Source organism: Cydia strobilella, chromosome 13, assembly GCF_947568885.1.
Source record: "Cydia strobilella chromosome 13, ilCydStro3.1, whole genome shotgun sequence".
Classification (NCBI taxonomy): Eukaryota; Metazoa; Arthropoda; class Insecta; order Lepidoptera; family Tortricidae; genus Cydia; species Cydia strobilella.
This window is the reverse complement of record NC_086053.1, coordinates 5633493-5694440: the sequence shown is the minus strand read 5'-3', so window position 1 is coordinate 5694440 and position 60948 is coordinate 5633493. Positions and strand designations below refer to the sequence as shown.

Genomic DNA, 60948 nt, shown 5'->3' with positions numbered 1-60948 from the left:
TTACATATATCATGCTGTTTTTAGGGTTCCGTACCCAAAGGGTAAAAACGGGACCCTATTACTAAGACTCCGCTGTCCGTCTGTCACCAGGCTGTATCTCATGAACCGTGATAGCTAGACAGTTGAAATTTTCACAGATGATGTATTTCTGTTGCCGCTATAACAACAAATACTAAAAACAGAATAATATAAATATTTAAATGGGGCTCCCATACAACAAACGTGATTTTGTTGCTGTTTTTTTCCGTAATGGTACGGAACCCTTCGTGCGCGAGTCAGACTCGCACTTAGCCGGTTTTTTTTATTGTTATAGATTGTTTAGTTTACCTATTATCCTAGGTAAGCTAAGGTACGTATAATATAAATAAATAGAAATTGATCTGTTTTCTTAAGCAATATTTATGATGGAATTCCTATTTTACTTGCACTAGATGGATGATAATTTATTACAATTTTATTTAAATTGAATGTGGTAAGCTAAGTACATTACAAGAAACATTTTTGGAGGGATTTTGTTACTAACTGGAGTTGAATAATTAATCTCTACATAGTATAAAACAAAGTTTCTTTCCGCTGTCTGTATGTATGTCTGTCCCTATTTAAAACTACGCAACGGATTTTGATGCGTTTTTTTTAATAGATAAAGTGATTCAAGAGGAAGATTTATATATGTACAATTTGTAAATGTTCTGCGTGAATCAGTTGAACTACCAGGGCGAAGCCGGGGCGGGTGCTAGTATACGATAAAATTAAAATATAATTACATACTTTAGTAAGAAACTACTAAGATAAATGCTGGAACTCTATTGTTCAAAGTAATAGAGATGGACTGTGGGTGCATGTACTCTATGGACCCTAACAAATACATTGTTTCAACTTTCAACAAAATACCCCGATTTTCATAATCCCATTATCCAATAGTTTCGGTTAATTTTGAGCCAGGTACCTAATGAGATCTTTACTATTCATTAAATCCCCTTATGGGTGTATTATTTAAATTTCTATGGTAAGCAGGCCTCGAAGTAACAGTGGACTTACCTTTACTTTTATTACCCGCACTAAGCTTTTCATTGCACAGTTAGGGTACAAGATTATTTCACAACATAATAAAATATCCTGATATTTTTAGGTATTTTTGAACAAAGTTGAATTCTGAAAGCTTATCTTTTGTTTTAGGAAAATATCGCCTTCCATAAAAACGTAGTCCTCATTTTCCTCTTTGGAAATTACCATTATTGGAAATATTTTGATGTAGTTAGATGTTTATCATTGCTATGCCCCTTCGTTAGATTTTTTTAAATTATTAATTATTATAAGAGTTAGGATTAGAAGCGTTTAAAAAATATTAAATGCTTTATTTCGCTACCCCTAATTCTTGAAATAAACAAAATATCGAAAAAGTCAAACAAAGGGGCATAGATATAGTAAATACACATCAAATTATATAAATATATTTTCCATAATGTCAATATCTAGAGAGGCAAAGGGGGACTACGTTATATAGAGAAGCAGTCGCCCCCTATCCTTTTATCCAAGTACATACTTTTACAAAATTGATTGTGGAAATGAAACAAAAAAATATTTTACAAATGTTAATTTAATAATAAAATATTAATTAATACATTTTACATTTTATATTTAAAATATGTGTTACATGGCACCTAAAGTGACGTAGAAAGTATTAAGTCCAGCGCGCGGTTTACCGGGCATGGGATTTGTGGACCACCAGGCGTGTATAAGAATATTAAAATTGAGATGCTTAACTTGAAACTCGGGGAAATCCATCGGTTAGATTATGCGATTTTGGTATTAAGACAAGGTAATAGGGTAAATAATTTCTGAGAGGGTCGAACGGATTTACCCTAGTTTGAAGTTAAGCGACACAAATGTTATACTTATGACCAAATAAATTCGCAAAAAATACCTAAATAATCTTACAGCAAAAAAGTTAAAACGTTCCTTCTAGAAAATTACTTCTCAATTTGCAATTGTGCTACGTAATTTATGATATATAATATCATAGAAATTCTTCTATCGCATTCTTACATCTTAATTCTGGCCTTTTTAACTCGAACAATCTTATTGATTTTTAAGAGATATAAGAGACCTACTTCACATCAATAAATGCAAACAATTTTTAAATAAAAAAAAAATCATAAATATAAAATGTTCATAAAATTAAATATTACACCATGAAATCCAACTTTATTTGTCTTTAGACAACAAAGCTAATTGCATAATTGCACTGGGATTGCGTTTCGGTATTGCATTATTGTCTTACAATACACACATTATATTATTAATTTACAACTAGTTAGTTAATCTTATATTCTAAATTCATTATAATTTATAAATGTACGAAATAGGAATCTGAATAACTACTCTAACTAATGACTCAAAGGGCCTAAAAGTAGGTTTCAGGTTAGCTAATAAATTGTTACATGCCATTAAAATCCAGTGTTAGATAATCCTTAATACCAAACAGAAACCGTAAATCGTATTATCAATCCGTATCATCGGAAGTATCATTGTACGGTGATGGAGGAAGATTTTCTTGGTTCGACATCCGTTTATTTTTATTCTGTTGGCGACTGCGGTACATTTTGCTCTCATCAGCACATTTAGTAGTTATACTGGTTCTGAAAAAAAAACGCATGTTAATTTCGATTTTAGAAGGATTAACTATGTTTTTACTTTTAAGTAAGATTACAGTACCTACACGTTGGAATTATTTACGGCCCGGGCCAATTATGTTATTTCTACTCAGAATCCTAATAGGAGAAAAAAAAATCCATAAAAAAATATCTTTTTGTCATTAAAAAATGGTAACGGAATGGAAATGAAAAATCTTGGTACCTACATAATTTTTCTCCTATTAGGATCGAAATGATTGTGAGTAGAAATAACAAGAATTTCCAAATTAAAAAAAATGTAGTGTACCACTGAAAATAAAATTGCCCTTATATGGGCATAGTTTTTTTAGGCATTTTTAGCTAACTTGGACTTATGCATAATGAAATGAAATGATTTATTTTGCCAGAGACATGGTTACATAAGGTGTTATAAAGTTTTAACACGCCAACAATAAGGGCATGGAAAGGAATTTCTTAACTTAAGCTATTAGTTACACTACAATTCAAAAGTCTATTATTAACAACAAAGAAACATTTTTATTCCTACTATTATATACAATATCTATTTTATAATTCGTTTAGTTTAGTACTCATACCTACACAGAAATTTACATTAATTCTCAAAATTTTACAAAATCAAAATTACCTACTTAACAATACAATAAACTTGGACAATGAATTGTCAAAATACATACTAAAAATGTTATATATAATAATAAAAAGATGAAAGCAGCATGTATATGACTTCAATAATAATATCAATAAATATTTGAGTGGGACTTACCGAACCAAGCTTGCATTAACTCCGGATTTTTCGACAACAACTTGCACGATGTCATTAACAAGTTCTGGATCGAGACGTTTCTTTGCAGGTTTGTTCGGGAATGCGGGAGATGATTTCCCGGTCAAAGAATGAGTGGCTAATACTCTACAAAATAAAATCAAACATAAGTATACTTTTACTACAGTTTAATCAAATTAATGAGTTAATAATATTTATGCTGTAAAAATTAATTACCGGCGTGTAAATACTGAAGTTAACAGTTTCCTTGTCGCGCTGGTGTGTGAGTTCCAATCAATTTGCTTTAGAACTCTAGCAGGCACTGTGGCGTATCCTTCTCCAATTGGGACCTGAAGATAATACGAATTACGGTTAAAACTGTAAATATATTCTTGTTGTAAATTAACATATCATGAACGAATTCATTAATACAGTGGATATGCATTATTTCGGCTGGGTGTACTATCAAAAAAAAAATGTTTATAATTACCATCTCATTTCCCTTGGGTTTCATCATCTCATTAATAGTTTGCTTGCTTGGCCTGTAATCATCGTTAGGCTTCCACTCTTCGTCAGATGCATCCGTGTCCGAATTTGGAGTATTGGCCTGCAAGCGAGAAAAAAAATCAGTGTCTAAATTGATACTAATATATATAAGTAACAAAAAGAAAGAAATTACCGTAAAATTAAAGAAATTACCGTAATGCAAGAACTTGTGCTACGCTTGTAGTTTCTCCTATTGTTTTGGATATCCTGCTGATTAAGCTGTTTGATCTTCAGCACATCAGTCGATACATCAGGATCCACCTTTTCAACTCTAGAAGGGTGTGATTTCTTAAGACTTTCCCGTAGTTGTTTGCGTAAGGAATGAATCGTCGCATACAATTCTGAAATTAATGTCTTATCTTCATCGGTTTGAGTTCCCTGATCACGAGTAATTTTCTGGTCTATATTATTCGGTTCAGAATGGGATACGTAACCGTTTAAACGGTTCTTTTGTGGAGTCTTTTTCGTCTCTGGTTGCTGTTTTATCTTGCGATTGTCTTGTCTTGAGTGGGCGGGTGTAGCGTGTCTATATTTCTGTGCATATTTTTGTTTTTTGTATGTAATTGGGTTAAGAAACGGACTGTTGATCTGCGAAAAGTACGAAAAATAAGTTGTTTATTCCTATTGTTAATGTAATTCTAATGAAATAAAATCTATTGAGTAGAACTAACTTACCTCTGAGTTTTCATCTCCCGAACTGATGCTTCGAACCGACTTAGAAGTATTTAGGGGCGTAGATTGCGCCTGATGTGCGGCCGTGGACTAAATTCATAAAAATATTAAAGTTTGTGAAAATCAATTATAAATAAACAGAATTCACAAATAAGATTTTATTCTTACCGGAGTCTGGGGAGTAGGCAGGCAGTTCAAAAACAATGTGGCAGCGCCCTCTATTTCCAACTTAGCACACCCCGGGACGCACTGAAGTTGTAGTAAGGCGTTGGCGGCGTCAAGCTCCATGACGGTTGTGTTGATCGACATAATGTACTAAAAACAAAATAATATTATGTTAAAAATGCGTCGTAATAGATTATATTCAATTATTCATCATATATTTGTATAAAATTACGAGTAAAATATGCAATCTACAAACTAACCTATATTGTTGACTGAATACATGTTCAAACTGTACCGCGCCTAATAAATTAATCTACGCATTTTTCATTAATTTTAATAGTGTACGAGTAAGAATTACAAAATCAAACCTATTGGAAAAGTTCGTATAAAAGTAACACTTAATCGATAACAAGAAATACAAATATACAATAGACATATGTAGAGCTTTAAAAAATATACGAATTTTTTTTTTTCATAAGAAATGTCTTTAGTGGAATTTGTATCATATTATTACTGCAATTTCGGAGAATTGACTCAACGTTGTATTTAAGTAGGTATCACGCGGGATCACGTTTTTACTGCATTTTGTTTATTTATTTATTTAATCTTAATAAAACTTTAGAAATTACATTTAGAGTGTAATTGTGTTCGAAAACTATTCATGTAGAGAAAATTACTTAATAAACGAGTAATTTAGTTAGTGACTAATTTTGACGAAAAATGATCGGTACATTTTTGATAGGATTTTTCTGATTTATAAAAAAAATATACCTACTTAAATTAGTAAGGTAAATACTCGCAGGATACAGGGAGTATAATCTCGGGGCGTATTTAAAAACGTAAAATTTTATACCGATTTTAGATTTACCATGAATAGAAAAAAAAAAAATTATAAATAAATAAAAAAGGTAAGCAAAAATATAACATAATTGCGTTTTTATTAATCCATGTAAATATTATGTTAAGTAATGGTATGTGCAAGTTGCTCCGGTGTAACATGAGCGTGACAGCCGAAGCGGCGTGCAAATACGCATCTAATGTGAACACCGCCATACACTTTTTAAACTTTCTATACGTACAGTAATTTAAATTTAATTTACACATACACTAATACCAAAAAAAAAAAACTGAATTAAGTAAATAAAAAAATCATAAGTAAGAGTAAGAAAGTACTTAATACTCACCCACTTGAGATGACTGAGAAAACTGCCCGAAATAGAATGGTCACACACACTATTGGCAACTCAGCAACTCACACTAGGTTTTAAGCAACCCTCTGCTGGAAGGCACAGATGTGTACTGAACGATCTATGCTAAATACTTCCTCATGTAAACCCTCCTCCCTATTGTTTTAACAAAATACCACGATGTTCACCCCTCCTAATTCTAGAGGCTTATTTTTCGAAACAGGTAACAAGTATCGTCACTATCGTCCATTGATAACCAGATGCGCCAATTGTTAAAACAGCTTAGTTATGTTATAAGATAATCTTTATTGGCCTCTAGCACTAAAGTAATTGTTTGGTATTTGGAAAAGGTAAACTTTTTACCTGGGGTGCAGTACTTGTGCGATGTGATTGTACCCGATATTGTATTTTCCAGCATCATGGTTCTTAAATGAAAAATATATAATTGTGTAGGTATTGATGGAATGTCTAGTTTAAATCAGACTTTAGTTAGGGGATAATTAATCATAGTTGAGAAAATAACTATTATGTATACACATTCTATTAGATATCTATTACCCTAGGGTATGGGCTTTTTATTACCTATCAGGTCAGGTGCTAATAGCACAAAATAAATGAAATTTAAATTGGTTGACTGCATTGAATTTTACCTTATTAGTTCTTATTGCAGTAATATCTATTAAATCAGTAGAATCGGAATATATCCACATAGAAGTTCAAACAGTACACGTTTCAATTTATATTTATATATACAGGGTGACCTTAGCCATTGGACAAGCCCTGAAATACCACGTAGGGTTGCTTCTCAGGAATGCTCTAACGTTAATATTTTTTAATTAGAACAAAAGACAAAAAAAAGCTTTGCATTAGTTTGGGTTTACGTCGCGTCGATTTGTGTTATGGTTGCCTCTAAATATTAAAAAAAATACGGTTCTTATCAGAAAAAATATTGTAAAAATGAAATGTGAATTGTGCTACTTTTATATTTGGTACCCATATGTACTTAAATTTCTTTAACTTACAATGTGCATAGGTATGTGAGAAATAAACAAATTTTAAATTTTAAATTTCTGTCATACATTCCTAGTCTTTCCTAGACAAAACATTTTTTCTACACAGTAACACAAAAGCCGATTCGTAGCAAGCAACGAAGTCGCTCGTTCATTTGCTCTTCGTAACCGAAGGAGGGTGGGACGAAAAAGGTGCATATCGCACTTGGGGTATTGCATTCAATATTTTTACCTGAGTTAATTCGGCGAACGGCTGCCACTGTCTTCCCTTTAGTCAGTAACTATTCGCGTCTTCACTCGTGTCTTGTGTGGCATTTTAAAATGTCGCAAAGATTGTGGTTGCTAGTGGAATGGGTGGACGAGCGTGACGTTTTCCCCAGTTATGGAGTGGTCAATGTTGGATCCTTGATTGGTAATGAAACGCAGCTACACGTTGGGAAAATGATATTTGTTCGAGATAAGCACGGGAATAATACTCGGCGGGCGCAAGTTATGAGGATATCGGGTGAGTTTTTAAATAACCGTTATCTAACTGTCATTTGAAGTCATTTCCATTATTAAGACGATAGTGGACGACCGCTTCTCGTTACAATTGTAGTCTCCATTTTCCTCTCTGGATAATGATATTATGGAAAACATTTATTCCACAATTTAATGTACCTACTTATAATATTAACCATAGTTATGCCCCTAAGTTTGAATTTCGATTTGCTGATTACCAGGTATAAGAGTTAGGAGTGAAAAACAAATTGCAAATTTTATAATAATAGGGAATATTACGCAAAATTGCGTAGGTGGCGCCAGTACCACAATCTGAGGGTCTATCGAGAAACAAGAAAATCGAAATTTCGTTATCTAACATTTCTGTCACTCTTGCATATTCGAGCGATAAAGAGGCAGGTAGCGAAATTTCGGATTCGCGTTTCCCGGTAGGTAAACAAACCGCCTGGATGCATCAATGTCATATTTTATTATCTCTGAAAACTTGTTATGTATAAGTTACTCTATGGTTTACTAAAAAGGCTAGTGGTGCACCCTGGTGGCAGAACATTGCAGTATTATCCCCTATTAAAAATCTAAATTGATCAAACCACCGCTTCGGTTACCATAGCTATAGCTAATATGTGGCGTTCCATGTCTAAAGGGTCCTTATGCTCCATGTGCACAAGGTGCCCTTCTCTGATGGAGTCACATATTTAATATAATGACAGTAGTAGGTACCTATTTAAATGAGATTTGTGGACTACCTACGTGTCTGTGGAGGAAGCAGTCGTCCACTATACTCTTACACAAATATATGAAACAAAACCTATATTAATAGTATAAATGCGAAAGTGTGTCTGTCTGTCTGTCTTCAGGTCTTCACCTCTTCACGCTTAAACCGCTGAACTAAATTAATTGGGCATAGAGATAGTTTGAGTCCCGGGGAAGGACATAGGATAGTTTTTTTATTTCGGAAGTCATTCCTAAAGAGGGTGAAAAGGGGGTGGAAATGTGAAAATTAATAAATTGCATGTTACTTGGTGTAAGCAATTAAGCATATTATGCTCAAAATTATTGCTACTAGATTTTATCCAGGCGCTATACTTACTCTAACTGCTGGAACTAATTCCACGCAGACGAATTCGCGGGCAAAAGCTAGTAATAAATAAAAATAATTGGAATGCACGAATTATACGTAATAAATGTGTCTTTGCTTTTAGTTTAGATTTTTAATGATTTGTATACATTTGTATATGGCTTTTAATTTTTTTTTTTTTTGCTTTTAATTCTTTGTTGTCCCTGGCATTATCACAAATGATTAATTTCATCTAAACCATTAATTATAATAAAAAAATTAACAACAATATAATACGAACTACCTACATTTGAAACATTTTTAACTCGGTTTGAAATAACAACTACACAATTGTGGCTTTCCATCTCAGAACTTTCAAGTGGAACAAGGTCCTTTTTATCTGAAATTCAAACAGAAACTCTGATAGAAAGGTCCTTATTGCACATGAAGCATATTAAGGACACTTCTCTGATGGAAAGCCACAGTTTTGCAACTTTCTTCAAAGCCAAAACATACGGGATGTGGAGATCCAGAGCTGTGTGTGTATTGGTCTTTCTTTACTTTGTTTCGCTAACGAAATTAACCATTCGTCAAATAAAAAATAACCCTTTCACCCACACCAGCTCGGTAAGGTTATCTTTATTCTTCAAATAACCGGCCAAGTGCCAGTCGGTCTCGCGTACAAAGGGTTCCGTACAATTACGTAAAAAACGGCAAAAAAATCACGTTTGTTGTGCTCCCAGCTCCACTTAAATATTTATTTTATTCTGTTTTTAGTATTTGTTGTTATAGCGGCAACAGAAATACATCATCTGTGAAAACTTCAACTGTCTAGCTATCACTGTTCATGAGATACAGCCTGGTGACAGACGGAGAGACAGACAGACAGCGGAGTCTTATAATAGGGTCCCGTTTTTACCCTTTGGGTACGGAACCCTAAAAACGGATAGGAAAGTTGCATTCTATCCCCTAGTGGCAAGTTGTTTTTTGTGCAGAATGGACTTTTAAGTGATGATTTTGAATGATAGGTAGGTAAATATTTAATTTTGGTTGGGTGAATATTATCATCGCGTTAGTGTGGTAATAGCTATTTATGCAACAAGTGCGGAAATCATCTTTACGCACGTGTATCATACAATGTTTTACTATGCATTGTGCGAGTAAATAAAAAAACATCATGGCAAATAAGTTTAATTATTAAAAAAATGAAAACAAAAAGCACTAGTGCGGAAAAGTGCTCTTTTCCGCACTAGTGCGAGAAAGTAGCGCCATATGTACTGTAGAAAAAAGTTGAAAACAAAAAGCACTAGTGCGGAAAAGTAGTCCTTTCCGCATGATATGGCTCCGTAGGAAACGCACTTTTCGAGCACATGCATTGTAATAGTTATTTACGATACAAGTGCGGAAAAGCGGAAATTCGAAACGAGTGGCGAATTACCTATTCGCACGTGTATCGTACAACGTTTTACAGTACATATGGCCCTTTAAACTTTCGACATATGCACGAAAAGTGCTCTTTACGCACTAGTGCGAGAAAGTAGCACCATATGTACTGTAAAAATGTTTGTGTTTCACTCGGTAGCAAAGTTTGTTTAACCCTTGTGTCTTGACTTGAACACTCGCAACGCTCAAGATTGTACTTTTAAAACACTTACTACGCTCGTAGTTCAATTTTAAAATTTTTCGCTTGCTCGGGTATCTATATTAGCACGTGGGGTCGGTGGGGTTAAACAACAACTCTGCACCCTTGTAAAACAAATAACTAACTATTTCCAGATAATAAACACTATGTGAAAGAACAAAAGAAATTGGTGGAGAGAGAGGATCATCAAGTGAAGAATGTATTATCGCTTTGTATGCGCACTATTCGAGAAATGAAATCCGGCACAATGGTAATTATTATAATAGATAATACATACTTCCTTCCAGTAGTTAACACACGAAAGAATAATTATATTTTTTATTACAACGTGTTTATACTGTTTATTAATAAGTTTATCTACACACATATCATAAACCCTCTATGATGCCTTCAAAATCCGTAAATAATGGCCAACATTAAAATAAACTGTTTTGTTTCAGCAAATCTGTGAAAATGTTATTATTGCTAAATAATAACATCGATTTCGGACTTCCGGTTCGAACGCCATCTTGATAGTAGCCTCGTGATTAATTCCTTTGTTTTTTGCTCATTAATATTGTTTAAAGTGTAATATCGATAGCTTTATTATACAATAATCTAATGTGGTAGTGTGCAGTGAATGGAGAATTAATCTCAAAGCGTGTTTAACCACCATTTTGGAGTCAACGGCCGGTAGTCCACGTGCTTCTCGTAAAATCCAGCTATCGGTTTTACGAGACAACTACAACAACCACCGAACAGGTTCCGGCTCTAAGAGCATTTATTTTGTTCCTACCCTTTTACGTGACATTGGCTACGGGCAACACCGCCCTCAAGTCCATCAAGAAAAGAACATCGATTTCGATAATATTATTTTATTTAAATTTCGAACATCTCTGAAAAACCATTGAAAAACAAAGAAATTTGATTTGACCTCTATTCTAATATCAGTCGAGATGACGTTTTATTCGAAATGAAATGTCAATTGCATTCAAATTTAACAAATCTCGCTTGTTAGTTGTTACATGGAGACTATATAAAGGAGCCAAATCTCTAATGATAAAAGTGTCCATCAAAAAACAGTAATTAGGCGGCGCCACCATACACCGAAATACTACCAAAAACAACCTACGTAATTTGGTCGGGTTATTTGTTGCCTTACATGTTATACTCACGTCTTAGAGCCTAACTAGCGCCACCGGAGAGATTAGGAACTATTATTTAAAGCTGAAAGCGGTCACTCTTGCAACAATTCTGCCATAAGAGATTGGCATCCTTTCTATACCAGCCATAAGATGTTAGTTGGTATCACGTTGGTATCAAACGATATGGCAATCGACCCCCACTCTAGTTGGTCTCTGAATTTAAAAAAAACTACGGATGCGTGACATGCGTGAAAAAAGATTTCTTTGCCGCCATTTGACGCGCAGTTTATCTTTTAATTAGTTTGTAAGTAAAAAATAATTTGTTTTGTTGTTTTTAAAGTAACTCTAGCAAAAGTTTCGTGTAAAATGTGCGTTAAAGATATTTCGGAGACGCCACCTCATATCCGCGAATTCCGCCAGAGAGCAACTATGCCCCAATGTCGGCTGTAATATGAGGTTAGTTAATATATCACGGAAAGTTTATAATATAATATGTGTGTAGATAAAGCAGTGTATGTAACTGTACATAATTAGGCATTAAAACACTCGTGTGATTCTATTATGAAACTCACTACGTTCGTTTCATAAACCCACACTCAAGTTTTAATGCCTTTCATTATGTAGCAGTCACATAAACTACTATTATAACCCCCGATGGAAAATACTGATGTTACGAGTATAATATAAGTTTAACATATGTGACGTTCTCAATCAAAAGGACAATTTATTTGTATAAAGATGCAAGCAAATTTCGTCTTTATCGTAAGGGACAAAGTGGTACTTTTTGATTGAGAACACACACACAGACACACACACACACACACACACACACACACACACACACACATACATATATATATATATACATATGTGTATATGTATGTATATATATATGGGCAAATTTTTTATTTGTTGTCGTTTTTTTTCGTTAAAATTTTGTGAACAATATAGTTTCCTGACAATATGTATACTTATGCGCATTTTCACCGTAGTGCTAAAAATATACTATACCGTAAGCTAGAAAACGTATGGAATTTTCGTACCTGAACGGAAAAATACATACATTTTTTGTCCCAAATTATAATGTCGTGCTATCCCACCCAGAATGAGGCTCTTGAAAGTTATCGAACTTTGTCAAAATATGACGGTTTTTTTTAAACAAAATAAAAATCGGCCCATCAATCTGGGTTATTCCCACTAGTTACCACCAAATTGTTACCAGTGGTAACTACTGGGATTTTTTTCCCACCTTTTGGTAACTACTGGGAAAAATAATTAAATTAATTAGTTACAAGGTGGGATTTTTTTTCCCAGTAGTTACCACCAAAATCTTGTTAGTGTTCAATGCTAATAAAAACAATACATATAAATAGTATAGTGTCAATATAGAGTGCTCTAATAAATAATTATAAGTCGATTAGTGTTTCAGTAAACTTCGATACACATGCGTGTAGCATGCATGGCACACTGCGTTCCGATTCGCACGTTGCTCCGAAGTTTGAGCGAGATAACGTTATGTTATGCGCGTATTAGGTTTAGCGACATCCCGCTCGATTTGCGAATCGGACGCAGTTTGCCATGCCCCTTAGCAATTTAATCCAAAACTTTAGCAACAGTTAGGCTACTGCAAAGCTTACCACAGCCATGAATCTAGTATAACTGGATCGGTCATGAGGAGTGGGGGAAAATGACCGAACGGGATAGCCTTATGTATTTTTCAGTAGGAGTAGCAGAGAAAGCGCTGTTATTGTTTGTCCTTGTCATAGTTTCACTTTTCCACCGCTGCCACAACCGAGGTTGTGGCAAACAAATAAGTACGTGACATGTCATGTTTGTTCGTTGCTTGTTTAATTGTTGTTGTTTTGTATGAAATTGTGCTTTCTCTTATGAAATATAGTGATGGTTAGCGTTTTGAATGCTTGAACTTTGATAAAATACTGGTGAATTGTTCTGTAATCGGCTGTAATAGCCGCTCTGAGCAAACATATGAGATCATAACCTTTCACACGTAAGTACGGTATTTTACACCTTCCTCTTAACGCAATATGTGAGAATAACATCGTAAAATTACGTTACACTCAAAGCAATGTAGAATCAAACGATTTCAATAAAAATATCACAATTATTTACGCAAATTAACAAAACATTATTTGTAAAATTATCCGCCCAAATTACGTAGGTAGGTAGGAGTCGGAGGTCAGCCATTTTTAAACTTCTTCTTAATTTAGCTGCATAACAATCATGTTAGGGATACCAGACGAAAATATCATAATTTTATGGGTAATTTTGACCTCGAAGTTTTTTCGTACTTCTAATTCCAAAAAATAAATAAACAAATGTTGTGAAGATTAAATGTGGTGTTCATTAATTGGTGTGATTGCGATTTGTGATTTCTTTAAATTAAAACCTATAATACATTTTACTTTACGTTTTATTTACTAAACATGTTTAGTTTTGTACCACCTGCGCGAATTATAAGAGGTATTTCATTGTTTATACGCCTAAAAAGAACGACCCATTGACATTTTGTTTAACAATTTTTTAATACCGTCAAACAAGCTAACTTTGCCTCCAGGGTAATCGCCCCAACGTGATATCAAATATTGGGGTAATTTTTACCAATATGGTATCCCCACGTTTATGACGTCATCTATGTCTATCCCTTACGGGCGCACGCGTATAGCTGGTCTATGTAATGCTAGGTCTATGACCACAGCAAACTGCCTATCTATATACCTACTATTGCTACAGTCGAGAGCTTGTACAAAAAATTAAATAATAAAAAGTATTTGTTCTAGTTTTCCGGGATCATGAGTTCCGATCAACCGTCTCAAGGAGCTTCGACTGGACCGGTATCATTGCCTCAAGTGGTGCCGGATACTGATAATACTAGCAGCGAAAGTGAACAGGAGGTTAATATTTATGTTTTATAATATGTATACTTACATCTTTTTTTATTTTATCGTGACCTGTGAGCGCTCAGCTCGCAAACTCTTTAGATAGAACCCGATACTGCCGACAAAGAGGCAGAAATAAAAAATCTAAAAACAATTTTGGACCCCTATTGTTGGTTTTCAAAAGTAACATTTATGTCCAAAATCCATTTCTTAATTCTTACAGATGCATTATGAAATCAGCCGACGTCATAAAAAGTCGTACCAAAATGCTTACTATCATCGTGATGCTTCCAACAGTCGAAGCAGACAGTCCTCTCGGTACCAGGCTCCAAACCCCAGGAGTCGCTCCATGATCTGCAGCACTCCAGTATCAATACAAGGCGCACGCATACCTGTCTTGACCTGCGAACAGAGCACCCAAGTTGACTTCGACGCGGAAGACCGTAAACAAAAGGTCGAGGAGATGGAGGTTGTCGTTAAAGGCCTCTACGCCCACTTTTTGGAATTAGTGGCTAGATGTCATAACGAGAATGTCCCATTGCCGGAGGGTGTAGTTGACCCTTTCGAGCGGAATGATGTTCCAGAACGTCAGAACGGAACGAGGTCACCGATGGAGCATCCCAACGCAGCGGGGGAGAATTTGACTGTGAACGGAAACCATGTGAAAGGCGAAGCGGTTTCGAATCCTAAAACATTGGAAGTTCGTCGAGTTTCAGCGCACACGACCAACACTGGCGAACCGTGCTATAATGGGATCGATTACGAAATGGTATCTTTTTTTTATTAATTTAAGAAAACATACAGCGCATTCAATATTCAGGGAGCTAGCAAAGTGTCTCACTGATGTGATGTGGTGAGGAGGGGGCTGATTCCTTAATTGCCCAGCGAATTTGCATGGCTACACAACGCGGCAGTGCAATCATAATCATAATCCTTGTGGTAAGGGACAATATGGGTAGCTTTTACTTGAGAACGACACATACCTATACATATTTTTCGTTAATTTAGTTTTTTTTCGTAATTGTGTTTTGATGATTTAATATTGTCTTCGGTTACCGCGATAATTACTCATGAAATAAAACTATGAAAACGGATTATATCGCGTATATTGAATTTATAATACATCCCGACGTTTCGAGTCCTTTACAGCGTTCGTGGTCAACGGGTGACTGAGGAAAAATTACAAAGTGCAAAAATACCCACATACTAAAAATAATGAACAATCATAGTCTATAAACTTTAAGGCTGGTTGTACATGCAAAATCGGTTCATAAGGCTAGTTATACACTACAATTATTTTCAAGTAAAGATATATATATATATATATATATATACGCGATAAAAACTACGCCGGCTCCAACCCTACACCACGGACCCGAGAAGATTTAATTCCCTCCTAAATTGTAGGAGGGTATCCCAATATGGGACCGGCAACAAATTTGTCCTACAATTTCGGAGGGAATTAAATCTTCTCGGGTCCGTGGTGTAGGGTGGGTGGTATTTGGAGCCGGCGTAGTTTTTATCGCGTATATAGGTATATATCTTTACTTGAAAATAATTGTAGTGTATAACTAGCCTTATGAACCGATTTTGCGTGTACAACCAGCCTTAAAGTTTATAGTCTATGATTGTTCATTATTTTTAGTATGTGGGTATTTTTGCACTTTGTAATTTTTCCTGTCACCCGTTGACCACGAACGCTGTAAAGGGTTCGAAACGTCGGGATGAATTATAAATTCAATATACGCGATATAATCCGTTTTCATAGTTTTATTTCATTTTGATGATTTATTTATAAATGAATTAAAATATTTCGTGTACACATATAAAATCACACCCCGAAAGTGCGTGAAATAATAAACTACCATTTCAGGTACCAATTGGAGCTGGAAACGCCGTTGTGCCAAGCAGACTGTTGAACGATATAGACTGGACATCCTATAGCACCGCCACGAGACAACTTCTGCAAGCAGTGTTTCCTCGCAGGTAAGTTTAAAACTTATTATCAATATTATACTAAAAATATTTCGGTGCCTACCTAATTATTTAGCTTTTGAGATTACTTTTTATTTTCATGAGTTAATGACTCAATCGATAAACTGCAAATTTAGCGTATCTAAGTTTGAGAATCGTAATTTGATGTTTTACATATTAAATGCATGTTTTATTTCAGAGTACTTGCCACTCATTCACTGACTGGCAAGCAATCGCCAGCCTTCATGAACATCCCGCCGAAGAAGCGGCTCGACCCTCAAATCGTCAATGACATCGTGGACACCGTTGCTGAACGCTGCGGCGTTTCTAAACGGCTGGTCAGGTATATAAATAATTTTAATTGTTATCGCTATGATAGCGTCGTTTTGGTTTATAAACAGAAAATATGACCACGATGGCCAACCGGGCATAGCCAGACAGAAAAGGAAATGGCGGAACGGGACGACTTGGATTCTACAATGAATGGTAGGTAATAAAAAGCTACGGGATCACAGGACCGAATGAAAAAAATGGGGGAGGCCTTTACCCGCCCATAGTACACTTAAATACTTCTTAGGCTAATGAAGTTGCCCCTATCGTTACCGAACCAATACTGGTCAAACCAACTGCGGTTTAAATCAGTCAAAACTGCTCCAGATGTAGTTTTAGCTAGTTTAAAGGTTGTGGGCATGTATTTCATCAACGTCCTTAGTTTCCGAAATTAGTAGACAAAACAGAACTTAATAGAGAAGCTAGCCCCGGATAAAGATAGGTATACTTACAATTTAGACATCAACAAAGTCCCTTTACTTAGGTATTTGCTATAGGTAGGTATCTACTAGATCCGGGCGTCCGAGTCTTTTGACACAACGCACACAAAAGTGGTATAAACCCGACTTTTTATATTCACCTGTAGGATTACTTCTGACGTGAACCTAGCTGTTTTGCTGCGTGCGCAGTTCAATAATGGTTTATTTCACCTAGAATTTTTTTTCGCAGAGGCAGCATAACGATCAAATGCACTGACGAGGCGAAGCTCTACCGCAACCGGCTGCACTACAGGCAGTCTCGCCAGCACCCGAACCAGGAGAATGTCCCGCCCGGACCGTCCTCGGACGAATCATCTACCGTCACCGAATAAATTCGTTGTGATACGTTGACACTTACTAATATAAAAATACGCAAATTATAATGAGCGCTTTTATACTTTATCGTGGTCGTCCACGTCAATAGCACATTTGACCGTTTCGATAAAGCAGGACATAAATCTACTAGTTTGAATGCAAATGCAATCGCTTTTAGTTTACCGTGGCCGGTAACGGAATATTGTGGACGTCTGATCCACGATAATTTAAAAACGACTGCACACGATATACATTTAGCGTCCCTGCTTTTTAGAGACGGTGAAACTTGGAGGCCGTGGACATCCACGGTAAAGTATAAAAGCGTCAATTCAATAATTGGGTACTTCACAATAATTACAAGGAATTAGCTCTTATTGTCCAAAGTAAATTAAAATACATAGATGTCATATGAAATAATAACTAATCATGACTTCTTGTAGTTGGGGTTTGGATCGAAAAAGCGTCTTGATATGATTTGAGGTTGACTCCTGAAGATGCAATCTTGACCGCACGAGATTATGATCTTTATCCGCAAACCAAACTTCAAACGGACGACCAGAATCATGTTACTGTCTCTTTCACTCTTGTTATGACAATGCAAGATGAGAAGTTTTATGACCCCGGTTCTCAGATTGGTTTACTCACGGTCTGGTTGAAGTCCAGCAAAAGCGGGAGGCATTTGTTTGCTAAAGTGATTTACTTAGGTCACATCCTTTATCATCCATTCTCATCTCACAAATAGCCGTCTCCTATTCGTGTAGGACCGTGACACATTCGATTTTAAATGAAATATGTTGGGATTTCACAGTTCCTTGGAACATATAGGAAGATTCCTTGATTCTGAAGGGTCTGTTTGACATATTTTGAGATGAACTTATAGTACCTAAAAAGCGGTAGAATGTCAAATTAAATCTAGGCAGTATCCATGATATTCACGATAGTTCAATAAAAAATTAAGTTCATCTTAAATAATGTCAGCTAACTTGAAAGTTCATTTTTGCGTAATTAGTCAGAATTTGTCAAAAGATGTCTTTTGTCTCAAATGGTTTTAAATATAACCAGCAGTGCCTTGCTCCAACGTTCCTACTGTTCAATTAACTACAAACCACGCCATACAATGAATAAAAATATAACTTCAAACACGTGTTTTCAATTAAGCCCAATACCTAATATACCTATAGACATTTTTCTCAAACATGCACAGAAATATTTGTCATTCGTGTTGGAAAGGTTGCGGAACATTATATGTTTATACCTATTCGTTATAGCCGGCAAATTGCCGGACTACGCCGGCAAAAAGAGCTGGAGACGCGTGCCATGACTCAAGCCACGCCGCTTTTTAGGAATTTTAGGTCATGTTACCTCGCATTCTTTGGGAAAAACGTTATACAAATACATACCTGGATCATGCGAAAACGTAGGTGGTTCCATCCTGCAAGGCATGAACACACTTGGTCGTTCGGTATGGTCATTGGTAGTGCTGAAGCTGCTGAGTTGCGCAACTACGAAAAAAAGAAAAACCGGGCAAATCCATGTGGTAGCCTTATTGTTATTGCTCATGTCATGGAAAATACACTTAGAATTTGTCATATTGAAATGTTCATTGCATATAAATTATGTACCTACGTAAGTGCTTACAGATTCTTTGGCCGAGTGGATGTCTTCAAACTCTGGCGCCGCGACTCTTGCACATGGCGCATGGTAAATCGATATTGAGGCACTTGCGCAACACTTGCGTAGATTATATGCATCGTGTAAACAACAGCAAAAAAGCACGCGTTTAGTAGCTTGACCATACGCGGTTAGCCAGCCACGCAAGTAACCAGCACAATCTGCGCAACTGAAGACAGTAAAAGCGCGGGCTACTACAAATAACTTAGGGATGTTGCTTGCGCAAGTAGCTCGCACCAGTTATATGTAAGACACAATTATACCTACGCGATTAACTAGATAAAATCGGACCATTTTAACTCTGCATGGCATTTTTTTTTTGTTATAATGGCTTTTGCTGCTAGGGCACTTTGCCAACGTCAAGTTTTTTGGGGACAAATCGAGGAGTGCACCTATGATTTAGCCCAGATGCATGGCATTTACAATAACAACGTGTGGAGAAGTCAGCTTAAATGTTAAATTTCTATGAAACGTGACGTTTATAGACACACTTTGTTCTATGATCTATCATAGTCGGTGCAGAATAGGCGTAGACAGGCTCTAGTGCATGTTGTTCGCGCATGCAGCCAAAGAGTAGTATAATATATTGGAGAGTATATAGTAGTATAATATAATGCAGCCCACATTTCACGTCAACATGCGCAACCTACATGTACCTTGTGCAAGAAAAAAAGAAATACGGAGCTCTGTTACGGTTTTATTTATGACTCAAACAAGTTCATGTTTTTATTTAAGTCAGTTGTCAAATGACAGTTGTCAGATGAGGACGACCTGTCAATTTTGTAGGTTATGGAATGGATGGTTATATGTAGTAACGTAGTCGTGTGTTGTGTTACATTTTACTAAAATAAAATAGTATGGAGGACGTCGAAGAGTCCGAGTTTGTGGCTTCCGAGCACGATAAGCTAGTCCATGCTATATCGAAACTAGACAAAACTCAATTCATTACCGAGCCAACGCGAAGTGAACCTACTAACCTCAATTCAGAATTTAACTTGATCAAAACTAAACCCAAACTCGATCTTACAAATGTTGTGAAAGTGTTAGAAGACACGTCCCACCATGTACAGATTAGTAAGAAGCTTAGAAAGAGTCAGGATAATAAGCAAGTACTTGCAAAGCCGCTTGAAAAGCCGCAAGCTGAACGCATTAAGCGAGCGACAGGTTACGAGCAGGCAAAGGAAAAAGTAGGCCGATGGGACCCTGTCGTAGCAAGAAGCCGTGCCGTAGACTTTGTCTCGTTTCCTCTTAAGCGTGTCTCAAACAAAATGCAGCCAACGCATGAGTTCCTATCCAAGTTTGAACTTAAGTCGAACCTTGAGATGGAGTTGGAGGAAATTGATCCGCCTAATGTACCAGTTGAGGAGGATGAAGAGGAGAAAGTGTATCCAATGACATATGAGGAAATGTTGGAACACAGGCAGCACTCGGCCAAATTGAGAGCACAACAGTCTTACAAGGCCGCAAAAGCTAAGAGACAAAGTAAAATAAAGAGCAAGAAGTATCACAGGTTCGTTTTAATTGCAAATAGGGTAATTTACACAATATTTATTGAAACCCTGTATCATTCATTTGTGTAATAAGTGATGTTTTTTTATGTAGGTATGTCAGTAAGACTGTAGCTGTCTGTCCCTATGTATGCTTAGATCTTTAAAACTACGCAACAGATTTTGATGCAGTTTTTATTTTTCAATAGATAGTGATTGAGTTGTTTATATGTATAATTTGTAAAGGTTTTGCGTAAATTAGTTGAACTACCCGTGCGAAGCCGGGGCGGGTCACTAGTATTGTGCCATTTTCAACCAAAAGGGTACTTATTGTCGCTTGTCAGTAAGGTGCTATTTCCATATAGCTTCAATTAGAAATCAACCTTATCGACAACCGACAATGTGGTACCTTTTGGTTGAAAACGTCACATTATGATTCTCTTTATAGCCCTCATCAGATAGAAATAGAATGCTTTATAAGTAAGTAAACATTTTATAATTTTAAAATTCATACGTAACTCCTAAGATAAATTGGGATTTTTTTTCAGGATTCTGAAGAAGGAAAGACTTAAGTTGCAACTCAAGGAGTTTGAAGAGCTACAAAAGAAAGACCCAGAAGAAGCTCTCAAGAAGTTAGAGGCTCTGGAGAAAGCTAGGGCTTTAGAGAGACATACACTGAGACACAAGAATACTGGAAAATGGGCCAAAAGCAAATTGGTTCGCGCTAAATATGACAAAGAGGTACCCTTAACATTATAGTCTTTGTTTTAATGAACCCTCTTATTTCGGCTCAAAAAGTGTTGTAAGCTGAAATTCTTGTTTCCGTGGCACTGTTTTTGGGGTCATCAATTAATGACGTCACAGGAATTTCTAGGAATTTTGACCCCTCCCCCTCTTTGTCACACTTGGTCACATTTGGCAAACCCCTCCCCCCCCCTAGTGTGACGTCACATTTTTTCAACGAAATCAACGAAAAAATAGTTGACAAAAGAAATATTAGTAATTTTATAACCCAAAATTGATTAGGAAAGAAAATTAAACAAATGAAAACGATTATCATTCCAACAACTTGTTGTTTAATTGTACAGCAAATAAAATAATTTCAATAAATTTTCGGTTACTGATGAAGTTAAAGTGACGTCACAAAGTTTGTCAGAGATAATGTCTAGTATTTTGGATGTTGTCAGACTAAGGGTTAAAATCATGGTACTGTTAGTAATCTTTTTTTATAATCTGTAATAACTATGGACCTATTTCTATTACAGACCAGACAAGAACTTGCTGAACAATTAGCAGTAAGCAGAGGCCTAACTAAAAAAACACAAGCCAATGATAGCACTGATGAAGAAAATGATGAGTCTGAAAAGATGCCAGATATCACTCTATCTCAAGACCCCATGAATCCCTGGATGATGAAGAGGTCAGATAACTCAAATGTTGATGCTGAATTTGATTTTGGTTACAAGAAATATGTCCAAGGCAAGACAAACAAGAAAGATGATAGTGATACAGATGATGAGCTAACACAGCATACTTATGGTGATAAAGGTAGTAAATCACTAGATATGCTTCTTTTGGGAAATAGTATAAATAGAATTAGTCAGGAAGACAGTGATGATGAAACTGAAGAAACTACTAAAATACAAAGAGAGACAACAAAGACACAAATTCCTAAAGCAAAGAATGGTGATAAAAATAAACCACAATCTCCCAATAAACCTAAATCAACTAAACAGAATGATGAACCAACAATTATAGAACACATTTCTAAGAAATCTAAGCCAGTGAAAAGAAAAAATGAAGTTAATAACACAATTTCATCTAAGAAAACCAAGACAGCTGTAGCTACTTCTAGTTGGTCTGTGGAACCAATTAATGTTCTCCCAGAGACAAAGAAAGCAAAGAGAGATGTGTCAGAGGCTTTTGAAGTTCTTGAAAAAAATATTGCAAACAAAGTTGCAAGTAAAATTAACAAACTTAAAAAAGATATAAAAAATTTGGAAAGGGTTACTAAAAAGTCAAAGAAAATTGAAAACAAACAAGAAGAAAGGGATAACCTTGAATACTTGAAATTAAAAAAACAAAAAGTAAAACCAGTCATAGATGAGGAGTTAATTGAAACAGCTGCCAATGCTCCAGAAGATGTAGAGGTTAGCAACAAGCCTCTCTGTGATATAGTGAAAATAGCACAAAGTGATGTACCTGTCCAAGAAAATGTTGATGCAAATATTGATCCAACTAGATTTATACAAGCTAAGCCTAAATATTTGAACTCCATTGTACCAGAAGGAGAAGGTGGCCATGATTTGTTGGATGATGATGATGAACAAGTTGTTCCAAAAGTAAATATTGAAGAGGTCTTTGAGGAAGATGATGTAGTTGACAGCTTTAGGCAAGAAAAAGAAGATGAAATAAATAAGGATAAAATCGAAGACATTGATTTAAGTCTACCTGGCTGGGGCAGCTGGGGAGGAAAAGGAGTAAAAGCCCCTAAAAAGAAAAAGAACAGATTTATCTCTAAACCTGCTCCAAAATTTCCGAGAAGGGATGAAAACAAAGGTGATATAATCATAAAAGAATTTAAGGATCCTAAACTAGCTGTTCATAAAGTAACCAATGTACCATTCCCATTCAAGAGCGTCAAGGATTATGAAGCATCAATCAGAGTTCCGCTTGGTAACACTTTCATTACTGAAAAAGCACACAAGAAGTTAATCAAACCAAGTGTTTTTACTAAGGCTGGTGCTATCATTGAGGCAATGGATGAAGACGAACTGCTTGACAAGAAAAACCAGACCTTCGGAAATGAGAAACTTATGAAATTATTAGGACAGAAATAAAACTAATCTACTTAATTAATGTTTTATTTGTTCTTACTTATACTCCAACTCGGATTGGTGGTGAGACTAATATGACACCATCCCCTCTCACGAATAACATGGGAATAGTCCGCTTTGTTGTTCTGTAGACTTCCTCATATGTTTCTTCATCAATCTCCACTGTTGTGATTGTCTCTTCTGCATCTCCTAGGACCATGTTTAGATGTTGATCATAAGCCTGTGACAAAAATATAAATAAGACAATATCTTCAATAAATATTTAACATACCGACATGCTAATTTAATTGTTTAAATCTTTGGATATTTATTATTTATTATTATTTCATTTTAGACAGGCAGCTGATGCTGGTACGTCTAAATCATAGTTCACTTAGCACAGTTAGCATAGTTTGTCTAGTCTATTTTTAAATTGATTAACACTTGCAGAGTTCACAACTTCTGAGGGTAATTTGTTCCAAGCCTTTACTACTCGCAATAAAGTGTTTGCCGATATTTGTTTTGTGCTTTGTTGTTATTAGTTTAAGGTTGTGTCCTCTTGTGCGCGTGTTTGAGTTTGCACCTATCATTGACATTAAAAATGTAATTTGGGAAGAAAATGTAAGTGCCACTGTCACCGTGCAGGAATCATTTAGAATATTTTATTTTATTTATTCAACAATTGTGCATTACTGGTAATTAATACTGCCGGGCTAGCACATGATTGGCGCTAGAGTATCTCGCCGCGAGATAGACTACCCGTCTTTTGCTAACTGTATGAATTAAAGGGGGACGGGTAGTCTATGTCGCGGCGAGATACTCTCGCGCCAATCATGTGCTAGCCCGGCTGGATCCATAATAGGGCCTGTAGTTTTTTTAACTAAGCAGACTGTAACTAAGGAAAACTAATAAACACGCTTCAAAGTCGACATCTTATTATGATCAACTGCAGGAATTCAAATTACATCATGAAGTTTACTGCTAATTGTAGGCAAAATTCAAGCCATTATTATTATTATTATTTCATTTTAGACAGGCAGCTGATGCTGGTACGTCTAAATCATAGTTCACTTAGCACAGTTAGCATAGTTTGTCTAGTCTATTTTTAAATTGATTAACACTTGCAGAGTTCACAACTTCTGAGGGTAATTTGTTCCAAGCCTTTACTACTCGGTTTGCAATAAAGTGTTTGCCGATATTTGTTTTGTGCTTTGTTGTTATTAGTTTAAGGTTGTGTCCTCTTGTGCGCGTGTTTGAGTTTCGAGCGAACAGATCGCTTAGTTCTGGACAGTCGTAATATCCGTTAATTATTTTGAACGTTTCGATCAAGTCGCCGCGTTCACGCCTTTTTTGCAGTGTTGTCAGGCCCAGCTTGACTAATCTTTCTTCGTATGAAAGTGACTTTAGTTGTGCGGGAATTTTAGTGAATCTACGCTGCACTCGCTCGATCATGTCAATATCTTTTTTGAAGTATGGATTCCATATCTGAAAGCCATATTCCAGAATTGGTCTTATGTAGGTCTTATATATCTTTAGCATTGTTTCGGTGGTGAGGATACGAAAAGCTTTTCTAATTATGTAGATTATAGAGTTAGCCTTTTTTACTATTCGTGAAATATGGGGTTCCCACTTGAGATCATTAGACACTATGACTCCCAGGTCTTGTTGGGTCATGGTTCCTGCTAACGCTACGCTGTTTAAAGTGTATGGCAACTTTGGGTTTTTGTTGTGCATGTGGAGGACTGTGCATTTAGATTCGTTGAGGTTTATAAGCCAGTCTAGGCACCAGTCCCTAATTCGGTTCAAATCTGACTGTAGTTTACTATGGTCTATCATGGGGTTTACAAACAGCTTAGAGTCATCTGCAAAGAAGCTGAAGTTGGATTCGATGGTGGTTTGTAAGTCGGTAACAAATATGCTGAACATTGTGGTTGAGATGACCGATCCCTGTGGGACGCCGCTCCAGACATCAAATTCGTCAGAAACACTGTCAGCGATACGTACTCTAAATTTTCTGTCGCTTAGAAATGATCCTATCCATTGTAGAAGCTTTCCTCTTATGCCAAAGTGCTCGAGTTTGGCCAGGAGTCTATGATGGGGCACTCTGTCAAAAGCTTTTTCATAGTCCAGGTATATCACGTCGATTGGTTCTGCCTTATCCAGATGGCTAGACCAGACCTTGACACATCCTAGTAGGTTAGTGACAGTGGATCTTCTCTTCATAAAGCCATGTTGTTGGTCGACAATTATATGATTCCTATCTAGGAATAGCCTTATTTCGTCGTTTATAATAGCCTCCATTAGCTTAACTGCTAGACAAGTTAGACTGATTGGTCTGTAGTTGCTGGGGTTAAGTTTGTCTCCCTTTTTGTAGATAGGTGTCACTAAAGCGTTCCTCCACTTTTGCGGCACGCTTGATGTGTGAAATGACTCCTTCATTATATGCGTAAGAGATGGTAGAATAGCTTTACATTTCTTTAGCAAGACTGCTGGGATTCCGTCGGGGCCCATGGAAGTGTCTTCACGTAGCTTCTTCAATTTGTTCCAAACTTTATCTTCCGAAATAGTGACGTCACATAAGGATTCCTGGACCCGAGGGCATGCAATAGGTGGTACCGTGTCGTGTGGCTCCTTAAAATAGTTACTTTCAAAACGTTTGGCGAGGGCATTCGCAATGTCAACCTCACTTGTTACTGTCTTGTCTCCATCATGCATAACACGGGGAACTGAAACTTTTGTGCTTAGTTGTTTTCTAATGTAGGCGTAAAACGCCTTAGGTCCGAGATTTAAAATGCGGCTTTCATACTCAGTTCTAGACTGCCTAGTTAAACTTAAAAGTGCATTATTAAGTGTTCTGTAGTGCTTGTAATCATCTCTGCATCCTGTAAGTACATATTTGTCCCATGCCTTTCGTTTGTCCTGTATTTTTTTGTTTTATATTCTTGTCAATCCAAGGTTTCAGTGGTGGTTTGCGCGGTGGCCTCACGTTCGGTGTGTGCTTGTTGGCCACCTCGAGGAAGGTGGATTCAAATGCTTCCCATTTGCAGTTAGTTGTATTATGTGTGCTTACTAAATTTAAAAGATTGCGTTCATATAAGGCCAAGTCTACACTCTCTGTGTCTGTTTTGAAGTAGTTTTTCCTGTTCGATTTTATACTTTTACTTAATGTATTATTGTTTTCTATTTGCATTGACAGTAGCAAGAAATCATGATCGGATTTGCCCACAGGCGGTTGGTGTTTAACAGCTGTAATAAGGTTTTCGTCGTTCGTCATGACCAGATCAATAAGGGAAGACCGGTTGCCTTCTCTGTGTCGAGTGGGTTTTTGGACCAATTGATACAGATTGCTTTGTACGAACATTTCCTCAAACATATACTCTCTTCTATTGTCGCTATGTTGAATGTTTGCTAATGGCCAGGTTATCTCACGGTAATTAAAATCTCCAGTAATGATGACGTTACACGATGTGGACGCAGAGGATATCTCACTTATCAACATTTTTTCTTCATTTATACAAGAATCTTCTGGTCGATAGATGCATGCAAATAAGAATTTGTATTGGTTTAAATTTATATCTAACCATAGCGTGTCAATAGACTGGAGAGAAGAGTAGCTGGTATTTACTTTAGCTAGTATTTGTAATCCACATACCTCCTGAGCAACATACACAGCGATGCCTCCGCCTCTTCTGTCAACCCGGTCCTTCCTGTATAGATCATAACCCGGAATACTCACTAAGTTATTGGGTATATTCACATTTAACCATGTTTCAGTCACAGCTATGATTATCGGCTTGGGTTTACATGTAAGAACACGAGTATGAAGTAGGTCGAATTTAGGTTGTAACGAGCCTAGGTTAGTGTATATAATGATATTGTCTAAGATAGGTAGAATTGTATTGTTTTGTTTGCATGTTGTTGTTTGTTTTGGTGTTATTGTTGGGTGGCTTGGTTTTTTGATGAAGTTATTATTTTAGGGCAACCGTTTATGAATTTAATTGTAAGGTTTTCCTCTCCTTCATTGGTGCGTTCCTCCAATTCTGTGCGTAGAATTTTTAGGTATTCTTGTTGTGAAGGTGTTTGGTCAGACTTGATGTTCTTGCCATTAGAGTGCCTGCCTTTGTTTTTAAGAATCTTCAGTGCGTCTCAAGGATTTTCAAGAGATGTTCAAGCGCAACAACAGCGATCGTCTGAGAGGTCATCACTTAAAGCTAGAAAGGCATAGGTCTCACAGTAACCCTTACAAACACTTTCTGAGCAACCGAGTAGTAAGGGCTTGGAACAAACTCCCGGAAGACGTAGTTTCAGCACAAAATGTGAACCAGTTTAAAAATAAATTAGACAAGCATAACACTACATCTAATACTCGTTCATGATATATATCTTTATGATTACTGGATACAGGCCTGTCAGTTGCCATAACTGCCTGCCTGCTTATTAAATAATAAATAAATAAAATTAATAAAATCATTTAGTACTCAAACCTACATGCAGTTTGCCACGAAGTTCTCGTTCATTACGCATTTTTACATATATTCTTTCATCTAAGCTTAGCCTTATAAGATCTAATGGCTCCTTCACAGTCATTACCGATACCTGAAACAAGGCATATCCAATTAAGTAAACAGTAAAAAACCAAAAGTCAGACTCGCCCACCGAAGGTTCCGTACTATTTTAAGTATTTGTTGTTATAGCGGGAACAGAAATAGTGAAAATTTCAACTTTCTAGCTATCACGGTTCATGAGATACAGCCTGGTGACAGACGGACAGAGGAGTCTTAGTAATAGGGTCCCGTTTTTAGCCTTTGGGTACGCAACCCTAAAAAAGAGCGTGTACAAAGTATAAAATCAGATAAAACAGCAGTATAAAACACCATAAATTGGCTTGAAGCCTTTGATAAATAAGAAATAAACAAAAAGAACTCTAGTGTAATATTTATGGAAAAATAAACAAATATGTTCAAACCATCAACCTACATTTTCACCATCATCTGCCATGATTTAAAGATGATTCTGTAAAGTTGGCAAGTACAGAAGAGGAAGCTTAACGAATAAAATTCAGTCACCGACACTGGAGAAGTGATTATTTTTTTACAACAAACGTATTATTTCTTGGTTATATTCGTTACTCGGAGCAAAGCATTTGCCGCTAGTCCTAGCCGAAGAAGCTGTCAAGTTTATTTTTTATTTTGCTTGAGATACCTTTTTAACCGCTCACATAGTATACTGAGTATGAATGAGCATTGCTTTATCTGTTACTAAGAAGTGTCAAAAATTTATGATTGATTGCGTGCGTGCATCATTATCATTCATTGCATTGTTTTATAAGAATTGCTTGAATATGCGATAAGACAGCGATTAAACTATACTAAATCAACATGGTTAGAAGCGGGTTAGTGTCAGCAAGTTATTAAGTTTTTTTTAAAGAAGGTCACAGAGTCCTGTTAAAATATGGTTGTTTCCAGGCGTGATCGAGAACGCGATCGTGAACGTCGTCGCTCCCACAGTCGGTCAGCTTCGCCCGACCGCAAAAGGCGGCGCTCCAGGTCCAGGAGCAGGGACCGAGCTTCGAAATCTTCGAAAAGGAAGCGTAGCCGTAGCAGGGAAAGGGAATCTAAACGAGATCGCAGCAGGGATAGAGATAGGGACAGGAAAAGGTAAGGGCCCGAATAATAACACTTGTTTACTTATATATCTAAACACAACACCTTGTCTAATTATGGCTCTGCTCCACAAATTGAATTGAAATTGCTTAAACCTAATGTTCATTGTTTTGTTTGTATACAAGTTATTTTATTACACAACAATATCCGAAATTAAGTTTCTTTAATTTGTGAAATTTGTATGGCAAGAACTGGGAATTCTAAGACTGTCTTATATAGAAAACCAGTACCAAAACATGCCCTATCTAGTCACTAAACTTTGGTACTTTATTGCAGTGATCTTTAAAATGGCTGGTTACATATGTCAAGGTGCAAAACTGCTTAGCAACTTCCAATTTACCTACTCTATTCCATTACTTTTCAGTGATAAGAGGGATGACAAACGCAATGGTGCAAGCAGTAAGTCATCAAGGAAAAAGTCACCTGAAAAGGATAGAGATCGATCAAAATCCAAAGAGAAATCTATTAAACAAGAGTCCACGGAATATGACCCTGGCTCTGTGGACAAGGTATGTCAAGTTCAAAGTTTTGAAGAAAAGAGCCCTTATGGGATACAAGCATTATAAATCTATAGGTTATATAACATAGACTTGGGATCCAAGTTTGATTCAATACCAATACACTTTTGAATTAGATTGTCACATTTTTGTTTATGAATGTTTCCTTTTGTGCAATAGGAAGAGGAACAAGTGCGCTTAGAGGCGGAAATGCAAAAGCGCCGCGAGCGCATCGAGCGCTGGAGAGCGGAACGAAAGCGAAAAGAGCTGGAGTCTGCCAAGAAGGAGGTCCAGAAGGGCAGCCTAATCAGCAACATTCAGATACCTGCCAAGAAGTGGTCTCTGGAGGATGACTCTGGAGATGAAGGTGAAATTGCTCGCAATGGTATTTACAACAATTTTTATTTATTTTTCTTAAAGGAAGCGGCCTGACCAGTGGCGATCATAAAGTGAGGTTTTTTTTGTTGATGAGTGTATACTTTTCTCTTAGAAAATTAACATGCTCGGAATGTAAACAGCCAGCTAGCAGCGAAAAATATGTGCATCTGTTTTATTTACACAGGTTAAAGTCGTCATCAATAGAACTTGCCAATAATGTAAACATACCATTTTACCTTCATTACTTCGTAATCTCGCTTTTTATAAGGACAACCATGACCTTATCAACAGTCTATATACTTAAATATTTTATTTATATATATTTTTAGTTAAATTAAATGTTAATTATTATTATTTCAGGAAAAATAACCTTTGTCAAAATGTTAGGTTATCTGTCAAACGCTAACAAAATCTGTCATATTTGTTTACATTATTTGCAAATTCTATTGACAACGACTTTATACCATACATTTCTTTTGTGAGAAAATAGTTATTTGCTACTCTCGTCTCTAGTTATCACCACTGTTTGGACAGCTACCTTAGTCTAAAGTTTTTTAATACTGATATTTTGGTTTATGTATTGGTTTTACTGGCCAATTTATTTTGATCTTTTTAGATAGACAGTTTCTTACATGCTGTGTTGTTTCTAGTGATGCCTAATTTGTACAATTTGTCATACTAACATTTTATTTCTTCTTTACATTTCTGCAGACGCAAATAAATAAACAAATAAATATTTTGGGGACTTTTTACACAGATCGACCAAGCCCTAAACTAAGCAAAACTAATTTTATTTTATTCAATTATAATTGACCATAATGCTTTTGTATGGCCGCATGTTCTCCTCTGCAGGTTGCAATTCTCAACCGATTCACGTGAAATTTTGTGAGCAGATTCAATGATTAAATCAGGGCTCGAAACCGGTATTTTTTAAAAACCCCAAAATAGCCCAATATTTTGAATTTTTTTATGCTCATTACGTAGGACTGAATCATGTATTTAGGAAACAATTTTGCATTATTAAAACGTCCCATTAAAAATGAAATTATAAACAAAAGAACGAAAAAGAACGTAATAATACCGGTATTTTTGTATGGAGCAAATACCGGTTTCCGACCCCTGGATTAAATAGATTTTTTATGTTGATTCATTTATGGGGGAGCTATGCATTTATTCCGTTTTAAGTTGTGCTCGCGAGGTCTACAGCTCACATAGTTAGGTATACACAAGTTTTATTTTGCCTTAGCTGAGGATGCAGAGAGCAAAGAAAAAGCCTCAGCAGAAGACAAAATGGAGGTAGAGGATGAGATTGATTCCCTGGATGCTTACATGCAAGAGGTTCAACAGGTAAACCATTAAAATACTATTACATTACGTTATTTACATGTTAAGCTTTAATTATTAGTGTCGGTTTTGCTCTTGTTTCGGCCGAAAACTATCCTTCGGCGGAAACATGATTTTTATGCCGAAACCGAAACCAAAACTTCGTTTAGACACTACTGAAGATACAGTTTCGGCGTTACCGAAAGGTTCAGCAGTGTTTTGGCCGAAGCCGAACCTTCGGCCGAAACATGATTTTTATGTCGATACCTGCCTAAACCGAAACCTAAACTTCGGGCAGACGAACACTATTAAATATACGACGCTGTGGCACATGGCTTATAAAAACACCAAGGTTTTTTTTTTGTATAAACTCCATGGCTTTCACGTGTGTTCTAGTGGTGTGTCTTTTAGTCAAACAGTGCTATCTCAAATAAATGAATACAGTTTCCGGTGCCTACACACTACACATATGTGTTTTAGGAGGTGCGCAAAGTGAACCAAATGGACCAGCAGAGGGGAATGACTGTGCCAGCTAACGGAGGCACGGGCGTGGTCATTCTGACGGGCACGGCCAAGAAAAAGGTCACAGAACAAAAGAATAAAGGTAATTTTAAAGTTTTCTTTTGATGTATCAACCTTTGACATGAAAAAATAAAATTGCTTAGAAACTTGAAGATTTGAGAATGGTATGAATCCGATTTTTAGTCCATGGCTAAACGGAAACTGCCAATTGCTCATTTACTATCCAGATTGGTTGGACAAGTTGGGGCAATCAAACTGTCATGCTCATGGTTGTATGTGTGACATAATATATGTATAGTCAGAGATTGCTAACTTAGGCTGCTTTCCCACTGATGTTTTCTGCAGGATCCAGTTTTCTGTAGTATGCGTGCAGTATCCCGCAAACAGAATGCTCGTGTGAACGTTACTATATTAGCACGTATACTACTAAAACGGAATCCTGCAGAAAACCGTATCCCGCAAAAAACTGGACGTCAGTGGGCACGAGCTCTTAGGCAGCCTTAATTTATTGACTGACTCAGTCGTCACCAGGTCTTATAAATGTTTTAAATTGGCAGGTGAACTAATAGAGCAGAACCAGGACGGCCTAGAATATTCATCTGAAGAGGAAAACGAGGACATTAAGGACACGGCGGCGAACCTCGCGTCCAAGCAAAGAAAGGAATTGGCTAAAGTGGACCATACCGCGCTGCAATACATGCCGTTTAGGAAGGCCTTCTATACTGAGGTAATACAGGCTTATTAAAGCATACTGGTTTAATATACAAGGGGACATCAAGGACACGCCGGCGAACCTCGCGTCCAAGCAGAGGAAAGAGTTGGGTAAGGTGGACCATGCTGCGTTGGATTATATGCCGTTTGGGAAGGTTATAATAGTTGTGTTACAACCAGAGATGGGCATTAATCGATTAATCTTTTAGTTAACTAATCAATCGATTAAAATATCAATCGTCATTTTTTAATCGCGATTAATTTAGTTGCGATTAAATTAGTTGTGAGAATGTTCGACTAACAACTAAATTAGTTTTAGTTTCAATCGACTAAATTTCACGATTAAATCTATATTAAAACTACGTAGTCGCCCGTTTTTGCATTTTTTATCTTGCAATATGTAACTACAAGTACGTATGTATGTAACATACGGAGGTACTCGTATGTTGTAACTATGTTAGTTTGGATTCCCCAGTTCTTATTTACCCTTAGATAAGAGAAATTTAATCCAATTTCAGAGAGATGCACTACTTTAGTAGCAAAATAATAGTGAGAACAGATCTCACTCCTTAGAAACGGTCAAAATATCGTAAGTAATACATGACTATTTTATTTTTAAACATCCGTTAAGATGTCCTAATCAGTCTGTCAACATAGCCATACCGAGGTATTCTATTTAATTTGCTTCAAACATTAGTCGCGAGAAAATAGTCTAACTAATTAGTCGATTACAAAATTTAGTTGTCCGAAATCAATCGGCAACTAATTTAGTTGCAACTAAATTAGTTGCACTCTATACAACTAAGATTGATCAATCGTCGTTTTCAATCGTCAGTCGCAATTAATTCTTGTAATCTTAATCGTTAGTCGATTACATTTTGCCCATCTCTGGTTACAACTACTGATTTAATATAAGAATAAGAGAAAAACGAGGACATCAAAGATACGGCGGCAAACCTCGCGTCCAAGCTAAGGAAGGAGTTGGCTAAAGTGGACCATGCCACGCTGGACTACATGCCGTTTAGGAAGGCCTTCTATACAGAGGTAATACAATTTATACTCTACCCGTGACTTCGCGTGGGAATTTTTAAAGCGAACCGTAATTCCTTCCTTAGTACTCCCATACTATGTTTTAAAGTTTATATTTTAAGAGTATGAATTCCAGGATAAATGGTATTCCAGTTACTATTTGTTTACCAAATTTTATAAATCAATGCATCATTCAAGTTGAGGTGAAAGCGGAAGTTAAGCTTGAATTTATCTTAAGTGTGTTCAAAAGTTTCAAAAAGTTTAATAGCAAATGTTGGTTTAGCTAACCATAAATAAAAATACAAGAAATTGTATTTCTTAAAACTGCCATGTAAATTATTTACAGGACTGGGCACCCATTTAAGTCGACATTGATGCATATTCTAGTAATTCGGCTCCCATTTTAACATTTATGTTTTTGATGGAATTATTTATTTGTTAAATATCTCTGTTAACCACCAGGTTAGCGAGTTAGCCCGGATGACGCCTGAAGAAGTGGAAGCGTACCGCACAGAACTAGAAGGCATCCGAGTGAAGGGCAAAGGTTGCCCAAAACCCATCAGAACATGGGCGCACTGCGGCGTGAGCAAGAAAGAGATGGACATACTGAAGAAGCTCAACTTTGAGAAACCTACCCCTATTCAGGCACAGGCTATTCCGGCTATCATGTCGGGAAGGTGAGTTTAAATAACCCACATAATCTTCAGCATGCCATCAAAATATCTGAGATTAAAATGTGTAAAATGCCAGGCAATTTCTGGTAGGATTTTGATGACCAGTTGTTATTCAGAAACCATTTTATATTTATCAGTATATAACACAATGCTTTTCTTATAGTAAAACGATATATTAACAAGTATGGTTTTACATATAAATAGTTTAGAGAAATAATAATAGTCAAATTTTACCCAACTTTTTTATGTAAAGTTTACATTTGCTCAGGAAATAAGCTATTTTTAATCTTTATTGATTATTCTTGTAATCATATCAATACAGTATGTACTTTGATGGTTAATCTGGTCTATGGTCAGTCTGGTTCATTTTGTATCGGATAACCGGAAATGGGACGCTTGGCACTGATAGTGTTAATATTTAAAATAGACTATCATCGTTTTCTGAAGTCTTAATTAAAATTAGCCAAAATGTATTTAAATTTATCACTAATAAATATTCCTCTTCCAGGGACCTAATAGGCATAGCCAAGACCGGTTCCGGCAAGACCCTCGCCTTCATTCTACCCATGTTCCGCCACGTACTAGACCAGCCGCCCTTAGAAGACACCGACGGACCCATATCCCTCATCATGACCCCCACTAGGGAGTTATGTATGCAGATCGGAAAGGATATAAGGAAGTTCGCTAAATCGCTGGGTCTGACGGTCGTGTGTGTTTATGGAGGCACTGGGATATCTGAGCAGGTTAGTTTTGTGTCCAAACTAATCTTTTAGGATTCATATGTTTTTGGAGATTGCTGCAATTTTTTTTATAAAATCATACGCTTGTAAGCACCATTCTTCCGAGCTTAGATGTCTTCACGATTAAAAATGGCATAAGGATATTAAACAATGGGGCATGCAGAGAAGGGGTCATCCATAAATCACGTCATACGAATTTCTTTATTTATTGACCCCTTCTTGTTTGAATTGACAAAACCTGGCTTGACCTAGCTTGTCAAACATTTGCCTGGCAATCCCCTCCCTCCTGGGGTTACGTCACATATTTTGCAATTTCGTTTTCAACGAAAATAGCAATTCGAGTCAGGTCAGGTATTTTTTGTTTTTTATTAGCCTACTTTGGTGTCCCACTGCTGGGCAAAGGCCTCCCCTCGTCTTCTCCACTCGACCCTGTCATCGGCATTTTCCCACCATTTGGGGTAGAATGCGTCCAAGTCGTCCCGCCATCTCCTCTTCGGTCTGCCTGAAAAAAATATGTTTGATAAAAGCAATATTAGAAATTTTATAACACGAAACCGATTAATGATTAAACGAACTTACCTGAAGTGAAGTTCTATCATAATTATACGAAGCGCCTCGTTCGAAGAGATTAGTAACTGAAGATATATATACACTTGTAGTTACGCCGGTAGGTGTCACCACTCTGCACTTAGTTTGGAGTTATTTTTAAATTTTTATTTTTTAACTAGTGGGTATGCCTAGATTCCACCTCCCGGCCGCCATCGCTCTGTCCGTTCATTAAGTTGAGAGAAATATTTTACATATACTATGGTAGTACATTGAAACATGGTCGCCCTAAATCCACTTGGCGTCGTTCTGTGGAGCAAGAACTGGGTGTAATGGGGATGGGGTGGGAGGAGGTTACCCAAGCTGCCCAAGACCGTAGTCAATGGAAAGACAAGATTCGGGCCCTACACCCCAGCAGGGGGTAACAGGAAAAGAAGAAGATGGTAGTACATTGATTGATGTATTTTGTATAACATTGTAAGGGGATGAGCGAAGCGATGGGTGGGAGGGAGCTATGTTACTAATCTCTTCGAACGAGGCGCTTCGTATAATTATGATAGAACTTCACTTCAGGTAAGTTCGTTTAATCATTAATTATACTTCGCGCCTCGTCCTCGAGATTAGTAACTGAAGATATATATACACTTGTAGACTTTGAGAGTAATATTTTCTGAAGGATCATCAATCAATGACGATATTCTTATATATTATTAGACAGTTTATACTATATTAATCGGCCGTGATAAAATATAATTTTATTTATACATATGATACTCAAAAAATCTACTGATATGTAGATATGTTACTATCAGCTAGGATCGGGCACTATAGGTAGGAATGGCAGGATGTCAATCTTAAACACCTTAAATACCATTATATTACAATAATTTATTGCATGAAATAGAAATAAATTACATAAGTAAAAACTGAAGTCGCAATAAGTCATTATACTAATTGGTACAATTTTCTTACAACATCAAGGACTATGTAAAAATTTGTTTCTTAAATTAAACAAATTTATCATCCTCTAATTAGGTAGGTACCTACTACAATTTTTTGGTAATTAATAAGATCTGTGATGAATGATCTTTAAATATGATTCTTATTTATTAATCATATTCTCAAAAGCTTAGCAGATCAACCGATACGGGATGAGTTTGATATCTTATTCATTATTTATTTATTTACAACAGATAGCGCCAGAGACAGACAGTCTTCGTTGCTTAAAATTGGCCTTTAGTAAAACTTTTCAAAAGTATTGGACTGTCCGCTCCACCCTGCGGTGTTGCGAATGGCGTCGACGCTGACGCCTCTCGCGTGCGCGTGCGACACGGCGGCGTGCCGCGTGCTGTGCCCGCTGAACGCCGCCGTGTCGACCCCGCACTCGCTCAGTGTGCGCTTGATCCATCGGCTGAGCGTCTGCGAGCCTACTGGTTTATTAGGCTGTCAGATATTCTTAAGGGCTTTGTTTTATTCAAGTAGCAAGAAAGCGCTTCCGCTGGACATATGGAAGGGTTTTCGCGGAAAAAGGGTAGATATATAATAGGTTGTTTACAGCCAAGTCTCGATGTTTTTAAAATATCTGGAATTTTAATAGATATACATTCGGAAGTGATTTCAATGTTTTTTATATTAATTTTTGATATAGTTTGGACTCTGTGAGCCGTAGTGAGAGCCAGCAATGTAACCGTTTTGTTTGAAAGCCTATCGAGGTTTAATGTATCGTTAGGAAACCAATCGCTCAAATGATTTAATACAAGATTGGTCTCCCAAGTTGCATTGTACTTAGGCGTCGGAGGTCGTAGACGAAAAACGCCTTTGAAGAATCTCTGAAGCCTGTCATCATGTGATATAGTTGGACCTAAGACTAAAGATAAGGCCGATCTACAGGCGTTTAATGTACCATATTGACTACCTTCATTAAACAAATTGGTCCAGAAATAGACAACTGTCGGAATAGACGCGTCATATACGTCGACTGAATTATTTTTACAAAAGTGCCACCACTTTTTAAGGCAAACATCATATTGTTTTATCGTGTTTGGTGATAAAGATGCTAACATTATGTCCATTGAGGATGGTGGTAGGCTTCTTCTCGATAGCGCGACCCGCACAATATCCAGTTAATATCCATATCCATCCATAATCGAGTTGTGTATTCATTGGGAACTGGAATGAGAAATTAAAGCATTGCTGCATGGCTGAAAAGTTATGACTTCGCTAACAAGGAGACTTCAAAAGACAGGGTACCATGGTTGTGTTGGCCACAAAGGTACGACCATGATACCCGTAGCTTTATCTGAAATAATCTTTCGAAGAGCTTTCAGCACAACCGAAAAAGGTGGGAAAGCGTAAAAGAACATGCCTGTCCAGGCTACAGTAAACGAGTCTACCGCATAGGCATCAGGGTCTTTGTGCCAGGAAATGTATTTTGCACATTTCTTATTTATACGACTTGCGAATAAATCAATTAACGGTAAATCAAATTTGTACACTATCTCATTAAACGCCCAATCAGCCAATTCCCATTCTATATCCGGATGTGATCTCCTTGATTCGTAATCAGGCATAACATTATCGCGGGATCTTATATAAGATGCAAACACAAACAACTTTCTTTGTTCGCACCATTGCCAGAACTCTCTCGTAACCTGGGTAAGATGAGGGTATTGTATACCACCCATTCTGTTAATGTACGCTATCGCGGTAGTATTATCTAGTCGTAGGAGTATCTGGCAATTGTACAAATTACATGCGTAAATTTTTAAAGCAATAAATTCGGCAAGCAGCTCTAAATAGTTTATATGATTTTCTCGTTCAGTACTAGACCATTGGCCGCTTGCCGTATCACCCCCACAGGCTGCCCCCCACCCCGTAGTTGAGGCGTCAGAAAATATCTGAATTGGGTAATTATCTGTGCGAATGCGACTATGGGAATTATCGATATTCATTAACCACCAATGTATGTCAGGTAGGATGGACTCGGGTATACTCATTGCACGATTATAATTATCGTGGCCTTGTAGGTTGAGGAACTTGCACCGTTTCAGTTCCTTCGTATAGAGCCATCCGTACTCGATAGCCGGGCACGCTGAGACTAGTAGGCCGGTTAGTTTTGCTAGCTGTCTAATTTTGCATTGCTTAATTTTTAAAAACAGTTCTAACTCAGATTTTATGCGCACTCGTTTTTCAGAAGGTAAACTAAGTCGAAAACGACGTGAATCGATAATCATTCCTAGGAATTTGCACGACGTCATAGGTGTAAGTATACTTTTCTCTTGATTGATAATAAAGCCTAACGAAATTAATAATTGTGTTGTTAATTTTACGTTTTCTAGACATTGTTCGTACCTTTGACCGAAAAGTAACCAATCGAGATACAGGTAGAGAGGAGGTAGTAGTTTTACAATAGGCTTTTCGTGAATTTTTATTAAAAATTACGCATCTTTCAAATCAAGCGTAGCCATAAAGCAATCCGGAGATAAAAGCTTAACGGCTGTTCGCAAATCCTCGAGCTTGAAATGAACAGTTTTTATAAATTTATTTAACTGTTTTAGATTGAGTATAAAACGCATTTTTCCGTTCGGCTTCGGCACAAGAAAAATACCGGACACAAATTGTCCTTCACAAGGATTACACTCGGATCGGACCTACTTGCAAAAGGTTGTTAATGGCATCTACAAAATGTGACCTCTCTACATCAGAATATTCTGGCGCTGAGGGCAAAGAATGTTGGACAACAGGGCTAGAGAATTTGATTTTATAGCCAGCTATCCATGAAAGTATGGTGCGGTCACTAGTAATGAGTGCCCACTGTTTATGAAATAGTGATAAACGGCCGGCATACTTAACTGTGTCTAGTAGTAGTGGCCGTAGTGGCGCGGCGGCGGCGGGGGCTGGTGCGTGTACGACGGTCTGTAGTAGCGCGCGGGCGGCGCCGGGGGAGGCGGCGCGCGGGGAGCAGGCGCGCGACCCCTCGGAGTCGGAGCCGGCGGTGGCGGGCCCGGCGGCGGCCTGCGCGGCGCTGGGCCTCGGCGGTTTAAAGGCCGCGATACATTGAATTTCATCCGCCTGTATTGCGCTACGGGCTGCTTAGGAACAGGAGCTTTTAGCTCTCCGCCGGAATTAATCATGGCTTTCGCTGATTTAAGCGTTTCCGTCAAGTTTTCGCCAAATAGGAAAGTGTCTATCTTGGTATTCGCCAGATGGTCTTTGAGATCTTTTTTCAATGAGAAAAGTATAAAATTGCGTCTGGTCACGCTGTCTGCGTATTGTAAGTCGCACAGAATACGACCGAGGTCTATAAGTTTTTGTAACAGGTCGTTATTTTTCTCTTTCGAATTTAATTGCGATGTAATTATTTCGCTAAGACATGATATCGCGCAAGCCATTTCCTTTTGCTTGGACTCGATGCCCTTGTCTCGTTTAGCAAAATTTTCTGAAATGGCAGCTTTGATCTCAGGGTTTAACTTTGGCGCGCCTATTTTCACTCAATTAACAGGGATTAGATATTTACTAAGGAGGTCTTTACGGATTTCTTTAGTTATACCCTCTATGGCTACATGTGTAAAACGGGTAGCTATTTCTGCACGTACCTCTTTGCCATATATTGTGGCCGACGAGGGGTCATCTCCCAGAATTTGCAATACATCATCGTCCAAATCGATTGTGTCAGCGACTTTATTATCGTCAGCATGCTCAACAGTGGACGTGCTTGTGCCTGGTATGGCAGTGGCGCTTGCGCCGGGCATGGCGCTGGAGCTGGTGCCGGCTATGGCGTTGGAGCTCGTGTCGGGTACGGCATTGCCGCTTGTATCTGTCACGGCCTGTGTGTTAGTCTGTGTAGCGCTTTGCTGAGCCTCAGTAGGCTTTATCACATTTTCAACAGAATTCTGAGGTTCCTCGATAGGACAATTATCGGCCTCAATAGGGTCTTCCAGATACTCAGCGCCATTATATTGGTCATTTTGACTGTATGGATCGTAGTTCAGTTCATAATCCGGGTATTCCGGAAACCAATCGTCTGGTCGTAAAACCGGTGATGCTAAGAACAAAAAGCAATACTTAGTTTACTTTTATATTTATATACTTACTCCTTTATTTAAAAAGCAAAATGAATTAAATAAGAAAATCATCACGACTATATTTAAGGTAAACGTACTGATATATTAACTTTAAATAAATTACTATTTTTTACTCATAAACTCAAATATATTATTACTGAATAGTGAATAGTAATATTCTAATCATCTGAACTGAACCAGATAACGCATGTTATCCCATCTTAAAGTTAGGTTACAATTCCCAATGAATTGTACGCCAACCGTCATACTATGCGTCGACTTAGCCCCAACGGCTAATCGGAGTGCATTGATGTATGTACAAGTATGAACTCGTACTGTGGTTCTATACAGTCAATAGATACGTATCATTTAGTTAGGTATCAGTTCCCAATGAACTGAACGCCAACCGATACAATTTATGCTTTGATTTATCCCCAATGGCTAAATCTGAATGCACGTATACCTAGGTATAATAACCTTGGCCAACTTAAAATTTGCACAAGCGAAAATTAAAAAGACTTACCTGTTTCTTGTGGTAAAAATTCCTCATCGGAACCACTGTGTGACGAAGCACTTTCACTATTCCGTATTTTACGTTTTAATTTTCGAACTTTATGCAGTAGATGATTAATGTCATCTTCGTATTTCTTAACACGTTTACGTTTCGGCATTATGCGAGACTCCACGAACAAGAAACTTAGTTAAATTTATAAGAAGTGACTTGAGTGGTCGAGCACTAGAAAGCGTATGAACGGACAGAGCGATGGCGGCCGGGAGGTGGAATCTAGGCATACCCACTAGTTAAAAAATAAAAATTTAAAAATAACTCCAAACTAAGTGCAGAGTGGTGACACCTACCGGCGTAACTACAAGTGTATATATATCTTCAGTTACTAATCTCGAGGACGAGGCGCGAAGTATAATTAGAAATAAAATGCACGAAATAAAAGTGTGTGCACAGATTAGTTATTTAACTTGCACTAACAGAGTAATGAATAAAACAAGCACATATGTATTGGACGTAATTTTTTTTTGTTTCCAGATCGCGGAATTAAAGCGCGGCGCAGAGATCATTGTATGCACTCCCGGCCGAATGATAGACATGTTAGCGGCCAACTCTGGTCGCGTCACCAATTTACGACGAGTTTCCTACATCGTGCTGGACGAAGCTGACCGCATGTTTGACATGGGCTTCGAGCCGCAGGTATGTACAGCAAGCTGCAAAAGTGCATGCACGGTCCTGTCATTCATAACCGTTTCTTAGGAAAAAATGCCACTTTCATTAATTTTGTATATTTTTTTTAAATTGTGTTATTTCTACTCAGAATCACGAGCTCTTTCGATTCTAATGGGATAAAAAAATGTTTCATGGTTTTTTTCCTATTGTGTTACCGTTTCCCCATATACTTTGTATGGTGGTAACAAAATGTATGGAAATTTTGGGTCACTTTTTCTCCTAAAAGGATGAAAGGAGCTTGCGATCCTGACTAGAAATAACACAAAAGTGGCTAAAAATGTCACATATAAAAATTACAAAAAAAGAAACGCTCTCATAAAGTAAACCTATGCACTTTTGCACCTACATAATATGTGTAAAAAGAAAAAATGTTTCGAATATAAACCCGATTATGGCCTTTTCGTATAAAACTGGGTCGTGACAAGCCAAAATTAGTATTGGCCTCTAACCACAGATTACTCAGATACCGCAACATGAAGCGTTGACGAATAGCGTGAGGTCACCACAATGGTTGACTTGTAAAATTATACACCAGGAGCCCCATTTTAGAGATAAAAGCACAGGTTTATTTGTAATTGCTAAGCGTTGTGGTGGAAGTGGTTTCTACATAATACAAAATTACTTTACTTACTTGCTTACTGCTGTGGCGCGACGACCCGAAAAAAAAACACAAACAACAACAAAACAACAACAACAAAAACAACAACATTAATTTACATTGATTACCATACTAGACGGCGCAACTCGCAAACTTACTGCTTATTAATAAACTCTTGAATTGTTTAGGTGATGAAGATCATAGACAACATCCGGCCGGACCGGCAGACGGTGATGTTCAGCGCCACGTTCCCGCGCCAGATGGAGGCGCTCGCCAGGCGCATTCTGCAGAAACCTATTGAAATTCAGGTAAGGGAAATTAAAACATAAATTGTATGGAAATTTCCATGCTGTACCCCTGTAAGTGTAAAATTCATTCATAGCGTGTAATAGGGATGTTGACCATTTTTAGGGTTCCGTACCCAAAGGGTAAAAACGGGACCCTCTTACTAAGACTCCGCTCCGTCTGTCTGTATGTCTGTCTGTCTCTCCGTATTAAATATTTAAGTGGGGCTCCCATACAACAAACGTGATTTTTTTGCCGTTTTTTGCGTAATGGTACGGAACCCTTCTTGCGCGAGTCCGACTCGCACTTGGCCGGTTTTTTAGAACTGTTTTCATTTTATAGATAGACACGTAATAACATGACTAAGTATAAATTTTTATAGTATTACTTCAATTAACAATTTAGGCAAAAGTATCTTTATTTATGAAATGGGGAGTTGAATATCAGAATGGAAATTGTATAACAAATCCATTTAAACCCATTTTTCAATTGCTTATCGTAAAAAAATTAAACAAATCGTACTTGGAACGTAAAATGCTCTAGTGCAGAAACGTATCATGTTTTGCAAACCTTTTAGAACAACAATGACCCTCTTTCAGAGCATGAGAAATGAAAAATACCATAAAGTAACTTATATTAGAGTGGTACTGTCATAGTAAATTTTGTAACCACAGTAAATTCACTGCCATCTATCGACACACTTTAAAACTAAAAATGAAGATTTATAAAAATACGATAAAATGTATTTAAATATGGATAAATGATTTTTTTTATTTGCATTAATTATTTTTATGATTTTGACCCATGTTCTTTCACTGATATGCGTAAAAATTGTTAAATAACAAACGAAACCGTCAACGCCATCTATACGACAGTAGGCCAAAGCTAGTAGCGCCCTCTGATCGAGAGACAAATTTTCTTGATTTTCGAGGCACGTTTTTTCCTTAGACTGTATCCATCTATTACGGAGTTATATCTATCTTCGAAAATACTAAACCGTCATCTTTCCTGTCAGGTCGGCGGCCGCAGCGTAGTCTGCAAAGAGGTCGAACAGCACGTAGCCGTTCTAGAAGACGACGCCAAGTTCTTCAAACTGCTCGAACTGCTCGGGTTGTACAGCCAGATGGGCAGCATCATCGTTTTCGTTGACAAACAGGAAAATGCTGACAGTCTGCTCAAAGATCTGATGAAGGCGTCATACTCCTGCATGAGTTTACATGGAGGTATGTTGATGAATAAAAAATGTATTGTGATTAACTTTATGTATTTAACCTTCTTGCAAAATAAATGTTTGTGCCTCGACTGTGCCCTATAGAGCAAAAAAATAATCGTCTTCAAAATAAAGAAGTATGTATGTATTATATTAATTCGATTCAGGGATAAAGAAGGAAGAAAAATCACCTGTAGCCGAATATGGATTTCAACCTGGGTATTTGCTTAACGTTTTATATTTTATTTTGATTTATGGGTGGCCTGGCCGTAAGAGCGTGCGACTTTCAATCCGGTGGTCGCGGGTTCAAACCCCGGCTCGTAACAATGAGTTTTTCACAACTTATGTACGAAATATCATTTGATATTTACCAGTCGCTTTTCGGTGAAGGAAAAACATCGTGAGGAAACCGGACTAATCCCAACAAGGCCTATTTCCCCTCTGGGTTGGAAGGTCAAATGGCAGCCGCTTTCGCAAAAGCTGGCGTCTATGCCAATGCCGGTTTAGTAACGTAAAGTAACGCGAAGATGATGATAATGGGAAGAATAAATATTCTCTGGGCCATGACTTGGGTTTTTATCAAACTTAAAATGAAACATATATAAGCTTCTGTTGAGATTTTAAGTGAGTTTTTGGTGTTGCATTGTCAGTGGAATAACATACGCAATTGAAATGCCGGAGGATTACTGAATCAGCATCTAAAATAACCTTCAGAGACAATCATAGTTTTCAATATGACTCAATGCTAGTTTGACATGTAATTTGAATCTATTGCTTGGTTAGTTTTTGGCACATAAATCAATAGTATAACAAAGAATGATTTGTATTTCAGTATGTGTATATGGTAGAAATATTTATTTTATTTTATTAATGATAAATGAGTTAGACATTGACTTGCAAAATGTAATGAAATGATTATTAGAATTGAACTAGGGAGAACAAAAATTCAAACGAAAAGAATAATATAAAACCTTTTATAAATGTTAAATTGAATATATGGCTTTTTGGTACGAACACAAATAATATGTATGACTAAATATTACATTTTACCATAATACCACTAATTAATAAGGTTGTAGAGATTATTTTTAAGTTTACCACAGAACAGACTACAGGTTTCAATATTTTTTTACAGGTTGCTGTGCGACTTCGACTTTTACTTTACCTTGTTTTAACTTAACTTACAAGGGCAAAAAAATATTTAATCTCCAAAAGTCAAAAGTTGGTGCTGATTTCATAATATAACAATTATGAATATAGTCTTCCACTAGTTTTTATAATCGATAACTGTTATTGAGTCTGACTAAGTAACAGAAATCCGAACATTTTATGGCTTTAAAGATTTCGTTCAAAAAGTTGATAGTGCGAACAATCCGTGGACGATTTTCTTTCTATGAAACTGCGCAATTCCTTTACTACTTTGCGTGGGCTTGATACAATTTGACATGCAACGACACAATTTTCTTCTCTTTATCATACTTATTCATCTGTAGAAAAATACTTTCTCAATGATTGTGAGGGTATCTTTCTACCCAACTGCTGTATTGACTATGGAATATATTAACGCGTGCCTGTTACAGGGATTGATCAATTCGACAGGGACTCCACCATCGTGGACTTCAAGAACGGGAAGGTGAAGCTACTTGTGGCAACCAGTGTCGCCGCGCGAGGGCTGGATGTCAAACAACTGGTGCTGGTGGTCAACTACGACTGTCCTAACCATTATGAAGACTACGTGCACAGGTATACATTGGATACTATAGGCGGCTTTTTCAATGTTTAGCCATACTCACACTGAATACACTTTACTATTGGAGCATCCCAAAAAACCAAGCAAGTCAGACGTCGATAGTTGAAACTTAAGTAACATAAAGTCTAACAAACTGTGTGGAGATGGAGTATTTGATTTGATGGAAGGTTTCTATGTCGAAAGTTTTATGCGCCATCTTTTTATTTTGTGCAGCTTTGCGTCTCATAATTATTTAAATTAATTTAGATTATTAAAGCGCCAAATAAAAATTTTCTATGGGACGGTAACCCTTTGCGCCTACATTTTTTCAATTTGCCGCCTTTTTCTACTGAAAAGATTTGCTGGACCTACTATAGAACTAAATCAACATGACCTGTAGAACCGAATGAACGAACCAACAAATACTTTTTCTCAAAAATGGACGGCAAAGTCGACGTTGCCGGTTAAAAAGTAGGTCGCGAAGTGCGTAGTTTATGGTCAGTAAAAAAATTAAAAAGTTAAAAACATTGCAGTCTCGATTTCGGGACTGCAATGTTGCCATGAATCTAGTATAACTGGATCGGTCATGAGGGGTGGGGGAAAATGACCGAACGGGATAGTCTTATGTATCTTTCAGTAGGAGTAGCAGAGAAAGCGCTGTTATTGTTTGTCCTTGTCATAGTTTCACTTTTTCACCGCTGCCACAACCGAGGTTGTGGCAAACAAATAAGTACGTGACATGTCATGTTTGTTCGTTGCTTCTTTGATTATCGTTGTTTTGTATGAAATTGTGCTTTCTCTTATGAAATATAGTGATGGTTAGCGTTTTGAATGCTTGAACTTAGATAAAATACTGGTGAATTGTTCTGTAATCGGCTGTAATAGCCGCTCTGAGCAAAAATATGAGATCATAACCTTTCACACGTAAGTACGGTATTTTACACCTTCCTCTTATCGCAATATGTGAGAATAACATCGTAAAATTACGTTACACTTAAAGCAATGTAGAATCAAACGATTTCAATAAAAATATCACAATTATTTACGCAAATTAACAAAACATTATTTGTAAAATTATCCGCCCAAATTACGTAGGTAGGTAGGAGTCTGAGGTCAGCCATTTTTAAACTTTTTCTTAATTTAGCTGCATAACAATCATGTTAGGGATACCAGATGAAAATATCATAATTTTATGGGTAATTTTGACCTCGAAGTTTTTTCGTACTTCTAATTCCAAAAAATAAATAAACAAATGTTGTGAAGATTAAATGTGGTGTACATTAATTGGTGTGATTGCGATTTGTGATTTCTTTAAATTAAAACCCATAATACATTTTATTTTACGTTTTATTTACTAAACATGTTTAGTTTTGTACCACCTGCGCGAATTATAGGAGGTATTTCATTGTTTATACGCCTTAAAAGAACGGCCCATTGACATTTTATTTAACAATTTTTTAATACCGTCAAACAAGCTAACTTTGCCTCCAGGGTAATCGCCCCAACGTGATATCAAATATTGGGGTAATTTTTACCAATATGGTATCCCCACGTTTATGACGTCATCTATGTCTATCCCTTACGGGCGCACGCGTATAGCTGGTCTATGTAATGCTAGGTCTATGAATGTTGCATACAAATTCCATTATTTGTCGAGTTCCAAACTTTTTAAAAGTTGAAGTGGCCATATCAAATGAAGGCATAGGTCCATTAAACAGCCAAACAGATGATCAGTACTTATTATTATAATGTTGGTACTGCGACTATTTAGCTGTCTCAAATAGGTTGGCGTATTTTCAGCAGAAAAATACACTTCTAATTTAAATAAAAAAAATAAAACGGCGGTAAAACAAATCTTATTACTTTTTTTTGTGAAAATATATACATAAGAACGTTGCTTTTGTAAAATATTTCTATAATATTTGTATTTATTGCGCCATTTTTGAGAAAAGCACTATATTTGACTCGGCTGGAAGGCTACTTGCTGGCTTCGGATTCAATTAAACGGACTCCCAAGGTCGTCCGTTTAAAACGAATCCTCAGCCAGCAAGTAGCTACTTCCGAGCCTCGACAATAATGTACTATTGCTTTCATAATAAATGTAATGTACAGATGTGGTCGCACCGGCCGCGCAGGCAACAAAGGTTACGCCTGGACATTCCTCACGCCAGAGCAAGGAAGATACGCGGGCGACATATTACGAGCGGTAGAAGGTAGCGGGGCGCCCGTACCGCCGGCTCTCAGGCAGCTGTGGGAGACGTACAAAGAAGCGCAGGAAAAGGATGGCAAGAAGGTGCATACTGGAGGGGGATTCAGTGGGAAAGGTGAGTGATAATTCTATAAATTTATCCTAGAACAGGGTAGATTGTGCTCCGAGCGTTGGAACTTAGCGGGCCGCCTGTACCCCTGCGCTAAGGTAGCTGTGGGAAACGTACAAGCATAGAGTAACGGAGTTATATCTATCTTTGGTACAAGGAAGCGCAGGAAAAGGCTGGCAAGAAGGTTCATACTGGAGGAGGATTCAGCGGGAAAGGTGGGCGATAATTCTATTAAATGTTTCACATGCTCATGCATACAGGGAAAATTATGTTATTGTAGGTAATATCGAGATACTCTGATGATGAAGACCGAAGTCTCTTTAATTAAGCAACGCGAACTGTTCGAGTTTTGGGCTCATTAGAATTGTCTTAACGATTAGTACGTGGGTGACTGTCTTATAATCAATTAGCGACTTCTAAAAATTCTATAAAAAATATTTTGCCAAAAACTTGTTGCAAGTTTTAACACATTATTTTATTATTGTTGTTCAGGTTTCAAATTTGACGAATCGGAAGCAATGGCAGCGAGTGAAAAGAAGAAGTACCAGAAAGCAGCGCTCGGGCTACAGGACTCTGATGACGAGGACGTGGAGGGAGACCTCGACCAGCAGATCGAGACCATGCTGGCTGCTAAGAAGATTGTCAAGGAGATCAAGGTAGGAATTAAAATGGATACAGTCTATGTAAAGCTCTGTATAATGTTTGGTAATAAATAATAGCTGCCGAGGTCAACAAAAATGTGATCTGAGGTTTCTTATTTACTTGCCGAAGTGTGTATACTATTTTTCTGTTCGACGGAGCCGGAAAGCGGTAACTTCGTTTAGCGCAGCGGGCCGAAAGTTTACGCTTTAAAATTGCCTGTAAGGAGCAATAATTAATTTTGAATAATTTAAATTGTACCGCCATTCGGCATTCCTGCTTCATTTTCTCGGACCAGTTTGTATGGTCTTTTGCACTTTCTTGACGCCGGCCAAAATGTTATCTTATATAGTTTTTACTATAAGAAAGACGAGTTTAATAAATACTATTTTGTTATAAAAGCATAAGATTTATTTTTAATTTAAAAATTAAAATTGCAGTTTTATTATCTGTTTGTCACGTGACCAAAAACCCCGCCCACCATTTCTTTGCATATAGCGATTTTATTTTCATGAAATAAAAATACCAGTTGGCTATGGAAGCTATTCGAAAATTTATAAATATATTAGATTTTTTTTATGAATTTCTACATTTTTATGGTTTCGTACCCAAAGGGTAAAAACAGGACCCTATTACTAAGACTTCTCTGTCCGTCTGTCTGTCCATCTGTCTGTCACCAGGCTGTATCTCAGGAACCGTCATAGCTAGAGAGTTGAAATTTTCACAGATACTAAAAAGTACGGAACCCTCGGTGGGTGAGTCCGACTCGCACTTGTCCGGTTATTATTTCTATTTGATGTTCCGTTTGTTCCCAGCCGGGCGTAGCGGCCCCCGGCGTGCCGGGCGGGGCGGGCGCGGGGGGCGCGGCGCCGGCGGGGGGCGCGGACGGCAAGCTGGAGCTGGCGCGCAGGCTGGCGTCGCGCATCAACCTGGCCAAGGGGCTCGGCGCCGAGCACAAGGGCGCCACGCAGCAGGCCGCCGAGGCCATCCTCAAGGGCGCGCCCTCTGCGCACACGCTTATTACGGTACGGATTTCGACAGTCGCTAGGCGGCAAGATGCTATCCCTTTTGTACAGCTGCAGAGAAAAGGCACCCCCATACCTGCATACAAAGTTCTGTAAATTAGTATGGACGTGGCGTGGTATGGGCGTGTACAGTGGTCAGTGAGGCCCACTTGCACTATTCCACTAACCCGGGGTTAACCGGTTATACCTGGAGTTACCATGGTTACCAGTACAATTTGACACTGAGTTAACGGTTTAACCGGGTTGCACCGTGCAAGTGGGCCTAAGAAATACAAGGAACGGGTAGTTTAGTGATAGAACTTGTTTTCGGAGCTCTTTAAATTTTGTGGTAGCAAAAAACCAAAAAAATTCGTTCGGCACTCCCATTTCCATCTTGCCGAACCCTTTAAGGGCAGCGTCCCACTGTTTGGGATGTCCTGGAAAGACAGACTTTGTACTTATGACTCATTAATTACAAGGAAAGATACTTGAAATAAGTGTATGTGAACTTATCAATTAATAAGCACATTCTTCTTGGAAAACTTATATCACAAAATGCAATACCTTGTTTACTCCCAAGTTGATCGGCAAATAAGTGCATGCACTTAATTGTAAACAATTAAATATCCGATATCGGCGCTTGTATTTTGAATACATATATTTTATTCAAAGTACAATTAAGCCATGCCGACTCGCCGCCAATATTGCGTATCGTTCTTAATAACATTGACAATGTTTCTATTATTCGTTCTATTCTACTTCCAGGCTAAGACAGTTGCGGAACAGTTAGCGGCCAAACTGAACACCCGATTGAACTACCAGCCTCGTGATGAGAGCAACAACGAACCGGCTGAGGAGGTGTTCCGGAAATATGAAACTGAGTTGGAGATCAATGATTTCCCGCAACAGGCGCGCTGGCGGGTCACTAGCAAGGTCAGACACTGTTTATTTGTTGTTTTTAATATATGAATGTTTGGCGGTGCTCAAACTTGGTCACTTACAGAGAATCAGAAGTCCAAACTAAAGGTCTGCCAACGCGCTATGGAGTGAGCATTTTAGGTGTTAAAAGGATCGACTGCGTCCGGAACTACGCTGCGCTCCAAAACCCGCATTGCTGACGTTGGCAAAAAACAGCCAGGCTCTAATGGGACTGGGCCGGCCACGTCTATCGCATGCATCCGGATACTTGGTCTAACGTAGCCGGGTGTTTTCTAAAATTGAAAACCTAATTCTCACAGATCCTGGTGTTTTTGGGTTCTTTCAACTCAGAATCACTAGCATATTCAATCCTGATGATAAAAAAAAAATCCCAAAAATTTGTATGATAATTATATATTCCACTACATCTCGCACATACAAGTTACACATTTTTCACTGACGTCCAGTATTTTGCGGGATACGGTTTTCTGCAGGATCCCGTTTTAGTAGTATACGTGCTAATATAGTAACGTTCACACGAGCATTCTGTTTGCGGGATACTGCAGTCATACTACAGAAAACTGGATCCTGCAGAAAACCGTGCCCGCAAAAAACTGGACGTCAGTGGGAAACAGCTCTAAAAAGTGATGTAATGGAATGGACATTTTGAAACACCTTTTTTAAATGGTGGGATGGAGAATGTTGTCGATTCTGAGTAGAATGAGCCCAAGAATGTCCAGATTTGAAAGAATCAGGTTTTTAATATTTATTTTAGAAAACGCCCAGCCACCAAGTGGATGCCGGTAGAGAAGCGTGGGCGGGGTAGGCCCAGGAGAGGGCGAAACGACTGACACCTTCCTTCACAACTGGTCGGATAAAGCACAAAATCGGGAGTTATGGAGAACCAGGGAGAGGTTGTTACCCTGCAGTGGGACACTCAAATTGGCTAGGATAAAATATATGGGCCGTGTACCTAGATTGGAAACCCTAACTTGAATCAGAATCAGCATATATATATACAGCAATTTCATCTTTGTTGCTCTGATAACAAGGTCCTTAATGTGTGTGTGTGTGTGTGTGTGTGTTTTTAATACGTTCTAAGCTATTCAACAAAGGTTTATAAGATGCCTTTTTCGTATTAACATAGGGTCAAGGCGGGAACAGTGGCTCAGTCGCCCAAATATCGCTATACATACACTGTAGAACCCTTACGTGTTAGAATAACCAAATGTTTCTGTTGTATCAGCAGGGAAGCAAATTCAGTACAGCAGTAGGCAGTAGGGTAGCCTCTCTCATGTTGGAATTAGGTGGAGCGAGCCAGTGTACCCGGCTATTTTTTTCCGAGTCACTGTTCCCTCCTTGACCCTACGCTTGTTCTGATTAAAACACCGGTAAATGACCTACAGCAATAGTTCGACTTCTAGACGTGTTTACATCAAGTCTGCTCTTAGATAACCTAAAGCCCTAGTATTTATACGCCCCTTCCATCGGTACAATTCTCAGTTCGTACTGATTCATCGTCCAAGATGTTGTTGAAACTGGCTCTCATCGGTGCTCTGGTGTTCTTCTGTATTAAATTACTGAAGGGCAACCGGAATCATTGTTGTGTTTCTAAATGTCATTAAAGGTTAGTTCTCTGAAGTTACTCTAACGACCGGTCTTGCCTAGTGGGTAAAGTCGTCGTCAATAGAACTTGCAAATAATGTAAAGAAACCATTTTACCTTCATTACTTCGTAATCTCGCTCTTTAAAAGGACAACCATGACCTTATCAACAGTCTATATACTTAAATATTTTATTTATATGAATTTTTAGTTAAATTAAATGTTATTTGTTAATATTTCAGGGAAAATAACCTTCGTAAAAATGTTAGGTTATGTGTCAAACGCTAACAAAATCTGTCATATTTGTTTACATTATGTGCAAGTTCTGTTGGCGACGACTTTAGTGATTTGAACAACTGGTACTTTGAAAAGAAAAATACAAAATTACCACTTGCAATCTTGACTTCCCAGTTTGAATGTTATATCGGTGGGTTTGATTTTTATAAAATTTGTAGTTACCTAGATTTAGGAAAGAACGCGTAGTTGTAGGTTACGCTTAAATATAAAGGGATATATTAATTACTGACCGCTGGCTTTTCACAACGCCGCCAAATAATACTACTTTTTCTAATTCCACCCGCTAAGGGCCACTTGCGCAATCCAGGGTTAGCCAACTAACTCGAACCCTGTATAAATTGGTACTATATTGATTGAGCACCACTTTAGGCTAGATCTGAAGTTACCTGTGAATAACTAATCATCCTCTTTTTACCAACAGGAAGCCCTGGCCCTCATCAGTGAGTACTCCGAAGCCGGCATCACAGTCCGCGGCACCTACGTCCCAACCGGCAAGAACCCGCCCGAAGGCGAGCGCAAGCTGTATCTCGCCATCGAGAGCTCGCAAGAGCTCGCGGTCGCCAAAGCCAAGTCGGAGATCACTCGCCTGATCAAGGAAGAACTGCTCAAGCTGCAGACCTCTGCGCATCACATGGTCAATAAGGCTAGATATAAAGTTTTGTAAAGGAATACATGATTGGTTGTAATTGGTGTTTTATTTCATACCCAGCTGTAACGGGGGAGATTTTTTTTACTACAAATTGACAGGACAGATGTAAAAATAAAAAATAAGATCTGACTCTACCACTTAGCGCTACTTGCACCATCCCACTAACCCGGGGTTAACCGGTTAAACCGTTAATCCAGTGTCAAATTGTACTGATAACCATGGTAACTCTAGGCTTAACCGGTTAAACCCGGGTTAGTGAATGGTGCAGTGGCCTTAGAGGTCAATAAAAATTAAAACCTTTACTTTAAAATATCACATTTTTTCACAAGTAATGTGAACTCGCCATAGAGAGCTCGCAAGAGCTCGCGGTCGCCAAAGCAAAGTCGGAGCTCACTCGCCTGATCAAGGAAGAACTGCTCAAGTTGCAGTCGTCGGCGCATCACATGATCAATAAGGCTAGATAGAAGGTTTTGTAGGGGAATACATGATTGGTTGTAATTGGTGTTTTATTTGAAATCCCCCTGTACCCAGAGCCTAGTATGGGGCCCACTTTATAAAGCTATAAACTACTATTTTACATGTCTCATCTCTGTAGTTACCTAATAGTAAGTACCTACATACAAAAGTATACCTATACCTTTATGTTATGTAGCCCTTATCGCGTATAAATAAGGTCTATATTTAGATTATAATCGTATCGGAGTTAAATTACTTAAGTTGGACCTGTCAAAAAATTGCTATTTAAATAGCAATCTAAGCCTGATCAGTAATATAGGTATATGATCATTGTCAAGAGGGCGCTGTTATTCTCATGTATAGGCTCAGTTCAGTTTAGTATGAAAAAATTCCAGTGAAATTCCGCAACATGGCGCGTGATCATATATTACTGGTCAGGCTTTAGACAACTTCATGTTTGTAGAATAAGCATACCAAAGGTTAAGGTGCATTGGGTTCCGCCAGGTAGGTCTAAAAAAATTAGCAGGCTAAACATTCAAACAATTGCTTCAAAAAATGCGCAATTTTATTTTTGACGGAACTTATAGATTACTCACGGCGCCTTAAGTCTGTTTGTAGTGTGTTAAATCATTCTACTCTAAATTTATGCACTGTACACTCACTTAATTCAAAATCCGAAATGGACAGTCCATTGCGTAGCGCAATATAAATTGGCATAATACCTACTTATATATATGTATGTATAAATCTACATATGGGTACTCTCCACGTAAGCCCACAATAGACTCAGCATACCCGCCTTTGAATTTGATGGCAAAATGTAGGTATGCAAGTGTCTTCACAATGCTTTCCTTTACCGAAAAGCTACTAAGTACATATATTTACAAAAATATAAAATTTGAAGTCGAACTCACGACTCCCGGTTTAGCAAATTGTCTAACCGCTGAGCTATCAGCTTTAGCATGCGCTAGTGCCTGATCGAATACGTTGTACGCACACCTTAAAATTGTGTTCACGCCTTTACCGCATACCTGCATGGACATTTCCACTGATAAGGCCGTGCCAATGCAGTCAATGTACACATGGGTACTATTACTTACACTAATCTTTTATAAACCTTACTGCACGGGGATAAGGTTTAATATTGGAAAATTGAGTGTTGCTATTAGTACACGTGTTCTAGGCCGAGACGTTAGTTATAAATAACACGGACAGGGTCTCGTGCCCAGCCGATAACCCTGGGTTATCCTTATCACCGCGGGATGATTCCACGACAAACAAGTTGTTGACTTAAACACAAAAAGGCGTATGATAGCGGGTTGTTTTTGAGTGCGATAGTCGACCGTAAATTGTGGACTTGGTAAAACGGATGTGTAGCGTTTGAATTTCTAACTTGATGTAAAAGATTGCTAAATAAAAACGGCAGGCGGTGTAGGCTTTACGCGATGTGCGTTGTCGGGGACTCGGGGAACTATAAACGATAGTCGATGTTCATCTGTCAACTGCCAAATAACTAATAGTAACAGCCGCTTGGCGAGCGCCACCATGCAAACATCACCCTCGACTCTCGAGAGTCTCGAGAGAGATGCTGTTAGTATTATTTCTCAATTGATTTTTACACCTCACATCATCTGTTAAACAAACTCGTTTAAAAAGAAATGTTACCGTCCTATTTATGGTTCAAATTCATGTAGCAGCTCTGTATTCTGAGGCCACACACACAGGCAACCCTTCTTCAACTTCTTCATTACCCCAACTCGTTATCTCAGAATGAGCTGTTACATTTTGAACTTTAATACTACAATACTATAGTTGTTTTTTAACGACATGGTTGCTTTGGCACGCGCTCGGCACGCGGCTAAGGCGCCTCGCGGCTAAAAGAAACAAAGGCTTTTGTTTAACGGATTTGAGGCCTAAAAATCATTTGAGAAAATTCATACTAGGTGGTTTTCAATTTCAATGAATAGGTTTGGTCTGCTGCTCAAGCTGCTGGATTAAGCGTGGTAAGCATTTAAACCATTTTGCTTTTTAATAAGAATGTTTAAATCCAGGCACTGTTGCGGAAGAATAGCTGTTGTAAATAGCGCCTGAATCAAGTATACCTACAAGATTTCTACTTAGATTTCTTCTACTACTAACCTAACCAGTGGGCGAGGCGACAATACATTTGTATCAGCCGCTTGCCTATTTCGAGACAGTTTGAATAAAAAACCGGCCGAGGGCATGTCGGACCATGCCAGTGTAGGGTTCCGCAGTTACTCGCCCGTCACCAGGTTTTTTCTTATTTCTAGTTTTTATTTTACCACTGTCAACGTGATTTATTTATATACCTATCTATGCCAATTTGCAGCTTTCTAGCACTAACGATCACCGACCAAAGCCGCGGACGGATAGACGGACATGGCGAAACTGTAAGAGTTCCTAGTGGACTAATAATGTGGCTGAGGTGAGACCATTTCGTGGCACTTTTTCTTTTTTATGTTTCTCTGTTTTGTATAATTTTCTATTTGTGTGTGCTAACGAATACATTATTTCTATTCTATTCAATTTTTAATACGGAACCCTAAAAAAGTTAGCTAAGCTATTAAGCCTCGGCTTGCTTACAGATATACATATATGACGCCTCGTTCTTAATTACTTGCTAAATATAAACTAATTCTGTTACAGACTGTTCAGGCTTAATCCGTCTATCAATAGCTTATTATTAGAGTACTGAAGACAGATGACATCACCTATATTAAGAAACGTTGTGTAGCGTCAGTCAGGAACATAGATATGGAATGATAAGTTTATTTTAATACTTCACCGGTCACATGATGACTGCGTTAAAATTTGGAATAATAGCCCTTATTCATAACCTCAAGCTACGATGAAACTGTTAGAATATATAATCTCCTTACACCATCTCTACTTGAACTTAATCTAATTGTCTATGTTTATAGAATGGCATATAAGTATGGTTTTTGACACCTTCTCTTTTCCGTCATGGTCTCCAATCAATTTGCCATGTAATGCTACTTTGCTCTGTCCTTTAATTAAGTAATTAACCAATATGTGTCAGCTGTGATGTTAAAATTAAAAGTATTTTTCTCCGACTCTTTTTAATAAAAGATTGTGCCAAGAAAGTCCGAGGTTTGATTTGTGGAGAGCGACCTACGCGCCCTGTAGCAACTCCTCAAGTAAGTTGCAAGATCTGCCGACCCATCCGGTGTGCAGGTCTCTCAGAAACAACAATTTGATCGTCTACAAGTACATATGGTCACTATGAGTTTTACGCGGGTCTCTATTGTTTCCCATAAACTTTTAAGTCATAATGTATTGTTTGTCCATATTTTCGTTAGTCATAATTTGGTTTTTCTCAGAAACGCGTAACTTTTCAGGATTGCCATAAAACAAACCTAACCTAACCTAAATATCTATAGGATAACCTTACGAAAATCCTGAAAAGTTAACGGTTTCAGAGTTATGACTAATGATATTCATAACATTTTTAATTTTTTTATTATGACTTAATAATTATGTTGTTTTAGTTTTACTTTTAATTGAATAATAATAGTAGTTTTAGTTTGATATATATCATTAGTTTATATTTATTATGTTATTGTATTCTGTCATAATTATGTCGAACAAAGGGGGGTCTTTTACGCGGCTTTAAATCTAGCGACTGCTTGCACCAATGTCAGTACGAGGGAGATGCAGTGTGAGTAAAGTTAGTTTACGCAGTCGCTAGCGAATATGTCAGTGTCAACCTCGTGGTTAGGATTTAGGACAGGGTCGGCATTAGAAATTGTAAATTTTTGGAACAGCAAGGAGCCACATACGCCAATTTATGTATATTTTTGGTGGGGCCTATTAATTTGGCGCACAATGGGGTAACTTTGCACCCCTAAGTAAACTATAGGTAGGAGCAAAAATACCCTAAACAATGGGTAAGTATTGTATTTGGGTACGGAACTCAAAGCCTTTTAACGTTCGAACGCCGTAACGTCATCATTCTTTTGTACCTATTACAGTTTTTTTTTAATACGAGTCTATTAGGCCATTGTATTCATACAACGATAACTGCGTTGTACGAATATTTGAATATTCTAAAATTGCTAAGTTCATTCTGTCATTTGGTAGTTGTTTCTATGTAACCTTTTTGATCCCGACAAGTTTCTGTTTAGGCAGTGGAGGAACACTCCTCCTTTCGTGCAAACTCGTCTCCGTTCGGCTCAGCATTGCTCCGAACAATTATTAGGGTTGGCACAACTTGACGTCCCTTTGCATGCACAGATAAGATAATGACTTGAATTTTGACAACCCTAAATAGCCGAAAGGGATAGTGCCATACATTAGAAAGGGACAGCATGATTCGGAACTAGGAAGCGTCCTTTCTGTAGGTACGGTAGTACTATTACTTATTCTGTGGTTTAGGTAGTGATATAGACACTGTAAACATGTAATTCGTGAATATTAGCGTCTTGACCTTAGTTCAAACATGCTGATATAACTTATCGTAATTGAAATTGATTCCAATGGAAAACTTTTGCTTGTAATCAGTTTGACACGTTAGCTGTTCGTTGTGTTTAAATAACACATTTCAAAATTGCTTGTTATATCTAATTATCTACATAAGTAAGGCCGAGGCTAATAAGCTTATAAAGGTCTTTCTTAAGTATGTACTTAAATTACATTAAATTAGCAGAATTTCAAAATGTTTGTAACAGGTAATATAAATAAATATCTAAGTTAGAACTAGGTAACTTTGAACTAGTACTACCGTTATTGTTTTATCATAAATATCATATTTTACGGCATTTTCCGTTTAGTGCGGAGATAGAGTTAAAGCAGTTGTTTATTTATATCGCGTTGGCAACACTTAAGGAATATGAAGTAATCATAGCCAACAAATATGTCCGAATTACCCATTTTTCGATTAAATATAGTATTCTTATGTGTCATTTGAATTATGGATCGCTGGTTTAGGAGATCCGATGAAAGTCGCTTCGAAAAACTAAAATTTTCAAATAAACATTCTATTAATTCTGTTTTTTAGAGCCATAGAGCGATAATAGAGCGTGTCATATATATATAGGTACAATGTGTTTGGACAGCTATGGTGGAGCCGTTAACCACGTAAGGTCATTGCGCTAGCTTCCGTCCATGCTCTAGTTTTCGTCCACTTGACGGATTAGCAAATAATATATTTCATTTTAATGTTCTACTTGCAAAATATCATTTTTATGTAGATAGCCTTACCTTATAGGTAGTCTGCATTTTCTCAAATGATTTTTACGCCTAAGACGGGGATATGTTAAACAAAAGCCATTGCTTCTTTTTTGCGAGCGGTCTTCCATTGTGTCTGACAATAGCACGCACCGTAGCACGCGCTCAGACACAATGGCACAATTGGCACACAATAGCCGACCGTTTGCACAAAAGAAACAATGGCTTTTGTTTAAGAGATTATGGTCTTAGACGTAAAAACCATTTGAGAAGATTTATACTATGCGTAAAACTTGAAGATTTTTATTGCAAGCACTTTAGCACTGCCGCTACACCTACCTACAAGCCGAACTTTCAGAAAAAAACGTTAAAATAAGCCGCAACAACAGCCTTACAGTACTTATATACATGTTTACTTGTTAATCTATCCATAGTTTACAAGAGATTGCTTTAATTGTGTGACTTCGCCAGTAAAATAAGGGTTAACAAGCAATTCAGACTGATTTATCACATTGACGTCCTTAAGAGAAACTGAACGGCTAGTAAATTCAATTTAGCTTCATTGAAGCTACTTGTGGGCAAAAAGAGGAATAAAGACATCCTGAAGGAAGACATTTTTATTACATAAGTTTAAAAGAAAAAAAAACAAAGTCGTTGAGTTAAAAATAACTATAGTGGTAAACAGATAATGTTTGTTTTCTCACAATAATCAACTGGGGTCAGTTTAATTGCGTACCACGGAGAAAGGGGCCGTTTGAGTAGCATGTTGGTAAACCAATGACTCATTATAGTCTAATCAACGAAGTCGATTTCAGCCATTGCATCAGTGTATGACGACTTACCCCCTTATTGAAACTTAGCATACCATTGTTAAATGTTGTCCCTTTCTAACAAACTCAAATGTCAGATAAGGACTAATGATTATCAATGGCTTGTTAGAGTTGACAAATGACGCTGTTTTGTAGGATTAAGGATAAAACGCTTTGAAGCATGGTTCGGCGCACGTAAGCACACTGCCATAGAGGAGTGGATTCCTAAAGCGAGGTTTAGACTAGCAAGAACTTGCATGCAATTTACGTTGCACTGCCGACTACTAAGGCAAACTGCATTCAAAATGTTTATCAGATACCGCAATGTAATGAAAATTGCATGCAAGTTCTTGCTAGTCTAAACCTCGCTTAAGTATGTACTTGTATTCAGAAAAGTAAAATATAATACAAATTTAACTACAAGTGTGTCATTAAATACATTTATTTGTGTGATGAAGTTACTTACTGAGTTATGGTTGTTTTTTGTTATTTATAATGAATTATAATATCTATATTTCTATGGCAATCTTAGTCTTGTAACCACAACACATAATATGTATGTTATTAAGTTTAATCCTGGGGGACTTGACCGATTTTTTTGTTGTCCTATAATCTTAAACGTTTTTTTTACTAATAACAGCCGATAAACATTAGGTAGTTAGTACCAAACATGTGTTTAAATTTAAGTGTTTTCATATTTTAAACTTAATTAGTGTATAGGACTAGGTAATATACCTAAGGATGGATTAAAACTGGCATTGAATTTTAGATATAATAAATTAAATATTAAATTACAAATATTACGAATTCTTTATTTCTGAAATAGAATATTAACAGTGTTAAATGTACCTATGCTGACCCCCACACTAATAGGCATTAAATTACGTCCTTAAAATATTTTGAGAATGCCAAGTTCACAATGCGTTAATTATATCCGGGTCATAAACTGAAACCTATTGACATTCCTCTCTTCATTGATCAGGGTAAGCGGGTATCTCGTAATTGTAAGTAAACTCGGGCGCTGTAAGAATTTCTAAGTGTTTCATCATTGCGGGGTCAATGGATAATTGATGTACGTTTTATTGTGAAATACACTATCGGTCCAAATACTAAGTAGCGTAATTAAGTCGAATTAGGAAACTTGAATATAGTTAGCCCCTTGGTTAGGTTCCGTACTCGGAGTTAAAATTTACTAAGACTCCTATGTCCGTCTGTCTGTCTGTCCGTCTGTTTGTCCGTCTGTCTGTCTGTCACCAGGCTGACAGACAGACACCACCACCAGGCTGAGATTACCCATCTCAGCCCCACAGTTGAAATTTTTACAGATGACGTGTTACTGTTATATACCGCAAAAAAGGCGGACTTAATGCCAATAGCCCTCTCCTGCAGCTGTTTTTGTCATGCCTGCCTTCCGACATCCGATATCGGAAAGGCGCTTCCGATCAGCTTCCGATGAATTCAGCCATGGCGGAGGTTCAAAATCAACTTATAGAAAACGAGATCATGCATGCCTGGGTTTCATGGTGTAGCACACGTATTTAGGTACATAAGGTT

At 37.5% G+C, this 60948-nt stretch overlaps 5 protein-coding genes across 6 annotated transcripts; 3 read left to right on the top strand and 2 right to left on the bottom strand.

The window, feature by feature from the left end:
- Window positions 1-2251: 2251 nt before the first annotated feature.
- On the bottom strand, window positions 2252-4941 carry LOC134746894 (early boundary activity protein 1-like). The gene is made up of 6 exons (XM_063681465.1): window positions 4801-4941; window positions 4114-4548; window positions 3905-4021; window positions 3652-3764; window positions 3418-3561; window positions 2252-2639 (listed from the first exon to the last, which is right to left on the bottom strand). Exons 1-6 carry the CDS (start codon window positions 4939-4941, stop codon window positions 2504-2506), a joined length of 1086 nt encoding a protein of 361 aa, XP_063537535.1. The 3' UTR covers window positions 2252-2503.
- A 2202-nt stretch (window positions 4942-7143) lies between these two features.
- Window positions 7144-18447, top strand: LOC134746549 (uncharacterized). Its single transcript, XM_063680961.1, has 7 exons — window positions 7144-7499; window positions 10329-10444; window positions 14117-14230; window positions 14439-14984; window positions 16089-16201; window positions 16389-16532; window positions 17189-18447. Exons 1-7 carry the CDS (start codon window positions 7316-7318, stop codon window positions 17328-17330), a joined length of 1359 nt encoding a protein of 452 aa, XP_063537031.1. The 5' UTR covers window positions 7144-7315; the 3' UTR covers window positions 17331-18447.
- Window positions 18448-19765: 1318 nt separating this feature from the next.
- On the top strand, window positions 19766-23326 carry LOC134746547 (U3 small nucleolar RNA-associated protein 14 homolog A). The gene is made up of 3 exons (XM_063680959.1): window positions 19766-20494; window positions 21020-21212; window positions 21737-23326. The coding sequence occupies exons 1-3, from the start codon at window positions 19842-19844 to the stop codon at window positions 23309-23311; spliced, it is 2421 nt and encodes an 806-aa protein (XP_063537029.1). The 5' UTR covers window positions 19766-19841; the 3' UTR covers window positions 23312-23326.
- Window positions 23322-28443, bottom strand: LOC134746548 (U6 snRNA-associated Sm-like protein LSm3). Its single transcript, XM_063680960.1, has 3 exons — window positions 28265-28443; window positions 27776-27883; window positions 23322-23528 (listed from the first exon to the last, which is right to left on the bottom strand). Exons 1-3 carry the CDS (start codon window positions 28283-28285, stop codon window positions 23349-23351), a joined length of 309 nt encoding a protein of 102 aa, XP_063537030.1. The 5' UTR covers window positions 28286-28443; the 3' UTR covers window positions 23322-23348.
- Window positions 28444-28558: 115 nt separating this feature from the next.
- Window positions 28559-52958, top strand: LOC134746558 (probable ATP-dependent RNA helicase DDX46). Of its 2 annotated transcripts, XM_063680971.1 has the most exons (19): window positions 28559-28679; window positions 28753-28944; window positions 29315-29459; window positions 29628-29832; window positions 31072-31172; window positions 31629-31752; window positions 32228-32397; window positions 33873-34087; window positions 34593-34827; window positions 41476-41637; window positions 42457-42576; window positions 43569-43776; window positions 45344-45506; window positions 47605-47785; window positions 47995-48025; window positions 48303-48466; window positions 49265-49474; window positions 50219-50386; window positions 52694-52958. In XM_063680971.1, exons 1-19 carry the CDS (start codon window positions 28666-28668, stop codon window positions 52934-52936), a joined length of 3051 nt encoding a protein of 1016 aa, XP_063537041.1. In that variant the 5' UTR covers window positions 28559-28665; the 3' UTR covers window positions 52937-52958. The 2 variants fall into 2 exon arrangements, with proteins under 2 accessions (XP_063537041.1, XP_063537040.1); XM_063680970.1 differs by lacking the exon at window positions 47995-48025 and having other exon boundaries at window positions 47605-47816.
- Window positions 52959-60948: the final 7990 nt, after the last annotated feature.

What these genes read in the sequence shown, in the direction of transcription:
- LOC134746548 (XM_063680960.1), bottom strand. Translation starts at nt 28,285, where the DNA reads ATGGCAGATGATGGTGAAAAT. An exon ending in TGGCAGATGATGGTGAAAAT is followed by an intron (nt 27,884 to 28,264) that starts GTAGGTTGATGG and finishes GCCTTGTTTCAG; the next exon opens with GTATCGGTAATGACTGTGAA. An exon ending in AACTTCGTGGCAAACTGCAT is followed by an intron (nt 23,529 to 27,775) that starts GTAGGTTTGAGT and finishes TTTTTGTCACAG; the next exon opens with GCTTATGATCAACATCTAAA.
- LOC134746558 (XM_063680971.1), top strand. An exon ending in GGAAGGCCTTCTATACTGAG is followed by an intron (nt 32,398 to 33,872) that starts GTAATACAGGCT and finishes GTTAACCACCAG; the next exon opens with GTTAGCGAGTTAGCCCGGAT. An exon ending in AGAAACCTATTGAAATTCAG is followed by an intron (nt 42,577 to 43,568) that starts GTAAGGGAAATT and finishes CTTTCCTGTCAG; the next exon opens with GTCGGCGGCCGCAGCGTAGT.
- LOC134746547 (XM_063680959.1), top strand. Translation starts at nt 19,842, where the DNA reads ATGGAGGACGTCGAAGAGTCCGAGTTTGTGGCTTCCGAGCACGATAAG. An exon ending in AAGAGCAAGAAGTATCACAG is followed by an intron (nt 20,495 to 21,019) that starts GTTCGTTTTAAT and finishes ATTTTTTTTCAG; the next exon opens with GATTCTGAAGAAGGAAAGAC. An exon ending in GCGCTAAATATGACAAAGAG is followed by an intron (nt 21,213 to 21,736) that starts GTACCCTTAACA and finishes TTTCTATTACAG; the next exon opens with ACCAGACAAGAACTTGCTGA.
- LOC134746894 (XM_063681465.1), bottom strand. Translation starts at nt 4,941, where the DNA reads ATGTCGATCAACACAACCGTCATGGAGCTTGACGCCGCCAACGCCTTA. An exon ending in AACCCAAGGGAAATGAGATG is followed by an intron (nt 3,765 to 3,904) that starts GTAATTATAAAC and finishes TATTATCTTCAG; the next exon opens with GTCCCAATTGGAGAAGGATA. An exon ending in ACTTCAGTATTTACACGCCG is followed by an intron (nt 3,562 to 3,651) that starts GTAATTAATTTT and finishes TTTATTTTGTAG; the next exon opens with AGTATTAGCCACTCATTCTT.
- LOC134746549 (XM_063680961.1), top strand. Translation starts at nt 7,316, where the DNA reads ATGTCGCAAAGATTGTGGTTGCTAGTGGAATGGGTGGACGAGCGTGAC. An exon ending in GCAAGTTATGAGGATATCGG is followed by an intron (nt 7,500 to 10,328) that starts GTGAGTTTTTAA and finishes AACTATTTCCAG; the next exon opens with ATAATAAACACTATGTGAAA. An exon ending in GCAGCGAAAGTGAACAGGAG is followed by an intron (nt 14,231 to 14,438) that starts GTTAATATTTAT and finishes TAATTCTTACAG; the next exon opens with ATGCATTATGAAATCAGCCG.